The sequence below is a fragment of the Protomyctophum parallelum genome (assembly GCF_964188405.1).
Source record: "Protomyctophum parallelum genome assembly, chromosome: 7".
NCBI lineage: Eukaryota > Metazoa > Chordata > Actinopteri > Myctophiformes > Myctophidae > Protomyctophum > Protomyctophum parallelum.
The window spans coordinates 30,811,756-30,883,844 of record NC_139705.1 but is presented as its reverse complement, the minus strand read 5'-3'; the positions used below and the strand labels follow the sequence as shown (position 1 = coordinate 30,883,844).

The 72,089-nt window shown below is 42.2% G+C and overlaps 4 protein-coding genes across 13 annotated transcripts in view; all 4 read right to left on the bottom strand.

Moving 5' to 3' along the window:
* Window positions 1-5,094, bottom strand: part of cdk11b (cyclin dependent kinase 11B) — a 28,279-nt gene extending 23,185 nt beyond the window's left edge. For 8 of the 10 annotated variants that reach the window (XM_083768610.1, XM_083768614.1, XM_083768618.1 and 5 more), the window contains exons 1-5: window positions 5,051-5,094; window positions 3,625-3,672; window positions 2,850-2,980; window positions 2,301-2,446; window positions 107-234 (exon numbers count right to left, since the gene is read on the bottom strand). In XM_083768610.1, coding sequence (XP_083624736.1) covers window positions 107-234; window positions 2,301-2,446; window positions 2,850-2,960 — 385 coding nt within the window. In that variant the 5' untranslated portion in view covers window positions 2,961-2,980; window positions 3,625-3,672; window positions 5,051-5,094. Of the gene's footprint in view, window positions 1-106; window positions 235-2,300; window positions 2,447-2,849; window positions 2,981-3,624; window positions 4,426-5,050 lie in introns of those variants that run through there. The other 2 variants (XM_083768612.1, XM_083768613.1) reach the window with 2 other exon arrangements.
* A 15,534-nt stretch (window positions 5,095-20,628) lies between these two features.
* Window positions 20,629-30,721, bottom strand: lrrc47 (leucine rich repeat containing 47). The gene is made up of 7 exons (XM_083769427.1): window positions 30,105-30,721; window positions 28,792-29,283; window positions 28,368-28,484; window positions 26,246-26,361; window positions 24,870-24,972; window positions 23,592-23,681; window positions 20,629-21,340 (listed from the first exon to the last, which is right to left on the bottom strand). The coding sequence occupies exons 1-7, from the start codon at window positions 30,666-30,668 to the stop codon at window positions 21,113-21,115; spliced, it is 1,710 nt and encodes a 569-aa protein (XP_083625553.1). The 5' UTR covers window positions 30,669-30,721; the 3' UTR covers window positions 20,629-21,112.
* A 551-nt stretch (window positions 30,722-31,272) lies between these two features.
* On the bottom strand, window positions 31,273-42,003 carry pcmtd2a (protein-L-isoaspartate (D-aspartate) O-methyltransferase domain containing 2a). The gene is made up of 6 exons (XM_083769112.1): window positions 41,825-42,003; window positions 39,820-40,134; window positions 39,299-39,401; window positions 36,171-36,342; window positions 34,508-34,628; window positions 31,273-33,874 (listed from the first exon to the last, which is right to left on the bottom strand). Exons 2-6 carry the CDS (start codon window positions 40,124-40,126, stop codon window positions 33,441-33,443), a joined length of 1,137 nt encoding a protein of 378 aa, XP_083625238.1. The 5' UTR covers window positions 40,127-40,134; window positions 41,825-42,003; the 3' UTR covers window positions 31,273-33,440.
* A 2,856-nt stretch (window positions 42,004-44,859) lies between these two features.
* myt1a (myelin transcription factor 1a) lies at window positions 44,860-65,553 on the bottom strand (the record flags this gene model as incomplete). The annotated part of the gene is made up of 24 exons (XM_083769762.1): window positions 65,526-65,553; window positions 61,903-61,991; window positions 61,350-61,404; window positions 61,077-61,128; window positions 60,891-60,959; window positions 60,210-60,439; window positions 59,363-59,802; window positions 58,498-59,155; window positions 58,042-58,161; window positions 57,469-57,559; window positions 56,710-56,829; window positions 55,728-55,948; window positions 55,077-55,288; window positions 54,276-54,494; window positions 52,400-52,554; window positions 51,809-51,871; window positions 51,375-51,443; window positions 50,045-50,107; window positions 48,584-48,667; window positions 48,196-48,417; window positions 46,834-46,925; window positions 46,248-46,351; window positions 45,132-45,275; window positions 44,860-45,003 (listed from the first exon to the last, which is right to left on the bottom strand). Exons 1-24 carry the CDS (start codon window positions 65,548-65,550, stop codon window positions 44,860-44,862), a joined length of 3,741 nt encoding a protein of 1,246 aa, XP_083625888.1. The 5' UTR covers window positions 65,551-65,553.
* Between the last annotated feature and the right edge of the window lie 6,536 nt (window positions 65,554-72,089).

Sequence of the window (72,089 nt, the reverse complement as noted above, 5' to 3'; positions counted from 1 at the left end):
GGGGACCCACTGGAGTCATGCAGCATGCTCCTCAACTATCTGGCTATCAGGTGACGGTCGTCCGACAAACGCACACGAAACATAAATCGTGCAACAAGTGACGCACCTCCTTCTGCAGAGTGGCTGCGATGCCGTCTTTTCTCTTTTCTCTTCTCCTCCTTTCTGTGGTGAGATTTGTCTTTCCTCGCCACTTGCTGGGGAGGCTTGATTGCTAGTGAGTCATCCTCTTCTCCTCTGGATTCAATGTAACAGAAAACAAATAATGAACAATCAATCAAGTTTATTATGATGGTAAGGTAATGTGAAACGTTGGTGTAGCGTCAAAGGGGCTACTGGTTGCCCGACGCCGAGGGTCTAGTCATGACGTGTGATAAAAAGACTGATGTCCAAGCGTTGACTTAACCCATTCTGACCGGGCACCCATTTTGGTGTCGGCATCATGTTATGCTTTAGCTATTGAAAAATAGCAGATCTACAAGCTCATAGCTTGTAGGTCTGCTATTTTTGAAAAATCGACAAGAACGACTGACATTTTTAGAATCTGATCTCAGGTCAGAATGGGTTGATCAGACCAGTGTGTGTCCAGTGGAAACCTCATATGAATCTGATCTCAGGTCAGAATGGGTTAAAGTTCGAAATTGATATTTACTCACTGTATTAAATAAAGCAAAAAAGGATGTAAAAACCATATAAATCAACAGCCTATGTCTCACAGTCAAAAAACTGTTTGCCTTCACATCAGGACAACAACAGAGCATTCAATCAGGTCTCATTAAGTAACCTGGCCAACCTTGGCCTTGAACAAGCCCTTGGAATGACGTCATTTCATGACGTTTTCTGATTTTTAGCAGCGTTTTTCCGTCGGTTTTCCGAGAAACGTGCCCAGTGTGCAACCACCTTTACTCTTCCTACTGCAAACACTGGCCCTCACTCATTTGGATTATTGTCGAATGGTATGGGCTAGTGCTGCAAAAAAGGATTTAGTGAAATTACAATTGGTTCAAAATAGAGCTGCACGTATTGCTCTGTGAAGAACAAACACCAGCAGAATGCATGCCACTTTGGGATGGCCACTGATGGAGGACAGACTTCATATTTCCCTGCTGTCTTTTGTCAGAGGTATTATTTAATCTAAAGTCCTGGCTGTCCTGTATTGCAGGCTGAAGTTCAGCTCTGATGAACACACCTACAATACCAGACATTCAGCACAAGGTCTTTTTACGTTTCCCATCTAAAAAAAGAATGCAATGCAACACACAGTAATATATAGAGCAATGAAAGAGCTGCATAGTCTTCCTTCACAAATCAGACGGGCAACAAGTAAATCAGATTTTAAAAATAAGTTAAAGAAATATCTCATGTCACTTGCTTTTGGATGATGGTCAACACATTGAACACTGTTTAAAATCTTTCATACTGTAACGGTAGGCTACTCAAACTGAAATTGTAGTCATGGTTGCTAACTTGCAATGTTATATTTATGAATCACTTGTTTGATATTTAGTTGTATTTTATTATTTTAACTGTTTTGTAAAATGTATTTCATATGATGTAATGTATTTTATGTGTGGACCCCAGGAAGAGTAGCTTCTACTAAGGTAGTAGCTAATGGGGATCCAAATAAACAAAAACTTTCCGGGCCGCTTCCCTACTTCCGTGTTACCGATGATACTAATTAAGGCTCTGTTCCATTTAGTGTGCAGTGGTTCTCAAAACTTTAATTTCAAGGGTTCCATTTGTATACTCTCAGAGTTGCACTCCCGTACGGGGCCCTTTGGAACGCACTCAAGGAAGGACACTTTGAGACCCACTGGTGTACCAGAGTGTTTCCAGCAGCACCCTGACTCTGTTTGACCCGAATGGATTCATTAGTATCAACTATTCCACAATCTCCGAATGCTATATAGAGTCTGGAACTATAGCCCCCATGAGCCGAGTAAGAAAGCTGCCATTTCCGTTCACGAAAATATATTTTTATTTTTGTATTTTATTTTCTGCTAAGCAACAAGCTATATATTATGCTTAGATGATTTCTATTAATTTTAGAATAATTTTGCACGACTGTAAAGGCGAAACGGAAGTGGGGAGGAGGATCCACTTCCGCTTTATATTTTGCTCATGATAGCTCTTCCGTTGGTCCAGACTGTATGATGAAGCATTTGGAAATTGCGAGAGTCAACAGTCTGGTAACGCGAGACTAGTATCATCGGTAACAGCTGGAAGGAAGGAAGTAGGGAAGGGGCCCCAAGTTCTTTCCAACATGGCATGTTTGTGCATGTAGCCCATTGGAGAGACTGTACCTGTCCTCTGTGGAGTCTTCCCGTGTGTATGGGCCCGGGGAATTACGGATCGTTATTTCCATCTTCTGGTCCTGTAGTTCTCCTTCCTCCAGTGTGTCACGCTTGGCTTCCCGACCATCCGCCTGTGGAACAGGACACGAAGCCAACTGCATACAGGAGCACAAACAATACAGAATGAGATCATTTTCAGTTCGAGCAACATAATAATTACCACATTTCAGAATCTATAAGCCTAGCTTTACCATATCACAGTGCAAGGTAAGGTATTAACTGTATTTTGAAACTAACTTAAAATAAAACCTTTTCGTTTAATAATGTAAGTCAATGGGACTCGGATGGATCGAGCCGAAACCTTTCCGGAATTTGGAGTCATACATCATAGATTCATAGTCATCAGATGAGTCATAATGTTGACATAAATGATTGATGTCACAGGCTGGCCACATGAAATCTGAGATCCATATTGGATCTGGCTTTGGGGCCCACGGAACATAATAGCCGCTACTGTGTACAGTCAGAATAACACAATGCAACTGGGTGATGGTGTACATTTTTCTGGCGCCTGGGCTCTATCTTCTCTTCGAGTTCCCTTCTGCGTTTTTTCTCTTGTAAAATTTCGTCGAGTGTTTTCACTTTCCAGGTGTCCTTTTCGTCCCCCATCGGCGCCCACACTCCACCACCTGCGGCACATACACAAAAGCAAGCGTCACATCACTGAAGATCCATGTGAATCATTAGGAATAATATGAAATAAAATAAGAGCCGGTGATATTAACCACATCATCATATGGTGAAAAGCGTAAAATAGTTGATCTACAAGCACTAGCTCTTAGATATTTTGCATAGAAATGTTTGATAACATGCTATTAATTACAATTGTATTTACCCAAAAATAACAATATATCATACATCTTACACATAACATGCCCAAAATAGCATCCAAAATAGGGATGCAAGGTTGAACGTGGTTAATTCCAATAATTGATATCATTATGCAGAGGAGACAAGCAGAAACAAAGGGGCTACTGTGGAACAGGGGAAGAAGTGTCAAGGAGTAACTAAACGACAAACAAAGCCTAAGTCATAATTGGTTGTGTCTGTTTCTCAAATGTAGCAGGGTAGTAGTGAACAGAGTAATCTAGTAAGAGAGTGGCGACACTAGCGTTGACTCCCATTGTAACAATAGAATGCGGAAGTGCTCATTCTATCTCAATGGGATAGCCCATAGATCAAAGCGTGTCGCCACTCTCTTACTATTCCACTCGTCGGGTAGTGAAGTGATACTAAAGGGAAGAAAAGGACTGAGCTTGTTTCCTATGGTTACCTGGGTGCCTTGCATGTTATCCAATCAAGCAGTAACTTCTCACAATCACTGGTAAAAGAACAAAATACAAAAAAACAGACTAATCCAAACTGATGCTCATATTTTGGTGGGTGGATATGGGGATGTTTAAAGACTTATTTATATTCAAGGGTTTATTCATTGCCCCCAAAATAAAGGACGTTTGTTTTCGCACTGCAGTAGGGCATAATAAAAACACATGCTCCTTAGGGCTGCTGCACAATTAATAGAAATGTCACAATTTAGATTTCACAATTAGGGCTGACCTTCGATCGTTATTTTATTTTTTAGGCAAAGCTTTGAGCCGATTAAAGGGCTGATTAAAAAAAATAGTCTGTGATTCATGAATCATGGAGCTCAAGCACATGGCTTTGAAGGGAAGGAGATCTACAAGCTCTCTCAACATGTCATGCTGCAATGTGTTGTGGGCTTGTAGATCAGCTATTTTGATTTTTAATAAAAACGTTCAATTTTTCGATATTTATTTTTTCTCCATGTTGTCAGAATGCTTAAAATCTTTTGGGTCAGCCCTAATGCCAATTAAAAAACGTCTGATTTGGTAAGCTGTTCGTCTTGACATCATTGCACAAGAAAGTGTTAACAACCAAAACATTGTACAACCCATCTCCATGCCCATCAAGCTCAAAGACAAACAATAATATCAGGCAGATAGATACATAAGCATAAAATACCATAGAAAATGAACAACCATTACTTTAATAGTCATAATCGTGCAATTAAGCTCTCCTAAACTCCTAATACACGAGATACCCATACGCAAACCACCCTGTAAAATAATAGCAACAAACACCACACGCCATTCTTAAGTTTCAACCTGTCAAATTCAACTAACAAACCAGTGACATATTTTCTGTAGGCCTAAAGAACACATATATAGTATGAATATAATGAAAGAATATATACATATGTTCTTACTTGTACAATATATTATGATTTATTTTATTTACTTTACACACTGTCTTTCGTTAACTAAACTGGGACACACATGGCGAGTGAGACAGTGATAACACGTTAATAACTGCTTATAACAGTCCAGCATAGCCCATTAAGGCCAGTAGATGTTTCGTAATGTCACTTCCAGCATTTCGAACATGACTTGGAAAAGGGAGTTGAGCTGGTATTACTATATTTACTGTGTTTATATGTACAACAACCGTTGTATCTCTAGCACGAGTGAGCTAAGAAGCTAAGCTAAACAGAACGTCGCGCTAACGAGCAAACTGAACATGGTATGTGCTTCACATCAATCAGTGTCGCCCTAAACACAGATATATTCGACATCTTGTCATTCCGTGCGAGCCTTTGAAGCCCCTAGCTAGCCGACGCTATTCAAACAGACATTCTAAAGTTGATAATAGTCTAAAGTTGATAATAGATTCACACAAACCTGAAAATATGCTCCGCGGTATTAAACAACACCGGAAGTCTGAACACGCCGATTTTTTCTACTTCCGGTGCCACAAGAATTACCTCCGGGTGACTACAGAGTTTGGTGACTTTGGTCCCCTGCTGCTTCTGGTCAGATATAATTTAATCTCTCAAGATAGGATTCTGCTGTACTGTACAGCAGTCAGCAGTGGTTCCCAAACCTTTTCATGTCAAGGACCCCCCAAATTGACACTCATTAACCCGGCCCCACGGACCCCCCATTTGAAAAGAAATGCCAGGGACCCGCACTGGCCCTACAAAAGAAGGTTTTCGCCGTTCTAGCAGTGATTTTCAACCATTTTCATTTCAAGGACCCCCGGTTTGACCTGAATTAGGCTACGGCTACGGGGTCCCCCATTTCTATCTCTGGGACCCCAATGTATATTGTAAAAGTTAATTTAACTCTGAAAGTGTACAAATGGAATCAAATGGACCCGTTAGGTTCCATTTGGTTTCGATTTGTACACCCTGAGTTACAGACCCATATAAGGCAATTAACATCTTGGCATGGCATGTATAGGAATTGCAATTTTGGATCAAGATGGAAAGAGACCTGACTGAGGGACTATGAACTGGGGTTTATTATGGGACAAGGATGGCAGTTGCTTCATAGTCACAAAAACCCAGTTCAGATTGCTTAACTGGTTGTTGTAGTGGAGCAGTGTGGATATAAAGTGTCAAGTGACATCTGTATTTCAATTTTCAATCTATTAGTCCACTTGCCAGAATATGAACTCGGGCATTTTGAGTACACCAACATGTTATGTTAGAAATGTTGAGTAGCCTATGGGTCCCCAGCATTTAGAAACTGCCGGATGCTGTTGAGCAATCTTCATAATTGGCATAATGTGACCATACCATTACGAACCTATAAGGCAAAAAATATATATAATAATCAAAATTTCATCATTTATTGCATTTGACGTGTCAAACTAGCCTGGGGTTTTCATGATGCTGAATCCCTTCCAAGCATTAGTCTTTCACAAATGCGATGAGGTCAGCGGCAAGTGGCTATAGTTTTTAGCCCAACAAGTGGGCTTTTTTGTGCAAAACTCAGCATCATGAAAACCCCCTAGTAGTTTGACATGGCAAGGCTTACTACTACTAGCCTACCACCCCTCATTACAAAGACAAATAGAAATGGCAGGGTTTAAAATATCCATCCGTATTCCACTTCATTTTTCAAGTTGGTCAGGAGTACAGCATCTTGCAATGGGTCTGGTCCACAAGATTCGATACACCACCAAGATACCCATGTACCTGTCTAAATACTTCCTTAATGTAAACGAAGTCCACACCCACAACACCAGAGGGAGTGCAACAAACCATGTACAACCCAGATTCGGCACAAACAAGGGACTAAATTATTTTCGCTCCTATGCCACAAAAATGTGGAACGCCCTACCAACAGTCATTAAGACATGTGAATCCCTTGACTCCTTCAAAACCGCTCTCAAAGGGCACCTACGTACGGATGGCTGCAATTCGAAACTGGCCTCTGTAAAATCTGAATCCCCCCCACCGCCCCCCCCGGCCCCCCAATTTCCCCTCACTGTATATATCCCTTTTTACTTCCTATATGATGAATTCCTGTTCTGTTCTTTAGCTACATAGAAGTGTCTATTTGTATGTCTCTAAATGTTTTGATGAATTGAACAATGTGGACCCTGTTGTAAACAAGTGTAATGCTTAATTGGGTCGTCCACTCACAGTTAACAGTCTTTGTATTGAGTTTGTGCTTGAAATGTACTGTAATTCTGCAAACTGTTAATAAATATTTCAATCAATCAATAAAAAAAAAGGATATCAGGTAAGTGTGTCATCACACACACACAAATGAGATTAAGAAGTGAACTACAGTATCTATTCATGCAAGTGCTATGCAATAAATCTTCGGCAGCAGGTAGGAGACCAGAGATCAGCTCAGGTCACCTATATCTGCTATCTGTACTGTTCCTATTCACCACATTAACACAGAAAACATCATTACAACTTTCTTCTTCTCAATTTCTGTGTCTGTCTGTCTGTCTGTCTGTCTGTCTGTCTGTCTGTCTGTCTGTCTGTCTGTCTGTCTGTCTGTCTGTCTGTCTGTCTGTCTGTCTGTCTGACTCTCTGTCTCTCTCTCTCTCTCTCTCTCTCTCTCTCTCTCTCTCTCTCTCTCTCTCTCTCTCTCTCTCTCTCTCTCTCTCTCTCTCTCCACCCCACCGAAGTCAGAAAGCATATACGTAGATAGAAGGTCCTGAAATGTAATTGTGTGGACTTTGCTGGTTAGCTAATGTTAACTAACCACGCAATTACATTTCAGACCTTCTGAACTAACATCTTAGCATGCTCTGTGGTGCGTATAGGAAATGCAATTTTGGATCAAGATGGAAAGAGACCTGACTGCAAGGGACTATGAAATGGGGTTCATTATGGGACAAGGATGGTTCATAGTCACACTCCATGAGATTCCATTCTCATCAGAATTCCACGCAGAAGAAACATTAATAAAAATGACAACTTTCTCTGGTGCTGCTATCCCTTTTGGAATAAGTGTCTTTACATGTAGCCTATGTCTAATAAAATATTCAATCAATCAAAACGGTAAAACATTAATTGATCTCCTTGATGGTTCTGATTTAACCATTATGATGGGAATACTTTTATATCAATAACTAAATACGGTAATGTAAGTCTGGAGTCTGGACCAAAATATTAAAACTATAAAACAACCAGAAAAATGTATACTAGTTATTATAACCCCAGAGAAATGATCTTAATATCCAAAATATTGGACTGTTAAACCTTTGAGAGAACTTTGAATGGAACCAAACGATCCAATTAATTATTACCTTTTAACCTCAAATAACCTCTGATATGTCAGTTTTCAGTTTCCAGGGCCTTTAGGTAACTAATAACTTAATAATATTCATGTTACTTTCCATCCAGCCTACATTGTACTATTAGATACAGTTGCCTTAAATAAAACATTTTTTTTTGTGGACACATACACAAAGTAAAAATCTGTGTTCATTTGTAACTCAAGAGTGTTGTAACCCAGGTTTATAATTGTATGTCTGTATTTGTATCTCTGTATTTGTATGGTCACGGTACCATCTGCATCAGTAGGCTACACATGTATTTGTATGGTCACTGTACCATCTGCATCAGTTCACAGCTCATCACACCGATCACTCACTCACTCACACCAGTTTGGAATCAGCAATCATCACCACACCCTAGTATGAAGCACAGCACTTTTGTCTCAGTCAGTGAGGTGCACACTGGCTGTGGCAGGTCTGTATATGATATCCCTTCTTCTACAAACATTTTTACTCTTTATTACAAAACTCTATACTAACACTGATACTTATGATTGGTTTTATACCTCCAAATACACACTGGTGAACTGAACTGATGAGCTGGATGAGCTGTAGAACTTGAACTGAATTGGTGAGTTTATTGTTTGAAATGTTTGAAGTGTTTGAACTGTTTTGTTGGATTTTGGTTATTTTCATTTGAAGTTTGAAACTTAAAGGATTATTTGATTTGACATTTGTAAATGTTGCCGATTGTTTGTTTTACTTTTGTTTTCTTGAATAATAATATCATATTAAGCATCATTTTCAGTCTCTTGGGTTCTTTATGATTTCAATGCAAATTCCTTCCACCATACGCCTACTTCTGACAGCAGTACTGGTCCAACCATATTCTTATATCACTAAGTATATGCTACAGTGTACAAAAGAGAAGCAAACGGACCCCTATATGAGTCCATTTGGTTTCATTTGTACACACTCTGTTAAACCGAACACTGAGGATTTTACTGTGTACTGCACAGGATCAGGATGTGCTATCTGCACAGGAACAGCTGGAACCGGAGACTAAACCACAATTAGGTTATGATGAATTGCACCTTATCAATGTAAGGAACTTGGGTTGGACCAATAAGATTTACAGCCTTGATCTGACCCTCGGTGAACCCACAGACTAGTGCTAATTTAACTTGGGCCAAAGGGTCCATTACCATTTGTGTACACATGAACTATGCCCCTGCCTTTATATAGAGGAAGAAGCATGTTCGCCTCGGCAGTTTTCCTTGTAAGTCTTTGAAGCACAACATTCCTGTTGTGTGTTCCCAGGCTGTGACACAGGTAAGTGACGCACCTTCTTGTTTCTTCAGAGAATTATGGAAGCTTTGAGTATTTGGCATATTCTACAAATCTCTGCACTGAACCTCATTGGAGACGTTTTGTGTGAAAAAACTAAAACTAAACTAACTAAGTCATTTCTCTAGAACCATACAATTTTTCAATGTGCAATGCATATAAAACATTCAACATGTTAAAGCTATGTCTTATTTTAGCTATTTTAGCTTTATATAATAGCATCATACGTTTTTCAGAAGAAAACTCATTGGTTTATAACAGTGCTTCTCAAAAATAGCAGATATACAAACTCACAGCGCCTCATTTGGTGCCACGCTGCAAGCTTGTACATCTGCTATTTTTGAACAGCTTCTCTGGGGTCCCTGCTACAAAACATTTTCAGATGTGGGGGTCCGTGACCATAATAAATATTCATCAATTTGGGGGTCTTTGACACAACAGTTTGAGACATAACTGATTTAGAAGGAATTCGTATAGGGTCTTAATAATGGGTTAATTTAACTAACACATAATAACAGATTATCATGGTGACACTGCAAATTCTTTATCATTCCAGTTTTGGCTGGAAAGTGTCAAGTGTGGCGAGGTGATAAGAGGCTTAAAGAGCACATGGAGGACGACAACAACACTGCTGGGCCTGGGAGTGGGACTGCACATTACAAACGCTGGAACGAGGACAACATTAACCTCAATGTAGCTGCCTCAGAGACTGGTCTGTTGGGGTAAGACGCATAAACGACCTCAATGTAGCTGCCTCAGAGACTGGTCTGTTGGGGTAAGACGCATAAACAACCTCAATGTAGCTGCCTCAGAGACTGGTCTGTTGGGGTAAGACGCATAAACATTAACCTCAATGTAGCTGCCTCAGAGACTGGTCTGTTGGGGTAAGAGACGTATAAATCAGTGGTGGAAAAAGTACTCAATTGTTTTACTTAGGTAAACTTATCAATACTGCCACTGGAGAACTACTCTGTTACAAGTCCGGAATTCAAAAAAGCACTTTAGTAAAAGTACACAGTATTGGCATCACAATTATATTTAAAGTACTCATTAGTGTCCCATTTCAAGTTTTCTTGTAGATCGGCTATTTTCAAATGGCTGAAATGTATATTATACACTACAGTATGTATGTGTAATAATAATTAAAATCTACAAAGTAACTATAGTAACTAAAGTTTTCAAATAAATGTAGTGGAGAAATATTACAATATTTGGCTCTGAGATGTAGTGGAGTCGAAGTAAAAGTATTGGAAATAATCAAGTAAAGTACAAACGCCTCAAAATTGTACTTAAGTACAGTATTTAAGTAAATGTATTACTTTCCACCACTGCGCATAATGAAGTGGGTGTGGGTAAGACCTAAAATAAGCTTTACTAATAGTCATAATAATTTAGCAGACTGATCACAGGCTTTGTCAATCACTACAACGTGTGGGTGGTAACACTTTACACGTAAATATTTGATAGAATATATCTGATATCAAGTAACTGCTCAACAATGACAAGTTACAGATACATATAGTCAAAAGTCTAGCCCGTGTGTGTGGATTGTAGAGCACTATTCCCAAACAGTGGGTCGTGACTCGTGACCCATGTGTGGCTCGACGACTCACAAGCAAATATCCCTTTATTTTTGATTTCCTACGTTTTGCTTTTAATTAATATTTCCAAACATAGAAAATCTGAACTAGTACACATAGCTGCGCATAGGAGTGGCTAGCACCACTCAAAAATCCCCCAAAACTCAAAAGAATAAAATAATTAAAGAAATTGGAAAACAAACGTGCTTAAGAAGTAGTGAAAATTGACGATCTACAAGCCAACAACCAAGCCATCAACTTTTTCTTTTGGGTCTTGAGGTAAAATCTTTGGGAACCAGTGCCGTAGACTAGAGAATAACAATTCACAGAGTGTGATGTCTGACCAGTGGTGGAAAAAGTACTCCTTTTCTAGTAAAAGTATCAATACTGCAATATAGAAATACTCCGTTAGAAGTACATGTCCGGAATTAAAAAAGTATTGCCATCAAAATGTACTTAAAGTACTCATTGTGCAGAATGTCCCATTTCAAGTTTTCAAATGTATAACAATCTTTTGAAAATAGCAGATCTATTGTGCTTAAACTGAGTTAGTTACTTTCCACGACTGGACCTGCCCTGACTCAACTCTGCCTTGTCTCTTCTTTTAAAAGGATCTACAACAGACTGTGTACCGGCAACCTTGGAATAGTAGTGAAGGTGGCGGGTGCTCTGGCTGCCCTGGTGTCTGTTTACATCATAGGATACATCACAGGATACTACGTTCACAAGTGCTGACCAAGGGGCTCTGCCAAGAAGGACCGAGACCACATAAGGACATTTGGGATGACCCCAAAACAAAATCAAATTCACTTGGCTTGAGTGAGTAAAAACTCACATGACCGGTAATAATGTTATCAGAATTGTGGCTGTGTGACCTCGATTGTGACCTTTGACAACCCATAAATTAATTATCTCTTCTGGGCAGCCTACCAAATACCAATCATTCCCACTCAGTTTCATGAAAAGTCTCCCGTAAATGTCTTCGTTGGCAGGCAGCGATGTAGCCTGGCTGCCATGCGTCAGACTCACAGTGGGCAGGGTCAAAAGGTTGTTTTGTCATCAAACTGACAGACCGAGAAAGGCCACCCCAAGTGTGAACCCGTCCCAACTGCTCAGAGCCACACTGTCCCACATCAACAACTACTGTGTGGTAGTCAAGGCACATTATTTCACATTGCAGTGCAACTACTGTACTGTGAATACGGTATGGTATTCTAAAACTGTTTATAAAATATGTAGGGTATATCTACATAGGGTTTGTTTGTCTGTTTGATTTGCTATTTCTATCCAAGAGACATTATGTAAAGAATATATTCAGTTACGACTGAACAAGGCTACTGTATTGTATGCATCTCAGTAATGACTGCATTGGATTTAAAGGAGCATTCAGTGATTTGCTTGATTTGGAGAAAAGAAACGGTGTGCACATGCACATGTACAGTGGGTGGGGGGGGGGACGCGACAGGCCAACAGCACACACACCAAGGCCTGCCCCGCTCGATCATGATTGGCGGAAGGCCCCTCTCTATCCTGATTGGATGAAGGCCGGGCGCCTAACCAAAAACGAAACCTAAGGTTTTTCTACCACCAGGGGTTAACTGGGGACAGGGAGGAACTCCTTATATGGTCAGCACACTCTATAGAAGGAAGGATTATCACAACAAAACAAAAAAAGTGATATTTGAAATGACTATACATACAGTGAAATCACTGAATATACCTTTAAAGTCAAATTGGTCATGCTTATGGAAATATATAGATTGAATTGCTGAAAGTATACATTATTTTGTTAACTGCATTCTAATGAGACTGCTTTCTCTCCTGTGATATATATGATATATATCTGATACAGTGTTTGCCTTAAACTAAATTAATTTAACCCATGTTTTCAGCTAAATGTTTTTTACTTACGTGCCTACTACTAGCGAAGATGAAGATCAATTACCATGCTACATGTAATAAAGAACACATTAAGCTTTGGATATGAATCTATTGTACTATGTTTAGCTTTCATGCTCTTCATTCAATTAAGACAATGTTCATGATTGAAATTAATCATTTAACAAATCAGTCTCTGTTGCAGATGATCTTTATGGTAGAAATATCTTGCTCATCTACGGGACATGACCTATTCAGTTCATCATCTGATGTACAGAAGAGACTCAAGTTCACTTTGGACACCCATTCAGCAATCCTCTGGTCCGTGTAGTATTCCTCGTCCTCATCGAGGCAAAGCGAGGCCGTGCCGTGCCGGGCTAAGTCCTGCATTATCGGCTCCGGTTTGAGGTTGGTGGCGGTTTGCCTCCTTTAACAAGCCTGGAGCATGACTCTGCATCCTGGATGACCTCTTTGGTTACAGCTGCAAGAGTTCCACTGGCTATATTAGATTTATTAGCCTGCTGAAAGCCCTTCCCCTGCTGGGCAACCATCAAACGAAACTGCCCATTTTCGCTCATCACACTGGGAATTGGCAGTTGAGCCTTTTGCCATTTGAGAAGGCTGATCGCACGGTGTGTGAAAGTACACGCATGGCATCAGCCTTGCCAGTGACTAATGTTGATCCCCTGATGGGTGGTAAATAGGGGTTCTGCGTGTGGGACGGCAGTGACACAAACTCGTCTTGGCGTGAAATAAAAAAATGCCTTGTTGAATGAGTCAGGTGTCGTGAATGGGTGGTCAACCTCGCAGCTGGTTGAAAGTTGCCATTCCCGTGGGGGGGAATGGCAGTGAAAGGACGACTCACCTCGACCTGTTAAACCCGTCTCCAATCTTCCAAACCATCGCACCTGATCTGCTCCCCTTCATCACCTCCATCATCAACACCTCAGTAACCTCAGGCTGCGTCCCATCTGCCCTCAAGTCAGCCAGAGTAACACCACTCCTCAAAAAACCAACCCTTGACCCTTCAGATGTCAAGAACTACAGACCGGTATCACTCCTTTCATTTATTTCTAAAACCATTGAACGTGTCGTCTCCAAACAGCTCTCTCTCCATCTCTCACAGAACAACCTGCTGGATCCCAACCAGTCCGGATTCAAGAAGGCCCACTCCACAGAAACTGCCCTGCTGGCAGTCACAGAAGCACTACATGCTGCCCAAGCTGCTTCCCACTCTGCAGTACTGATTCTCCTAGACCTATCAGCAGCATTTGACACAGTGAACCACCAGCTGCTCCTAGACACCCTAGCGGAGCTAGGCATCGGTGGAACGGCACTAAAGTGGTTCTCCTCCTACCTCACCGACCGGACCTACCAGGTTTCCTGGAAAGGTCTGTTATCATCCCCCCGAACCCTCCAAACTGGGGTCCCACAGGGATCTGTACTTGGTCCCCTCCTTTTCTCACTGTACACTAAATCCCTTGGCACTATCATCTCTGCCCACAATATATCCTATCACTGCTACGCCGATGACACACAACTGTTCCTATCCTTCCCCCCCTCTACCACTCAGGTGGAAGAGCGCATCACTGCATGCCTGGCTGACATCTCACAGTGGATGTCCTCCAACCATCTCAAGCTGAACCCAGACAAGACTGAGCTTCTCTTCTTCCCAGCTAAGTCCTGCCCTATGCGGGAGCTAACTATTTCCGTAGACAACGCCCTGGTAACGTCTGTCCCAACAGCCAGGAATCTTGGTGTTGTCCTGGACAGTCAGCTCTCGTTCAAACCTCACATCACAGCTGTCACTCGATCCTGTAGGTTCACACTCTATAACATACGACGAATTAGACCGTTCCTCACCCAGGAATCAGCCCAGCTCCTAATCCAGACAACAGTCTTATCAAAACTCGACTACTGTAACTCCCTCCTTACTGGCCTACCAGCATGTGCACTTAAGCCTCTCCAGCTGATCCAAAATGCAGCAGCTCGCTTGGTCTTCAACCAGCCAAAATTCTCACATGTCTCCCCCCTGCTCCGCTCCCTCCACTGGCTCCCGGTCGCTGCCCGCACAGAATACAAAACTCTGATGCTGGCATTCAAAGCAACCAAAGGTATGGCTCCCCCATATCTTACAAGTATGATTGAACCCTACAAACCCTCCCGCGCACTCAGATCAGCCAACGCAGGGAAGCTGGAAGTACCCTCACTAAAAACGCCGGGACAACGCTCCACACGTCCCAAACTCTTCTCCCTTCTGGCTCCAAAACTGTGGAATGCACTTCCCATTGCAGTCAGAACTGCAGCATCACTCCCAATCTTCCGCCGTAGCCTGAAAACCCACCTTTTCAGACTCCATCATGGCCCTTAGCACTTACCCTAAACCCTTAGATAGCATTTCTGTTGGATTATATAGCATTTGCTACAGACTTATAGCATGTTATGTAGACAGCACTGTAATTGTATTGTATGTAGTCATAGCACGCCATAGTACACATATATAGCATAGTAGTAAAGATGTATAGTTTATATGTATAGTGTATGTATAGTTTCACTATATAAATATTCCACTGTTACTTTCTTAGCTTACGCATGTTTCATGATAAATGCTTTTTATGTGATGTATTCCCATGCTTTGTTCTTGCTTAAATGTAAGTCGCTCTGGATTAAGAGCGTCTGCTAAATGCCTAAATTGTAAATTGTAAATTGTAAATTGTAAATTGTAGGAACACTGATCTCCAAGCATTGAGTCGTCCTTTCACTGCCAGTCCACCCACAGCCGCTGGAACCCCTGTCCTATTTGCATCCTATGTCAGGTGATCCATTTTGACGCACATGGACACGCTCCACTGCCACCACTCCGGCGTTTTCTCTTTATACCTGCCTGTCTCTTCAAGACGCCTCCCATTCACACAATGTCAACCCTGAGCAGTCACTCGATATGTAACAGTACCCGTACGCTGTCTAGTTAACCTGTGACGGCCTGCACGATACCGCACCGATATATCTCCACCACCGTGTGGACGAGCTTCGCCCAGGCCGGAGTCAATCCCATCGTCTGCTTCTTCCTCAACAAAGACCTGGAAAAAAGGGCTCCTGGCACACCTACCAGCCTGCTGCAGGACTAAACCTCATCTGCCACGGTGTCATGTAAACCCAGACGCTAGTCTGTGCACTGAAAATACTACGGGAGAATAATTAGTGGAGGGCAAGACATTTGGATTAAGGATTATTGTTGCATTTGATTCAATGCAAGACTCATGAGTGCATGTTCAGTTCAGTTTTATTTTCGGAATGGAGGACATGTACAGTTGGGGCGGCGGTGGCTCAGGGGTAGAGTGCCTGGATGGTAACCGTAAGGTTGCCAGTTCGAACCCGGGCTCCCCCAGAGTTACTGTCGAAGTGTCCTTGAGCAAGACACTGAACCCCTAATTGCTCCCGATGTGCTAGTTGGTGCCTTGCATGGTTTCCGCTGCCATCGGTGTATGAATGTGTGTGTGAATGGGTGAATGTAATGCACAATCTCTGTAAAGCGCTTTGGATAAAGGCGCTATATAAATGCACCATTTACCATTTTATAAATGCACCATTTATAGCACACATAGGGCTGTATTTTGCGTGTCTTAAGTACCAGGTCTTATTACTTAACTTAAGACCTGGAGGCGTGGTCAATGCTCTTTGGCCACTCAGAATAGCCAAATGGCATTGATCACGCCTCCAGGTCTTACGTTAAGTAATAAGACCTGGTACTTAAGACATGCAAAATACAGCCCATAGTTTCCAGCCATAGGCTTGTCGGGCCCTACCCCTGGATTTCATTTGTATATTTAGGTGCGCGTGTAGCAGACTGATGGGACATCTATCTTCCTACTATATACATTCATCTACACATATTCATATATATAAACATACATGTAAATATGAAAATAATACAATAATTCCTGCTGTGCAGCGTCAATACCTTTCATTGCCATTGTGTTATGGTTTACTTGTAATGATTGACTAGGCCAAGGTGGCAAAGAGCATCTCGAGGTACATTGTTGGCGGATTACTATATAAGAAAATACTGAAAAAGGAAAAGTAATAATGCATTTAAGAGATGTTGCCATTCCCTAGCTCCTGATAGAGACTAAATCCATCAGATTTACACACACGGTCAAATAGTAAAATAATATAATTTATTTCTCTTCATGCAGATACAATTCTAAAGTGATTTTGATCATTCAAATCAGATGTGATGTCAATACTGTAGCTGCATGTTTACATACCAGTGTCTTCAACAAGGGAGAGTTGCTGTTAGTTTAGTCTGCAACACAGTGAATATTCATATTGGTGTTCCAAAACATTTTGTTTATATGTGAATGGAACATCATTTTCAGATCTTTCACAAGGAAGTTCAAAAGTATCCAGAGATTTTCATTGAGAACAATGCCCTTTATGTTTAACTTCTGACAGAATTACTGCAGAAACTTATAACTGCTTATTTTGTTCAATAATTTGAACAGATAGTGTGAAACCTATTTAAATTGTTTGTATAGTCAGATATCTCAATTAACATCAATATTATTAAAATCTTGATATGAGACTATTATCTTCTGGCATAATGCCTGATATGCCTGATATTAAGTGTTTTCTTTTGATGATTTCAAAGTGTGCATAAGGGGTCCCTGCTTGACCTGTCTCTCAGCTACAGTAAGAGGTCCCTGCTTGGTCTGTCTCTCAGCTAAGGGGTCCCTGCTTGGTATGTCTCTCAGCTAAGTGGTCCCTGCTTGGTCTGTCTCTCAGCTAAGGGGTCCCTGCTTGGCCTGTCCCTCAGCTAAAGCCCTAACCACACCAAAGGGTCGAGACGGTTTTAGCATTGTCCCAGCGGTGTGATGTCCTGTTGCACGTTGACCCACGTCGTCCCAAGTGATTCAACTGCTTCAATTCAATGGCCCAAACCACACCAAAGGGTCACCATGCAACTCCTTGCAAACGTTTGGAGCGGACCCAAGGAGTTGCATGGCGACCCTTTGGTGTGGTTTGGGCTTAAGGGGTCCTTGCTTGGTCTGTCTCTCGGCTAAACGGTCCTTGGCCTGAAAAACCATGAAGGCGTAAGGAATGTAAGGGAATGTCCAAAGCCACCAGATAAATGAAAAGACAACAGTATCATGCTGATGTTTTGCATTTTGTGATGTAGTGAGTCTTTCAATAAATGTCTGGTATTAACCACGCACACACACACACACGCTGAAACATGTTGACAGCAACAATATGCAATAGAATACAAGTCTCATACACAATGTTCTTACCAAATTATGGTACACATTCTTGACCTGTGCCCGTCGGCCACCGGCCTACTTGGGAACTATGCAAGACCCCACCCTAGTATACATATATCCATTTTAACTGTCTGTCTGTGTGTGAGAATCATAGCGATCATTTGTTTGGCTGAGCAAAGTACATATTGAGGATAAAAATCACACCCGTGTGAAGTGAGGGGCGCTCTTATCACCGTACATCTTCATGATGTCAAGAATAGCCGATTTGCTCGTCTACATATGACGTCAATTCTCCATTAATTGTCAATGGCATTTAATGTTTGTTAGGACAAAATAGCCTATTTGCTCGTCTACATACGACAAAAATTCTCCATTCATGGTCAATGGAATGTAATGTTTGTGTTAGGACAAAAATCTACACTATAGCGTCCCTCAGAAAAGTAAAGACGGAAAAGTGAGGACGCAAATTGTGATTGGCCAGAATGAGATGATGTATGATGATGTATGTGTAGGATGATAAGAGCACTCACTCACTTCACACGAATGTGATGTTTGGAGGTCTTTTTCTCCAGACCTACACTGCCAGTTTGGTTGATTGCAGTTTTTGAGGGGGCGCTATCCCCTCCTATGCTCAGCTTTGTGTGTTTGTGTGTACCAAATAACGATTTGATTGGCTGAGCAGGGAATGTGATGTATGATGATAAGAGCGTCCCTCACTCCACACGAATGTGATTTGTTTTGTTGTTGTTCATAAAATACATAATCATAATGATGTCGTCTTCATGTGTTGCTTGGTCACCAGGTGAACCAACTGGTGAACCCATAAATGAATGATCTCTTCTGGGCAGCCTACCAATCATTCCCACTCAGTTTCATGAAAATCCTTGCCAGGCAGGGTCAAAAGGTTGTTTTGTCATCAAACCGACAGACCGAGAAAAGCCACTCCAAGTGTGAATGCGAGACATTATGTATAGAATATGTTCAGTCATGACTGTACAAGGCTATTGTATGCATCCGTGTCTCAGTAATGACTGTATTGGATTTTAAGTAATCTTCTCAAGTTGGTCAATGCTTATGGAAATATATAGATTGAATTGTTGAAAGTAGCATTCTGATAATACTGCTTTTTCTCCTGTGAATAAATATGACCCAGTGTTTGCTTTAATCTAAATTAATTTAGTCCTTGTTTTCAACTACCGGTAAATGTTTTTTTACTTACATGCTATTGCTACTAGCAAAGTTGAATTACCATGCTACTTGAAATAAAGCAGAATAAAGCTTTGGATGATTCAATTACATTACTGTTTGCTGTTCATTCAATTAAGACAATGTTCAGAATTGAAATGAATAATATGACATATCAGTCTTCGTTGTAGATTATCTTTATGGTAGAAATATCTTGCTCATCTATGGAACGTGACCTATTCAGTTCATCGTCTGATGTAGAGAAAAGACTCAAGTTCACTTTGGACACCCATTCAGCAATCCTCTGGTCCGTGTAGTATTCCTCGTCCTCATCGAGGCAAAGCGAGGCAGTGCCGACCTTTGGCAAGCCCTCGTCTTCAGAGGACTGCGATTCCGTTTCGAGAGCAGAATCACCAGAGAAGCAATCGGTTTGCCGATTTGGGTTGCAGGGACTGGCAAGCATGACGCCACTGTCATTGGCACTGGGGTTACAAGTCCCCTGCTGCCTTATCAGCTCCAGTGGTGGCGGTTGCGCTCCTTTAACAAGCCTGGAGCATGACTCTGCATCCTGGATGACCTCTTTGGATACAGCTGCAAGAGTTCCACTGGCTATATTAGATTTATTAGACTGCTGAAAGCCCTTCCCCTGCTGGGCAACCATCAAATGAAGAACTCCATTTTCTCTCATCACACTGGGAATTGGCAGTTGAGCCTTCTTGCCATTTGAGAAGGCTGACCGCACAGTGTGTGAAAGTACACAGGTGGGATCAGCCTTGCCAGTGACTATCGTTGATCCCCTGATGGGTGGTAAATAGACGGCGCGTGGGACGGCAGTGACACAGACTCGTCTCGGTTTAGCGTGAAATAAAAAATGCCTTGTTGAATGAGTCAGGTGTCGTGAATGGGTGGTCAACCTCGCAGCAGGTTGAAAGTTGCCAGGCATCCAACAAGTCTCTGCGTGCGCTACACTCGACCTGTTAAACCTAGGAACACTGATCTCCAAGCATTGAGTCGTCCTTTCACTGCCAGTCCACCCACAGCCGCTGGAACGCCTGTCCCTGTTTGAATTGAACCTGGCCTGCTTCTTCTCAAGCTCTCTACGGCTACTTTTCATGGCGCCATCAGGTTGTCGTCTGTGCCAAGTACTTCTGATCCATTTTGACGCACATGGACACGCTCCACTGCCACCACTCTGGCGTTTTCTATTTATACCTGCCTGTCTCTTCAAGACGCCTCCCATTCACACAATGTCAACCCTGAGCAGTCACTCGATATGTAACAGTACCCGTACGCTTTCTAGTTAACCTGTGAACACCCAAACTCCTTCACCATTGATTCAGAGAGCCATAATGTCCTGTCCGCACTCAATACAATGCTAAATATATAATCTAAAAAAACAAAACAAACGTAATTTTGATGTTTGTCATCAAACAAACATGTCTTCAAATCTTTGAGCAATGCTAAACAGTCGACACAGGTATCTGATCCCTTTTAAGTAGACTTTATTTTAAAGACTTGTTGTTATTCCCTGCTGTATAGGGTACATGAACATAGTTTGTTTATACCATACATTGGTAAGGTAATACCATTTCTAATGTGATCCATATGAATGCCTTAACCATGTTAGTTACAGTATGTGGCCAGTATGCATCATAGTAACAAAAACAAGAGAGCAAATTACCTTTGGAAATAATAAAAAATATTAAGTAAAACTAAAGCATTTACATTTTGTGTCATGCCATCTGCAATCTGGGAACCCCCAACAAATAAAAATACCCATGAGAAAGGATGCCATCTGTAACAATGATGCATTTGTTACATTAACCCGTTACATTAAAGAAGGCATTATTATGATAATATTCATAAATATCGGTACGGTAGCTGTGTGGGGCTAATTCAGTGTGATGTTTTAAGATACGAGCGAGAGTAAACAACAGAGGTTAATTGGCGGTATACAGTACTACAGCTACCAGACAACGGTCAGGTTACTGAGCTCGGCCGAGAGGTCAGTCTTGGAGGGGTAGACGACCTTGAGGTTGCCGTCCTGGTCGACGGTTCGAACCTGCTGGACGATCAGCTCCCCTGAGGTGGCAGCGCCGTCGTCGGACGTCTCCGGCCCGGCGGCAGCGCCTTCCCCGTCGGATCCAGCTTCCTCCTTGGTCTCCACCGTCTGTCGGTTCAGCTCTGCCATTTTCTGTGAGGGGAAAAACACAGCGATGTTCATTAAATGGCTGTGGTTTGTTTTTCAAAATGAACCTCAGCATGAATACAAATTCATCACAGTCTATTCTCACTCTGTTCTCTTTCTCTGTCACGCCATTGTGTACTGTATAATCTGTCAATTTTCATGAGATATATAGATGGCATGGTACATGGCACAATGGCAAAAGAAAAGAAAAAGTAAAGGAAAATACCCTGCACAGTCAAATCTTTAGTGCAATTTTAACTGAGTGTACAAAATGGAGCTAAATGGACCATTAACATTGATGATTTTTACTGTATATAATTATTTTGAGAATCGATAAAATCACAATATTCTACAATCATATATTTGCTATACATCGTATGCCTAAATATAAATGTTTTACTACTTTCTTAAAATTATTTTAATTATGTTCTTACATCATTCATGTTACTGCACGTATTTGCAAAGTGGAATAGAGTTAACTATTGCTCAATTGCTCTCACCCTGAATTTAAAAAATATATACAATATTCTTCTGTTACAGCTGTTTTTACGCATCTCTTTGACTTCCCAAACTTATTTCAGTGATGAATGTTAATGTTTTTTACGTTCGTTAAATATTTATAGCGTTGTATCTGAGAATGTGCAAATATAGGACAAGAGGAGGAAACACATTCTTCTCCGGTGAAAACCTAAACCAGAGGGTTGGCTTTCAAGTCACGACTCACGATCCTTGGTTACTCCATCTAAATTCACCTCTAATCAATTTCATTACATTTCTAATTAGCTCGGGAAAGATTCAAATGCTAGATTGTTGGAATTGTGACATCCAAGAGTAATATCCTTTGAAAAATACATCCAAAAATCATTCAACGACCTCAAACTATAGTAATCCAGACTTTTAATTAACATTTCATACATCAGTTGATTTCAATCTACAAAAGAACACATACCAAATTCCCTGTAATCTAGTCCAAGCAACATCCCTGGACTGTTCTGTTGTGTGTTTATGTTTATGAAATACATCAACAGTGTATACAATGTGTACATGCAAGCTCTGGAGTTGCAGCGATGGTATCGTGAGCTGTGCGTCCGGTCGGTGTATGATGACAGTGGTGGAAAAAAGTACTCACATGTTTTACTTGAGTAAAAGTCTCAATACTGCAATGTAGAACTACTCAGTTACAAGTAAAAGTCCGGAATTCAAAATGTACTTGTAAAAGTACAAAAGTATCTGCATGTAATAGTCCATTGAAAATGGACTATTTTCAAATGGCCGAAATGTATACAGGGCTGAAGTGGTTAACACAATCTGTGCCTGGAACATCAGGTTACGTTTTAAGCAGTAAAACCCCCCTATGCCAAAATGTCATTTAAATATATATATTTTTTTAACAGGTGGGATGTCTGTTTTGTAAAAATCTACAAAGTAACTAAAGTTGTCAAATAAATGTAGTGAAGTAAAAGTACAATATTTGCCTCTGAAATGTAGTGGAGCAGAAGTAAAAGTTGAGAAACTTTGGGACCTGCTCAGGTAAAGTACAAATACCTCAAAATTGTACTTAAGTAAATGTACTTAGTTACTTTCCACCACTGGTGACATTGTACACCAGTGGGTCCGTCCGCTCACCCCAGCTATGATGAGCTCAGTTCTTCCACTGACTGCTCACACTGTTATACTATTACCGACTGTATATGAACCGGTGCCATCACTTGCCATGTGTCGTTGTCTGCCATGTTGGGAAATGTAAGAAGGCACGTGTGTGTGTGTGTGTGTGTGTGTGTGTGTGTGTGGGGTGGGTGGAGGGGAGGAGGGGGGGGGGCTTTGTCTTTACTGGCTTTACTTTGCTTTTCACAGGACATTTAGGAACCCCTCAATGTAACCGGTCAGCTAAACAATGCTAACACCAACACTAATGATGTCTGGAAATGATCTGTTTCACCTGTACAGTTGAACAGTTTGTGATAAAAATAAATGTAGGTGTGAAATAGGACATGCAGGACACTCAATGTTGATTCGTTCATATTTACTACTATTCTTCCATGGCGCAATCATGCTAGTGACGATTCTCGCTGACCGCTTCAGTGTTTTCATGTCACCTTTTGGGACCTCCCCCCCCCCCCCCCCCCGTGCGTGACTCTGTGCATACGCCGGCAATCCTTAAATAATAACATAGCAGTGTCACACAGTATAACGATATGATAAATAGAGACTATCCACCATTACACCAATAAATGAGAGAAGAAAGAGCAACGCTTACTACAATGAGAGCATCCATGACATCCTTACAGGTCTGCAGGCTGCTGGAGCTCGTCACCTCCAAGAACAGCTCTTTGGTTGACTTCTTCATCTGCACAAACACAAATCAAGATAATATTAATACTTATTCCATTCAAAGAAGTGAAGCTGCATACAGTGGAAATAAAATGCCAATACCACAAACTAGATAATATTACACAAACTTGTGTGGCATCAAAATGGATTTATTACAACATACTAAACTAGGATTTCTGTTAATTTTATCAGTGTCGGCAAAAGTGAATACCGGTAGCCACATCTAGATTCACTCAGATTGCCATCTGGATTAAGGACAAATGTATGACTTCTTGAAAGGAAGTATAGTTCTAGCCTCTACTAGGAACAATAAAACAATCTCTGTGTATCCGGATTCCGGACGGTCTGGAGTAGCGGTCAATGTACAAAGTTCGACAAAGATAACTCACATTTAGCTTTACTAAACACATCTGCTTTACTTTACGATGTGAGTCTACAAAACAGAGGTAGTCTACTTGAGGTATTGGGCCAGTGATAGTCAAACCTTTTCTTTATCTCTGGGACAGTAATTTACACTGTGAAATACCCAAAGAGTTAATTTAACTACGAGACCCCCCCCTCAAGGATCCCTGGTGGTCCCCAGACCTAGCCTGATTCCCAGCCCATAGACCCTGCCACCCACTCCACTGAGCGCACTAGGCTCAGAGTCTGACAATCAGGCTACCCCTAGTCTCGCGTTACCAGACTGTTGACTCTCGCAATTTCCAAATGCTTCATCATACAGTCTGGAGTCCAGACTGTATGGTCCAGACTCTGGATCAACGGAAGAGCTATCATGCATAAGCGGAGCTCTTTACAGTCGCGCAACTTTATTCTAATAATATAAATCATCTAAGCATATATAGCTTGTTGCTTTAAGCAGAAAATAAAATACAAAAATAAAATGTAAAGTTATTTATTATCGGTGGTCACCTAACCACCGAAAATCCAGACTATGTATGAGCCTTTACTCAGCTCATGGGGGCTATAGTTCCAGACTCTATATATCATTCGTAGATTGTGGAATAGTTGTCTGGCTACGCGAGACTAGGCTAACCCAGACCCCAATTTGAGAAACTCTGTATTAGATGACATTATGTAAGACCTGGTAGCCATGCTACGTAACATCACAGATTCAATTCAGGCTGGCTGACTAACTGTAACTTAAGCAGTGACCTGTGAAAAAGGTCCTTTGTCAAGATTAGAATTACACACACACACACACCTTGGTTTTTTCACTGTTGGTGATTGGTGGGAATGAGATCACATGACCCTCTGCATCCACCAGACACGGGTAAAGTGCTTTTCCATCCAGAAGTTGTAGGTATCTGTAGTATAGAAAATAAGAAATAAGATATGGTTTTATTAATAGGTTTTGATGGATGACGTGACAGAATGTGCTATTCGAACCACTAATAAGCTGCTGTAGCCTACTTGGCAGCTTTCTGTGGCACTAGCATGGCCTGCCTGTCTTTGGCACAATCAAACTATCACCAAAAGCTTCTCATTTGTAAAGAGTATTCAAAACTGAAATGTTAGTTCGTGAGCAGTCTCAAAGCACAATCCCCAAAACCTCTAACTTGTGTTGGACACAAGTTACAGCATGTTTCTGTTCTCAGTTTAAGGGTTATGCTGCCCTCGTGTGTTGAAACAAGAAAGATCATGCCCAATAGCTGACTGCTGAGGCAGATGGCAGAAACAGTGCCATCTTTGTACACCAGTGAACCCACAAAAAGGAAACAAACATACTGTAATGGCCATTTTGTTTTCAGAAAGTTACATTTATGAATCTCATCACAGTACCAAAATAAAAAGACAAACTTGGAAAATCAAGAATATCTCCATTCCCATGTATAATGATCAACATCTTAGAGGTGGGAAATATATCAATATTATATTAAATTTGTGATATGAGACTATGATTATTTTCTGTGATATTGCATATTACCTGATGTGGCCTGAAGAGTTGTCTTTTGCTGATTTCAAAGGCTGCAGTACAGCAATGTGATGTGATTTTCTGAACTTGCCTGCCTGTCCCTGGTGTTCTATTATTTGCCTTTTATTTACCGACTTAGTAATTTTACTGGCATTAGTGATGATTATTTATCACAAATCTATCTGCGTGAGTGAATCCATGTTATGGGTCTGACCAAAACCAGGCTAATAGTCTTCCCTACAATAATTATATTGAGGTATATGCCCAAAATATATTGCTTGATATTAGATGTTGTCCATAACCCCCATTCCTATTCCCTACAATAGCCTCAGCCTGAGATGACAGGACCAAAGCGGCCCATGGTCGTTGGTCAGAGTTGTGCATTATACCAGTGTTTCTCAAACTGGGGCTAGTTAATTATAATTTAACCACTTTAACAGATATTTTATACTTTGGCTATTCAAGATGTCACTCAGATGTACAAACTCCCAACACGTCATGAAAATGTTTGGACAATTTAGAATTATTTTTACACAAATATTCTGTTCTGGGGGTCCCTGGCACCGCAATGCTCAGATGTGGGTCCATAGCTTAATGCTTATGAATTTGGGGCGTACTTGACGTGAAAACGTTGAGAACCACTTGCATTGCTATATTATACTGACTTGTGCAACCCGGAGACGTTCTGTCTCTTCTTCTGTTTCCGTTGCTCATCAGCCTCCAGCTGCAGATGTCTCATCAGTTCCACCGCCGTCATCTCCTTGCGACCCAGAGAAAGTATCTAAAGCAAAACACACAGTCAGTCAGAACCGTCGTTCAGCACTCACTGACACAACTAAAATAAACCCGTCATAGACATGCGGTCGGTCCGGTGGTCCTTGTTCCAGTGGTTATGAAGAATGCCATTTCTTCATTGCCACACACTGCTATGAAGATCTTGTCCCAAGCGCCATGGCAAGGTTATTTTCTCTGGCTTTGATATTGCCAACAAATCAACTCTGTCTTTCAGTGTCCTGGAACCATACCATATAATGTAAAACTCACTGTACAAACAAATCTGGGTGTGATAAGTGATTGATTGATTTTAAGTTTGCTGAGGCTAGTGCTTTTATGCTGGCCTGACTTAACTACTAATGTCCTTCATGTTGGTGCAGTTGGTCCAGAAAGCTGCAGCTCTTCTTTTAACCCATCTAGACCTGAGGAAGATTCTACAAATGCGTTCTTAAATCCTGACCGTTTTCTGAAAATCCCATGTTTGTTTGTCGTTCTTAAACATTTTCATGTCAAAGACCCCCAAAAATATATGAAATTGGCCTGCCGACCTCCAACTGAATATATGTTGTTCCATGGACCCCCAGAAGCAAAGATTTGAGTTAAAAATATTCACTTCGAAATAATCAAAGATGTGCAGATTCTGCGCCACAAGCAAGAGAACATCTCCCCCTGTTTTTATGATAGATTTGTTTGTCTACAAATAATAAAATGGCCTTGCACCAACTTTTCTCTATGACCTTTTATAACCACTACACTACACGGCCTGTTTTTAAATCCCATCTTAAAACACAGATTTATGTCTTGGCTTTTAATGCAGTTGTCTTTGTTTTTCTTAGGGTCTTATTGTCTCCACCAGGCCGAAGGCATGGGGGGAGAGTATGTTTTGCACTCCGTCCGTCCGTCCGTGTGTGTGTCCGTGAGCAGCTAATCTCCGGCACCGTTAACCCGGGCGATGCCAAATTTTGCACACACACTCCCTGGATGCCAACGATGCCCCAAAATTTCCAGAACGGCCTGTTATAGCGCCACCAGGAGGCCGCTTTGTGCAAAACAAGTTTTTGCACAGTACACCTACAGATTTTGTCCAAACATTGCGCAAATTGGTACACAGTCTCTCTAGAGCCATTCAACGAAACGGGTCTTTCAGATTTCTCAGACTCCATCCTGATTGGTTAAGATTGGCTTCCAAAGTTCACAGGAGTGCTCAGTTTCAAACAAAATGCTGCAAATCATGAACACATCGCGTGATTTCCGTGAAATTGTGCACGCACATTCCCACTAGGCAGAGGAAGAAATGCCACATGAACAATCTCAGCCTTTAATTTTTTTTACTTTTGTTGCCCTTTTATCCAACCACCAGATGAAGGCAAGCTGCAATGTCCTACATTCCTATCCTGGTGGATACCTGTGCCCAGAAGGGCACTTTTTCTAGTTGCTTTTGTTTTTGAGGGGCGCTAGCCCCTCCAACGTCTGGCTTCCAGACATAACATTATGTGGAGGCAAAGTCTATGGACTTTTAATGTTTGTCTTATTATGCGCCCCCCCCCCAAAGAAAAAACAGGGCCCCACTCATGACGTCATGTGGCAGACAAGTCTATGGACTTTTAATGTTCACTGTGGCGTCATGTGGCAGCCACAGTGGCCACCCCTCACTTCACACAAGTGTGATTTTTGAGGGGCGCTAGCCTCCAGCTTTGAGGGTTTGTTTAAACAAACATTGAAGACAAAAGTGTTTAAACACAAACATTGAAGGCAAAAGTGAGGATGCAAATTGTGATTGGCCAGAATGAGATGATGTATGATGACGTATGATGATAAGAGCGCCACTCACTTCACACGGTTATGATTTGTTTGTTCTTTGGTCAATTGCTGTTTCTAAATGGGCACTATACAATACATGTGGATTTGTGTTGGACTTTAATATGGGAGGCATTGAGTGCTGAAAAACATTTGAATTCTCCAGTTGAAAACCAAGTTCACTCAATAAAGTGATATCAGGAGGGGTTTTGATACCTTTAGCTGTGAGGGTGGTCTGGCTTCATACACCAGGGGACTCTTCAGTAGCTGCAGGTCGTGAGTTGCGATGGTTGCGGTGGTTCGTCTACCACACAAGTCCTCATGAAGCTTAGTCTGGAAGACAACACAAGAAGTGCATCGGGAGATCATTTTTTACAAGTGTTCATTTAACTCAACCAAATGGACCCGCTATTTTCAACAGCATCGCATGACGAAGCCATGAATGAGGTTTTAAGGCTCATTCATAGTCTGGATCTTCGGTGGTGAGCTGACCACCGGAGCTGAAATAACGCTGAGCAATGGTGAGTAAAAACAGAGAGAAGGGCTGGAGCGGTGGTTTGCTCTTCACCGCAGCTCGTGACATCATGTGGTCACCTCACCACAGAAAATCCAGAATTAATAACGCTTTAGCCTTCCTTACCTGAGCCAACAGGAACCTCTTGAGGGCATTGCCACGGCTCAAGATCATGCCCCTGACCACACAGCACACCAGATAAGGCCGCACGTCCTTCACCTCTTCAGTCACCTTGATGGTAAACTCGTCTGGGTTGGAGGACAGGTGAAGAACCCTCACCACCATCTTGTTCAGCTCCTCCAACTCGTCCTCATCATCGTCCGCATTATTCTTCTTCTTCCTCTGCTGCCGTTTCTTCTTGTCTGCGTTCCGCCCCCCTCCCCCTCCTTGTTCCGCATCGTCTGCGTTGTTTTCGCCGTGCTTCGGTTTCCCCTTCGGCCCCCTGGCGCCGCCGGCTCGGAGGTACGCCAAGATGGAGTTGGCCGGGCAGCCGTTGACCATCTTCTCCAGGCGTTTGTCCTTGAGCTTGTTGCCTTTGAAGTCGATCTCCTTCAGCTTGGAGCAGTCACTCAGGCTCGAGGGAATCTCCGTCAGCTTGTTGTTGGAGAGGTCCAGGGCCTGTTGAGAAAATACACGTAAAAGTACAATGTCAAGAGCACCGAAGTCTGACGTCAATATCGGTAGAGGGTGCCAAGCCCATGCCACGGTTCATGTACGCCTCATATAATAACTGTGATTGAAATATAAGCAAATCATCCTGGCGGTTTCACTCATATGGATATTATGAAGAATCAACTTACTGTGAGAAAACACTAAACACTAATGTTACTGCTGCTGAATTAGTTACATTTTCACCCAGCCACAGACTGTATCAAATATGAGTGAATGTGACTGTCGTAAACGATACAGAGACACCTCCCGGACAATATCGCAGAGACAGTTTGTTTATTGCTGGACCACAGTTCTTATGAGACGATTTTAAGATGATGTTATCTCCATAGAGAAAAACACCCATGAACCAGAGGATGAGCGAGTGACGTCAGGACTTCGGCGTGCTATGGGAGAAAAAAGTTACTTTACAAAGCAGAGATTTTTCAGGATGAAAATGATTATGTTCTCAGAGACCGCAAACTAAAACATATTTATAATTGTAATTATTTGGTCCAATATGGTCTGTCATTTGGTCCTTGTATGTTGTTCTCTAGTCAGTGAGTCTCTAGTTCTATTTAGTTGTACATGTAACAATAAATGAAGATATTATAATTCTGTATTTGTCCAAAAGCAATACAAATAATTAATCGGAGGGGGGAAAAGGCGAATAACTGTATTATCGTATATTTAGCTGCATGGGGACCCCCTGGAACCCCTGGGGTCCCTGGACTGCACCCAATGTTGAGAGCCACTCAGCATGGTATATATTCCACACGCGATTCAGTTACCTTCAGAGCAGAGAGCTTGTACACATCCCCACTCAGCTCTTCAATGGAATTGTCCGAGGCAATGAGGGTGCTGAGGAGATCCAGGCGGTAGAAGTCGGTGGGGAAGCAGGTGATCTCATTCTTGGAGAAGTTGATGGTGGACAGTTTGGTGCACTGGCTCAGTCCCTCGGGCAGGCAGCGGAGGCGGTTGCAGCTCACGTTGAGGGTGTTGAGCGCCTTCAGCTGGGTGATCTCCTCCGGCAGAGATGCCAGGTCGTTCACGGACAAGTCCAAGACTTTGAGCGACTTTAGACCTCCGATCACTTTGGGAACGGACGCCAGCTTGTTCCGACAGAGGATCAGGCTCTGGAGGCTGGTGAGATGCTTGACGTCCTCATGTATCTCTGTCAGACTTGGACACTGGATGATCTCCAGGTAGTTGAGGAGCGTGAGGGAGTAAATGGCAGGGCTTAGACCCCCGTTGGCGATTCTCTCGTCAACATCCGGACCTTGTAAGACTATCTCACGCCTTTTCTCTCTCGCCGCTTTCTCTATTTCGGGCCATGTCAACTCCAAGTCATCCATGCTGCTGCAACAACGATGCTGCTAGTCTGCAGAACAGAACCACAAGAGGCCAATTTTTACATAGCTTCCGCTCTCGTCATAATGGCCCCACCCACGCCATGACGCGTGTCGGTTCACGGCAGCCAATAACAATCCTAGTATAGATCCGGACGATCAAAATGCTATTTTAATTAAGGAATGGAATAAAATTGTTTATCTACTATACAAAACGAGAAGGGATTAATTCACATGTATATTAAAGTGTAGCTATTGTGAAATAATTCTCTGTACAATGCATTAATTGCGTGTGTGATTGTTAGTTTTCAACATATTTGGCAACAAAGAAGCGTTGCAGCACCGCCTGGTGGAGAATAATCGTAACATACTGGCTTCTGACATTTAGATCAGTGTTTCCCTCCAGGGGTCCTTGAGGGAGTTCCAGGGGGTCCCCAGCTAAATGATAGTTAGGAACAAAATGGATTCTTGTCTAGTAAATGCTAATAATGTGATTGCTGTACCTGCACTTCCGGAAAATTCGTCTAGCTGTCGCCCACTGTTAAAACGTACTGTTACGGGTGGAGTTGAATAAACATTCAAGATTTGATTTATTGTCTAGTCTGGCAGGTTCACTGAACTGGGTTTATTCACCAATATATACAAACAAAACAAAAATATTTACAGTGTAACAACAACACTATAGGAGGTAATAAGAATATATTGAAAAATCCCCACCGAACATTTTCAAATGTTAATATTAAATATAAAATGTAATAAAGTTTTACAGTAACTACTGTAGTCAGTATTTATAGTACAGTAAGAGAGATGTGAACTGCATGAAATTATTGGGTACAAATATTTAATTCTAAAGGACAATACATAATGCTCCCGCTTGTATCATTTATCTGTCAATGTTCTATTGGTGTGTGGATTTCATTCTTTTTCACCACCATGTTGAACCTTTGATCTAGTACCCAGCCTAGGTCTGGGAATCTGTGTGTGCAATTGTGCATGTATTTTGTCTTTTGCTCAACTGAAATTATTCACATTCATTGAAATGTTCACTGTCAGAATGTCAAGTAGAAGTACCACTTACGGTTTAGCTGGTCTACCTCTTTATCATTATTAGTGAAAAAAATGCTTAATCTGCCGGTTCACAGTGGGTGAGCTGGGCTAGCTGGTCCATGGCCTGGTGAGCATCAGTCCAGCTCTTGATTGTCAGTGACAATTACAACACAGTAACAACAACGTAACATCAAGAGTGCTCTAATTGTGTTGTAATATAATCATAAATCTTGACAAATGTCCAATTCATGTCACTTGCTGATGAGAATCGATCTTCAAGCTAAGATCAATTCTTGTAGGCAAGCAACACAGTCGTGTGATTGAGCTTTAGCTACAGAGAGGGTCTTCACCATCTTCAACGTCGACAATCACTGTGAAAGCAGATCTCACTGGGTGGACCAGTATTTATCTAGTCCACACTTTAACGAGGTCACAACAAGTCCACACTTTAACGAGGTCACAAGTCCACACTTGGGAATCTCCGGTGCTCTGTGTTTGCTTTAATTTTTCTCTGCCCCATCGATAGTTTCTCACTCAAAACGCGTCTTGATATTAGCGGGTAAAACTTCTCGCTGTGTCCATACAAGACAAAATGTGATTCTATGGACAGATCAGGTGTGTGCTACTACTGATTACAAGTCTGAATATTGTGTCCAGGGTTCGCAAACACCATCCTCGGTCCAAATCCAGCTCAGAACCCGTGTCACATAATATTCCCTCTTTATTTTCTTTGCTCCCCACTTCACTATTCAATAAAGCTAAACAAATTAAAGCAGGACATTTTGATGACAGAAATCAAAGTTGTCCATGATTTGATTAGCAGCTAAACCAGTGCAATAATGGAACATGTAACTCAGAAACGCATAACTCATCTAAAGCCTGATTTATAATTGATTGTACGGCAGTGTTGCAAGACAAAATGAGCTGATCTACAAGCTTGATGCGAGCAGTAGATGACCAAACCCTATTTCACTATTTTTCCCCCATCATTGAACAACTTAGAATAGACAAAAAGAAATGATGCCTCTTATTTACACTCCCGAGTTGATACATTTTCTACAAAGGTCAGTAACCTAAAAAATAAAATTCACATGCTTTGACTGGTATACTATATATATATACGTCTCCTTTTTCAAGTGTACACACCATACAAAACAAAGTAATGGATGTTTTTCTTTTCTCCTTCCACTTGATACAAGAGTGCAGGGCATAGTGTTAATTAAGCCAAATGTTTCATTGCACGTCATTGCATGACAGTGTCACATACAAACTGTACGGCTGCCATTTTCACCACGCCGCACCATTGTGCAATGGAGCACACATTTGGCTTCAGTAGGTGAAACTTCCATTTTCACAGTCAAAGAATGCACGGAGAGAATCCTATTCTCAACTACTGTACATTCCATAAAGGAAGAAAAATCCAGAGTAATTTAAAATCCATAGTACGACGAGTCTTGGCAACAATAACCGATTTTCAAGCTAACTATACATCAGTTGTTGCTGGCAAGAAGTGACACCGTCGTGCGTTGTAATATAAACCGCTTTCAACCTGGTGTTCCTGTTTTGGGCATATCATTATTATAGGCGTAAAACAGCCGATCTACACACAACATGTTGTTAGCCTGTAGATCAGCCATGACACCACCATACGACAAAATAGGGGCAAGTGGTTCACTCTGGAGTTAGTTGTGTAGGGGTTCATGGAGGACCCCAGAGTTTTGCCGTTCCCGCCTATTTCTCCCTGTAATGGAGGAGGTACATCTTGAGAGGTTCCGGGAGAGGCAGACCTAGGATCTTTTCTCTCAACTGGTTGACTGGAGGCTCCTGAAGCAGAGCTCCAGCCTCTCTTCTCTCCTCCTCCTCTTCCTCCTCCTCCTTTGGTTGTTTCATGCCCATGCAGTCTTTCTCTCCCTCCCGGTCCTCCTCCTCCTCCTCCTCCTCCTCCTCGCTGTTGGAGGAGGTGTTGCTGTCCATGGATTCAGGGATGAGTCGACTCATGAAGCCTCTCTGGCGGGCCCTCCTCTGTCTGAGCGGTGCCTGGCTGCCCATGACCAATCGCCGCCTCGGCAGGAGTCCGAACCCTGTCCCCGTCAAAGTCTTCTTCAAGGCGTGGCGAATGGTGATCCGGGCCAGATCCTGAAGAGTCCGCACCTCAAACATGGACGCTGGGGTACCAGACACCCGGATTGGAACAAATCCAACAATTAAACATTACTCTTTGTAAGAAAACAACAATTTATGCATGGGCATTGCTATTAAGGTTTCCCGATGCAAGTATACAAGTCAAAACAATTTTTTATATTGTCAGAGAGGGTACAATTGCATTGCTACATAATTAATAATTGAGACAAATCTTAAGGAATGCTTAAGATGTACAGTTCCGTTATAACAATCCATTTGATGCATTTTGCACACATTTTTGCAGATAGTTGACTTACCAGTAACAGAAACAACGCTGGGTTTTATAGACTAAAAAAGCATCTCTCGCCTTTAACCCATTCTAGAGGGGAACCCCATTTGGTGTTTATAGCAGTATGTTATACTTTAGCTATTGAAAAATAGCAGATCTACAAGCTCGTAGCGCTGCACCGAGTGCCGTGCTACGAGCTTGTAGGTCTGCTATTTTTGAAAAATCGTGAAAATGTGCCTCACATCTTTGAATATATATTACAGAGTCAACGTTTTTAACTAAAATCTTTACTTCTGGGGGGTAAAGAGGGTCGGCGGCCTATTACATACAATTTTTGGGGTCCATTATTACAATTTTGATGTCAGGCCATGGTAAACATGCTACTTACGTAGCGGTACTGCTTGTGCTTTGGTCCCTCTGTGTTTGGGCAGCACCAGGGGGGCAAAGGACACAGCAATGATCTTCTTTGTCTCCCAGCTGTTGGAACCTGTCCGTGTGATCTTTGTCAACTGAGAACAGAGCAAAGAAAGAAAAACGAAATCACAAATCGCTAAATTGAGTGTATACTGTAAATACAGTATGTGTTAATGTAATTGTGAGAGTGTACAAATGGTAAAAATGGGAACAAACCAAATGGACCCATTATTAGGGTCCACTTACATTTGCACACCCTCAGTTACAAATGGATAAGTTACGGTACTAGAGGAATTTGCTGCGTAATTTTCTAATCATGAGTGCAACTGAAATATTTTAATCAACACACTAAAATAATAATGAAAATGCTGTCTGAAATTCATTAAAAAAAAAGGATTAGGCCTACAACCATTATTTTCCCTTTCCCAATCATTGTATGGAAGCAAACATTGAAATATCTTGAACGTTACAAACTCACACTTTTTACTCTAAAAAAAAAAGAAAGAAAAGAAAGAAAGAAAGAAAGAAAGAAAGAAAGAAAGAAAGAAAGAAAGAAAACATAACAGTTTCAGGGCTGTATTTTGCGTGTCTTAAAGGACAATTTTAGTTTTTTTCAACCAAGGTTCATGTTTTAGGTTGTTATTAGAGAAAGTAAAAGATGAGTGTTACATTTTTTTCAATTGCGGCTTTTTTTAGTTTTAGGGATTTTAGCTCTTTTTGACAGGGGGGCGACGCAATCTCTCTTGCTTTACACACTGCCCTGGTACATCTTGAAAAGAAAAGCTCTTATGTCAGACTACTGTTCATAGACTATAGTTCCACATTCAACACTATTGTACCATCTAAATTAGAGTTGAAACTCAGTGGCCTTGGTGTGGGCAGCTCCATCTGTAATTGGCTATTATAAATATAAATAGCCAAATAATAAAAAAATAAATCACCATAATATTTTGTAAAAAAAATTATATTTAGCCCCCGCCCTCCTGTCAAAAACTGCTAAAATCCCCAAAACAAAAGAAAGCAGCAAATTAAAGAAAATTAACACTCACCTTTTAGTTTCTCTAATAACAACCTAAAACATGAACCTTGTTGAAAAAAACTAAAGTTGTACCAGGTCTTATTACTTAACTTAAGACCTGGAGGCGTGGTCAATGCTCTTTGGCCACTCAGAATAGCCAAATGGCATTGATCACGCCTCCAGGTCTTAAGTTAAGTAATAAGACCTGGTACTTAAGACATGCAAAATACAGCCCTCATTGTCATATGACCAATTGACCAAAGTTAATTAATTTAAATGGAACTTTTTACATTTCTACAGTCTCAGAGTTAAATGAAAGCCTGCAATCCATACGTTTCTTGTCCTACCGTTGATTTGAACCCACGTCTATACCAAAATGCTACCGCTCTGAATCAGAGTTTATTCAGTCGACTAAAACTAGGCAGTCAGGCTGGATTACCAGCCTAGTTACCCAGACGGCTACGCCAGCCGCCCCGGCCTAATGTATGTTGTAATCCTAAAACAAATCTCCAAAGTAACTAGTATCAACTAAATTGTATATAAAAATGTCAATACTCAGGTATAAAGTAACAGTACCGTACTCGAGTGAATGTAATCAGTACTAGTACTAGTTACTGACCTTCTCCTCCAGTGGAAGAACCAGGATTCCTCCCACTTTGAGCAGGCTCTTCATGTAGTCCTCGTGCTGCCGCTGCACACCAGCGCCACAGTACACCCGGTCATAGCGACGCTCCTCTGGGGCCATCTCCAGGCAGTTGCCTGCCACGAAGCAAGGCTCGAGGAACTCAAACCTATGCATGCATGCATGCAAACACACACACACACACACACACACACACACACACACACACACACCCACACACACACACACCCACACACACACACACACACACACACACACACACACACACACACACACACACACACACCCACACACACACACACTTAACATCTTTATTTGTATTCACATTTTACAAGAAATGTCTTGAACACAAACAATAGTGGATGCGCAAACTTGAGAAAACTCTACAACAAGTGCTTCAGATACAGATCACGGGTACAGAAAGCATCGCCTTCTCCATATATGGCGACTGCCAATTATTGCAGACACTGAACAGAATTTTGCCGATGCCTTAGCTCTCGGCTTGGGCATGCCTGCAATCTGCAGGCCCCTCACGACTGATTTGTGGACATTACCGAGGCTTCCAAATATGAACACAAGTAGTTTACATCTGTAGCCAAGCTGTATAATAGCATCCTTAAGACGCTGGTACTTAAGCACCTTGGTAAGGAATGCCTCTTCCAGACTGTGGTCAAATGTACATGCCTCTTCCAAAATGGTCACTTCTCTACTGTCCTCATCAACAACAACAATATCTGGTGTATTAGCTGTGACATCTGAAAAAGCATCATTTTCATTATTGTGCATGAACATGGCAGTTGAGACACGTGAGTGCTTATACATTTTGGCAGATGATGAAACATATGAACTTATGTCCTTAGCTAATAGGTCAACAATTCTGTCGTGCCTAGCAATGTACATTCCCTTATATACATAGCAGCCATTAAGAATATGTGACAGTGTTTCTGTAACTGGAGTGTGGTCATGGTGCAGACAATGAGGAGGAAACGTGTTGGGGTACCACAGAGAGAGATTGAGTCTGGTTGGAAGGACCTGTAATCTGGCTTTGACTGTAAAGGTGACTATGTCCTCATCGACTGCATAATTCTTGAATATTGTATGAGATACGGTGTGGTCTGCATCGGGAAGGCAAGCTAGCTTCCCCTGCAGTTTTAAACCAGTCCAGTGTTGTTGTTGTTTTTGCTGTTGTAACATTATAAGGTACCTCCGTGCATTGACTGGTGATACATGGTGTTCCGTATCAATTACAGTACTCCTTACTGAGATCAAACAGTTGGTAATAATGTCCTCAGAAGCTTCTACAGATTCAGAGTCAGGTCGAACCCAGCACAGAGATACTCCAGTTCTCACACAGAGGTCATTGAGGTCAGGCCAATCTGACGACACCCCAAACCCAGTAGCATGTGAGTCCATTTTAAGGTTGGGCTTTCTTCTAAACCCCAGGAAACTTGGCTCGCCCTCTGCTGCCAGTGGCACTTTACGCCGTTTCATATCTAGAAACAGAGAAGATCTAGCAAGTTCCCTGACAGTCGTGTCATCACTGTTTAGCATGTTTATCAAGTGAGCCAGCCTTGTGGCGTTATATATCCACTCCACGTTCGGCACGCCAAACCCACCATCCTGTTTGGACTGGAAAATAATGTATCTGTTGGTGTGGGTGTTGAGCCCGAAACACTTCCTCACAAAGTGAACTACACTGTCATTTAGATCACTAAGTGTTTTACATGCCAGATGAACGTTGGAGAAGAGGTGTACTCTAGTCAGGGCAACCTGCCTAATAGCCTCCAACTTCATCAGCAGTGGTAGTGGCGAAGCGTCAATCAGGTTCAGCCTAGCTGTAAACTCAGATGTAATGTACTCAACCTGTTCTTTCCATTCCCCTGCAATATTATATCTATGCCCTAGGTAGTTGTATGACTCATGTAGGTCATACACACGTATGGGCTGTGAGTTGATGGTGAACTCAGGGGTTTTGTCAGCCTTAGACTTATACCAGCGGTTGCCACCACTACGCCTCTGGTAGAGAACAGCACACTTAGTGTGTTTTGCCTCTAGACCGGACCAGTCTAGAAATCTATCTGTTCTATAGCGAGCATGTTTTTAATAACACTTTCTTCCCGAGAGGCTAACTGTACGTCGTCCGCATAACCCTGGACAGGGTTTGGGGACAGCACATTGGGTGGGGCACAGTCACACAACCACTTAATCCACCCATTGATGGCAAGAACAAAGTTAATGGCACTCCATGGGCTGCCTGTTTTAATGCCTACACACACACACACACACACACACACACACACACACACACACACACACACACACACACACACACACACACACACACACACACACACACACACACACACACACACACACACACACATTTGTGCACATGCAGATGGTTGTCGCAATTATTACATAATCCATGTTGAAAAATGTTCATTCATAAAAAAAGCAGGAAAAGGCAGATCTACAAGCTTATCTTGTAGATCAGCTTTTTCCGCTACTTTTATTATAAGTATATATATAGATAGATTTATAAATATATATTTTATTTTCAATTTCAGTTATTTGTCATATCTGCCATGTGCACGTTTTTATTGCGAAGCCTCAAAAGCAAACAGACATGTAAATTCTATTCATAATGTTCCAATTTCCAATAAAAAAACCCCACAATTAAATAGTCTCAATTATTTGTGTGACGGTCAATCGTCAACTTAAATGTGTAATCGTGACAGCCCTACACATACACACACTGTCATTAAGACCCAAGCTCACAACGATGCGTTGTGAGCTTGTAGATCTGATGTTTTCATCAAATGTCAGCCCCAGAATAGGGATGCTAGCATTTAAGTGATTAACCGTCCGTGTATTAGACTGAGACTAAAATCTATTTTACAAGGGAGTGTTCATTTCACGCAGGAATTAAATTAACACTCAGGATTTTATTGTGAAGCGTAGCAGAATACATATTCGGTTATGCCTGATAATCCCTTGTCTTGTGTCTTGCGTAAAGCCTGATTTATATTTTGGCGTATTAATGTCGGTGTCTCCTGATAAGAAATATCCAATCTATGTCATGTGAAAATATGACAAATTGATACCTGTCAAAGCTGTCACTGGTCTTAATGAAGAAGTCCAGTTTCTGATATGCATATTCAATCACGTCAGTATGCAGCTCAACCCCATGGTTCACTCCAAATGGACCTGCGGGGAACAGAAGAAAAAATATCAAGCCAAACGGAATATCAATTCTATTCTATAGGAGGGTCCTTGGCATTGGTCTCTCCTCTCTAGGCCAGTGGTTTCAAAACTTTAGCTTACCACCCAAAAGAGAAAATATATGTTTGGCCGAGACCCAGACTAGTGAAAATAGCAGATCTACAAGCTTGCAACGCGTTTCACTACTTCTTCAAACTTTTATTTATTCATGGAAATTATTCCTTTTTCCTTTTTATTTAAGAAATACCTTTGTTTGTACTTTTTTTGTTTAAACTTTTTGAAATCTTTTGAATTAAATCCTCGAGGCAAAGTCCCTACCCACTGTTTCCTGAAACAGTCAGTGCTCGAGTCTAGCGAGCAGGCTGTGTCTTTGGAAGCGCAGAAGATCACCCTAGCCTCTCACCCAGTATGAGGCCCACCATGGTGCTGAGGTAGCCGGTCCCGCTGCCCAGGTTGAGGAAGGAGAGGCCAGGGTGGAGGTCCAGGGCCTCCATCACCTCCGAGTAGATGCAGGGAGCTGACAGGTGGATGTTCCCGTGACGCCAGGCCAGGTCCTTGTAGGCGCTGTCCCGGAACTCGTCCAGGTAGTAGTCGGCCCTGTCGATGGCCCTGAACGCCTGCTCCACCAGCTCGGAGCGGATGTACTGGGCCTCCTTCAGGTTGTCGATCAACTCGTCATTGTCTTCGCCCGCGCTGACGGCTCCGCCCATCGTGCCACCTGACCTCAACCAACGCAACGGGAAAGAAGGAGAGATGACGAGTAGGGATGGAGCTCGTTCATTTTCTTTTTATAACGAGCACCTTATCGATCAGGTTTATCGAGCCGGGTTCTTATCGAGCCCACTATCGAGCATTTTCTATTATTTTGTGGAAAGACCAACGGCAGACGACAAATTCTGAACAGAAAAAGTATCCTTTACTATGGCCTTCAAATACAGTACTTTTCTAACAGACGGAAGGCAATTGACCGTTTTGCTTTAACTGGTTAACTTATAACTGGTAACTATGTGTACCGTCACTATAAAAGTGTAATTCTGTTTACCTGGGCAGCCCTGGTTGGCACTATCAATACTTAGACTGACATGTTTGTGCCAGCGTGGGTGATTAGATTTATTTCTTGATCGCATCTTGTCTTGATTATTTAAACATGACGTCATGGGCTACTATGCTCGATAACAGGCTTGATAAGCCCAAAGCTTATTGAAACTGGCCCCCTTTTCCCCTCACTGTATATGGTTTTTTTGTTCCCCTTTTACCTCCTCTATGATGATTACCTGTTTTTGGCTATATAGAGTATATTTGTAGTGGTATGGTGTCGTCCACAGTTAACAGTTTTGTATTGAGTTGTGCTTGAAATGTACTGTAATTCTCCAATCTGTTAATCAATCAATCAATCAATCAATACCGGGTAAGCTTGTTATCAGGTTTTTTCGGGTAACAATTAGGGATGGAGCTCGCAATAGATACGGACGAGATCCCTGCTCTGAGATTCCATAGTCTACAGATTCATCATGCATTCATTGAGACCAGATTAGAATCTTTTGATTGATATGTGTATCTGTATGGGCTGGTACATTGACAAAGCACTTTGCCACTACACCCCTGTGCCTTTGTTGACTATCCAGCCAAGTAGGTGGTAGGTGTTGGTAGCCATGGTATTTCAAGGAGAAATGGCTTAGGTCACTGGTTCTCAAAGTGTTGGTCCGGGGACCCCCAGGGCGGTCTTTAAGGGGTTTCCAGGTTAGGTAAATGATTCAGTGTTTCGAACCAAGACATTTGGGTCCATTTCTCTCTAAAAAAAAGAAATCTATGGCCTAATCAATGCATATCACAATAATAATAATTATTATTAGTAGTATTTTCTTAACTTCACAACAGATACAGATTATAGCTGCACTTTTAGACCACACATCTCTAGACAGTGAATATATTCCTTGGTTTCGGCCTGTTTACCACTGAGATGTGTTGTCCCTTCCTATCCAACCAGTGACTGCACACTCAAAAGCAGCTGCGCCACACAGTGTACTGTCTGTAACAAAGCACTGTAGTCACATTACATTCATGACACACTCATGTTTCCTGCGTCGATTTATCCAAAGCAAACACAACCCCACACACACAACACAACAACCACTGCAGACATCCATTCCATGCACGTGGTTTTGTTCATCCTTTGTTATGATTATGACATAATAAGAATACTAGAATACACAAATACAATAAAAACATTTACAAATGCGTCACGGATGAAAACGACTCGTTGTTATAACACAAAGATCACGCTACAAACAGAGGTGGATTCCCTGCCCGGGGTCACTGCAGTACAGTTTCAGCCGCGCAGGAGAATAGAAACATTGCAAATAGGTACAAACAAAGAAACTTCGTCACAATACACGCTCATATATTACCTTAAAAACGGGTTGCCGCGCCGTTTAATCGCTTGATTTCTCCGGATGATGTTTGTATTATTTCGCGCGATGAATCATATGCTGAAACGACCGCTTTTTAGGTGAATCTCATTTTAATTGCAATAGTAATGTGTCCAGGATGGAACAACACAGTCAGTAACACTTCATGGATCTCTCACCTCAGCTCTGGATGTAAACACGAGCAGCTGACCAACTGACGTGACGTCACTCACTCAAACAAAAAAAGTGCACTTCGGCGGTTCCTCCTCCTCTAAGAAAGGAACAATAACCTTTTTCATGTCAAGGACCCCCAAATTGACGCTAATTAGCCCCGCGGACCCACCATTTGAAGTGATATGCCGTAAAAATATTCTCTTATGGGGACCCCAATAAGAGATTGTTACATCTCTATAGGCTAGCAGTGATTCTAAACCCGTTTAATTTCAATGACCCCCATTGACCTGCATTAGGCTACGGACCCCCATTGAATGACATTTCTATCTCTCTTATATTGTAAAATCAATGTCAATTTAACTCTGAGAGATGGACCCTAATGGGTCAATTTGGTTCCATTTGTACACTCTCAGAGTTACAGACCCATAAGGGTCAATTTGGTTCCAAACTATCATTTAGCTGGGGACCCCCTGGAACTCCCTCAAGGACCCCTGGGGGTCCCCAGACCCCACTTTGGGAACCACTGACTGTTCTACTTCACATTTTGCCTGACAAGTGACAACCGTTCAATGCAGTGGTTTTAAATATTTTTCATATCAATCAAGGCCCATTCTTTATTTGGCAGTTGAGCCAAGGACCACCATTGTGATTTAGCCTTAGAGGCTTAGACCCAAGAATTTTGTCCACAATTCCATGCTGTAGATGTGGTACCAGGAGACATAACAGGTAAACCATGATAAAAATAATAACAATTGTTCCACATTCTGTGTAGACTTCTTGTTAATTAAGTAATGCAGATGTTTAACAATAATGTAACTCTTGAGAGCGTAACATGAATATCTAGGGTCCATTTGGTTTCCATCCAACTCTCCATCATTTAGTTGGTGTTGGGGACCACCTGGAACCCCCTCACGGACCACTGGTGGTCCCCGGACCATGGTCGAAAACTACTGCTTTAAATCATTGGCTGTCCTTTATATGAACAATCTATCATGCCTGTGTGGCCCCTCTGAGGCACTGTATTTTTTAGGCCAGTCCACATCAATCCAACTCCTTGGATTGCTACATGCATATACTTGCAACCATTATTATCCATTATATTGCAATGGCAGTTGCAAGTGCATTGGTGTGGACTGGCCTTAAAACTGTGTTGATGCAAGGAGTTGCGAGTGCGACTAGTTGCATTGGTGCCGTCCGGCCTTTAATGAGGGCATATAGGCCTATTTCAAACTATAGTGTCAAAAATCGTCATAGTTGTAGTCGACGAAATCAAACACTGCAGAGAAGTGGATTACGGTACAAGGTCACTATGGGTTTTCCTTTATTTCAAGAGCAACTTAAAGACTAAACCATACACAGCCATCAGTAACACATAGACAATACAAAATAAATATACACCATCACTTTGTTCTTCATCACCAAATAAATATTAAATATATACAGCATAAAATTATTCCCAGTTCATCGCAGACATCTCAAAATAGATTGTGAAAATAAAAAATAAATAAATCATATAAACAAAAGAGGGAAAATAGGAAAAAATAAATAAAAGAACAAATCTTTAGAAAATTATCAAAAATTGTCAGTTACAAAATATTTGCACGTAAAAAGATCCTCATATTTCAAATAAATAATAAGATATATAAAACAATTTATAGTTGATATCTTAAAATATTTCCTCTTTATTCAACAGCACAGAGGAAACAAATCCCTTCTCCTGTTTCGCTGTTTAAAAACCTCTTAAGTAGCATCTTGTTTGTAAATAATAATAAGAAAGGTCAATAAATAGATCATGATAAATAAATAGGCCGAAAAGAAAAGAAAAGAAAAAAACATTACAACAGACAATGAATAAATAACATATTAAATAACGAACATTTTAGTTGTTTTCCCCAAATGGCTCAAATAGTTACACATCAATATTAAGAATGTTCCTACAAACTAGTTCTGGAAGTGCAACACCACTATGCTCATATATACTAAAGACATTACTGGATGGAGATGGAATACTTTCACTAGCTACGTTTCCGGTCAGCTCGGGCTATACGAGTCATCGAGTCATTTATACTGCATTCTAAGATTGTTTTGTACCCATTATATCAAGGCCTAATTTATACTTCGATAGTCAGTTATGTTACGGACGGTGGTGGGAGACACCTTCGTGCAGCGAAGTACAAAATAGGCTTTTGGGTGGCGCGTTGGTCTGCGTACCTGTTAGACAGACAGCCGCGCTCACCTCAACACAGTTATCGCTCCGGCGTGCTTTGCCTTGTGCATTGCCAAGTTAAAATATTATTCACCCAGTATACTCACACCTGTTCACAGTCATATCATCATCATCATCATCATCAAAGCAACATGCAAAGAGGGAACAAAGGTGAGGGAAAAGAACAAGACAATGATTTTGTTCCCGAAATAATAATAATAATCATGTATTCAAAGCGCTGGGGGGGGGGGGGGGAGTGTAAGTGTGTGTGTGTGTGTGTGTGTGTGGGGGGGGGGGGGTTGAAGAAAAAGGATGAATATAGGGTGGAGTTATTGAGTAGGCCTTTCTCTCCATGGCCTGTCTTGTCTCTTCTTTTTCCTCTTCTCCTGAATGCTGTTCTCTCCGTTCCCTTCCTATACTGCTGTAGAACAGGGATTCTCACCTTTATCAATTCAAGGACCCCCAGTTTGACGCAATGTTTTTTTTATATATATCTGGGACAGCAATTGAATCTACACTGTAATATCATCAGTGACAATTTAACTCTTGAGTGTGTACAAATGGAATTTGTACGTTCTCCTAATTACAGACCCATATAAAGCGTCCATTTGGTTCCTAACGATCAATCATTTAGCTGAGAACCACTGCTGTACACTCACACTTCGATGCCTTTGACGGCCTGGTTGATTGACTCCAGCAGAGCGCGGTTCTCAGGGTTCTGATAGCAGTCTTTATTGGTGAACATGTGGGTCAGTGTGTCCACGTAACTGTCAAAGTTCTGCTCCGACATGGGCTCCTGCTGAGAAGAAGACGAGGAGCACTTTTAAAAATAAATCAAAACCATTACCATTACTGTCTACTACTACTACTGCTATTACTACTATTACGCGTGTGCGTGCGTGCGTGTGTGTGTGTGTTGTAACTCACCATGGAGGGGAGACGGATGTTGGCCAGACTGCGGATCAGAGCGTGGCTCAAACCAGACAGTTCTACAAACAAGGCCTCATTCCTCTCCTCAATATGCTTGTTCTCCTCCTCCATGCTCTTCAGATTATTTTCCATGGATGAGATCTGGAGCGTAGACACACACACACACACACACACACACACACACACACACACACACATATACACACACCAGTCAGTAAGCAGCCAGCCATCATGTTAATATGTGACAAAGAGGTAGGAGCGCACACCAATGTGCTGACCACGGGAGACATACTTGGACAGAGAAGAGAGGTTGCACAGCTCGTAGTCACGATGCAAATATACTTTATTTTAGAGTACCAACGTTTCGACCAAAAATGCCTTCTTCATACCCTGAAGCGACTACGAGCTGTGCAAATATCTCTGTCCAAACATGTGGCAATAAAACAGTGAGGAAAAAAGAAAATAATTCACTTTTGCTAATGATGAGACATGAGACTGAGACTGAGGTTTGTTATCATTGAAGAGAAGAGATTCTTTTTATATAAGATGCAGGCTTACATCTTGTGTTTAAATTATTTCTTTTTCCTGGAGAATCTGTAAAATTCAACTAAGTGCTAATTTAATTCTGAAAGTGTTTATGTCCATTTGGACCAGTACATATGTTTTTTTCTAAATTAAATGAACACTGTGTTTGTAAACTCAACTCTGTAACAGCATGTTAACAACAATGATGGCGTGACTTCAGTTGTCACAAGTGGTAACGTTTCGAGCCAAAGCTCTTTCTTAAACCTTAACACAATGTGTAGACAATACTCTTTTACATGAAGTGTGACACACTACACCTGTGGCCCATCCACCATCAGTCCCCAATCAACGTCACTGTCAGGTGACAGAGACAATAGTAGTTCATACATGTCTCAGTGTCCATCATTCAATACATCAATACAAACACATTCCTGTTTTCCCCAGACTGTACAGACATTGTACATACACAAAAGGACTCAGGCCATAAAGGCCATCATAATGCTACCTAAAAGTGGCGCCTCCTGTCTACTATAAAGGTAAGTAAAACCAGGGACAAAAAGTAGAGATTACTTAGAATGAGAGACTCACCTGGGTGTGCAGGTTCATCATGTCCGCCTCCATCTCTGAGTTAGACTCACTGAGGTCGTTAATCTCCTTGTTGAGCTGCTGGATGTCCTCGTCATTGTCCAGAACTGAACAAGAACCGTTAACACGTTAGAGAACAGACATTACTGAAGTCACCAACCAACACTCCATCATGACTAAAAAGGTCTCACACTGATACAAGAGTGCAATTATTCATTTAACCTCCGTTTACAAATGATTAAGAATGTCGTGACTCGTAACCAGTATGTTCTGATTTCCATCAACACTATAGGGATGTGCCAAAATATCGATATTGCAATATATTGCGGTACCCCCTCTCACGATAAATAAATCGATACACTGCCGGCAAATATCGAGATTTTATTAGGCTACAACACCTTGTATGTGCTCTATCAGTGGCGCGCACATACTGTTGACACTAGGTGGTGCTAGAGCCGTATTGTCCCACCCCTTATCAACACTAGCCTGTATAATGGTTATTTGTTTTTCGTATCTATCCGGTGACCTCCTATCCTATGATATTGATTCGAGTGCGGATACACACAGGACGTCTGTTTCAATCTCTTACCATCACTAGCCCGGAACTTCGCTGTGAGGTACTCGTCTCCGGGGAGCTTGACTCTCTTCTTGTTGGCTGTCGTTCTTGGACAACCCGAAAGACTGGTGGACAAAGATGGAGAGAACATGATGCATCAGACCCACATTCAAACAATATTTGCCCTAAATGACTAACTCCTCTCCGTTCTGCTTGGATGTGTGTGTGTGTGTGTGTGTGTGTGTGTGTGATTGGTCGGAAAAAATATCGTATCCGGGGGATATACATCTGACGGATGTTCCGGACCGACACTTCCGACCGATAGAGTCTCTGCCTTAGGTTGTGACCACCAAAAAACCTATTAGCGGTTGATGAGGCAGTATTGCATATAAGGTTTTATATTTTTAATTTCCTGAAAAATGAAGTTAGGTGGTTTCTCCCCGACAGCAGAGATATGCTAAACTGAATGTGCAAAATGAATAACTATCATCATCTCACGAGTTACTGCATGGTAAAATCCTCAGTGTTATCCATTTTTAACACTGAGGATTCTATTGTGTACACCTTGACACTGACCGGTATGCCACATCCTCACGTTTGAATTTGGCTATAGTTCCATTATAGACGAATTCAGAAACGGGTCTCATGGTCGCAGCTTAGGTATTTCCTGTAGGCGGAGCCGACATAACTGCGGGGTAAACCTACCTCTTAAAAAACCTCTTCTACTAAGGTGAATGGTAGAGTGACTGATGTACAGTCTGCCTCAAACGTTACTCTTTTACCTGCTTTTTACTAACACTAACATTACAAAGATGCCCAGAACATCGGGATGAACCGTTTAGGTATAAACTGTAGTTAGTTTATACCTATAAACTGTAGGTAGTTTATACCTATAAACTGTAGGTATAAAGCTGTACTTTATACCTCATACTAAGAATTTAAAGTATGAGGTATAAAGTACAGCAGAATTGTGTTCATAAAACAGAAAGATTGGGTATTGGGTAAGACTGACGTTATGTATCTTTCAGGACCTTTCACTGCTTCGGCTCAACCATTACTCTTTTTTTAATGTTGCCACTACTGTTGGAGCAGCCATAAACTACATAGGTTCATCCTGATGTTCTGGTCATCTTTGTAATGTTAGTGTTAGTAAAAAGCAGGTAAAAGAGTAACGTTTGAGGCAGACTGTACATCAGTCACTCTACCATTCACCTTAGTAGAAGAGGTTTTTTAAGAGGCAGGTTTACACCGCAGTTATGTCGGCTCTGCCCTATGCGCCAGCCGGCGTAATGGGGATAAGTAAGTAAGTATGTCGGCTCCGCCTACAGGAAATACGTAAGCTGCGACCATGAGACCCGTTTCTGAATTCGTCTATAGCTGGGCTGAGAGTGGTACCTGCGGTGTGTGAGGAAGCTTCCGTTGGCGTGACCGGAGCCGTCGCAGCCCAGCGTGGGGCAGGTCGGCCCCTCCGTCTTGAAGGCTTTCCAGGAGAAAGGCGTGCCGTTCAGAAGGCCCTCCTTCTGCCTGCGGGCAGCCAGGGGACAGCCGTAGGCACTGCGGTGGGTGGCGTACTTCCCGCTGATGTGGCCCAGGCTGTCGCAGCCTGGCACCGGACACCTGGCGAAGGCACGCAAAGAAAGAGTGAGAATATTAAAACAAGCGAATTGCAAATCATCTTCGTAATAGAAACATAGACAAGCAGCAGGGTATAGCAGAAATGGGAATGTGTGTGTGTGTGTACTTGTGTCCTTTGAACCATAAATGTACATACAAGAGTGCTGACCTCAGCAGTTCAGAGTCTTCTTTGTCATCCTTGCAGGGAGTGAATTTGATCCCTCCCTTCTTGGCCCGTGGACATCCAGAAAGACTGCCATGGAGAAAATCAAAGCAATGTTGGTGACGACTACACGGAGCACTTAGCGAGTACTTAACTTTGACTGCCACCTGGTGGTCTGAGGAGGTAGTTATTAACCCCTGCCTACTCATTTACATCCTTTCTCCTGGCCTCCCAGTCCCAGACTGAGAGAAGAAGAAACGGCTAATGTTAGCAGTAGCTTACGATGTTTACCTTCTGCCAGAAACGGTAATATGTCGATCGCGAGCCTATGAGAAATCACAAATCACATCCGAACATCGGATGTTTTTTCAAAACCACGGACAGCTTTCTGGGGCCGTGCGCAAAAATCCTGGTGCTGGGGGTGACGACGGCGCTGCCTAGCAACCGGGACAGGACTACTGGTTGGTTTTCAGCACAGCCGTTTCATATTGATATAAAGCGAACAAATACAGGATATCCCTTAATCGGCAGACACCGGATCTAATTTGAAATACGGGATATCGCATATTCGGCAGTTAAAGAATGAACAAATGGTTAATGTTCCAAAAATAACATCAGAAAATATACAGCAACAGAAAACCACTGTCAATATTAAATATATGAGTAAATTGTTAGCACTTGACATGACTTGGAATTCACAGTAAAATCCTTTTTATCCATTTGTGCATATGTGCAAGAGTGTGGAAGTGTAACACTGGTCCATTTGATTACATTTTGTACTCAATTGACACTGATATTTTTACTGTGATCTTTAGGGTAGGCTATGTAGAGAACATATTCATGAAAACGAATAATAAAAACAACATTGCATCCACAGTATTTGAAACATTTTAAAATGTTTCCCCACGACCATTAGTAGTCATAGAGTATTTCGATGAATGTGACAGGTGACAGATTCATGACAGCACATTTTTATTTTAGTTTTAGTCTCTTGAATAGTTTTAATTTAGTTTAAGGTAACATTTTCGTCACCTGGAATGTTTGTGTTAGTCTAGTTTTAGTTGACTAAATATAAGATTTTAGTCAACAAAACAGTTGATTTAGTCGACTAAAATCTATTTTGGTGGGTCTTGATGCCACCGTAATGACAGATTTCATTTTTACACTTGCTGAAAATAGCCGATCTACAAGCGGATGTCGCCTTGCAACACGTTGTGACTGTGAGCTTGTAGATCTGCTATTTTCAGCATGCAGCCAGGTGTAAAATGACTTATACTGGATCTCTTCTCCACTAGTCCCTTCCTAACATTTTAGTCTAGTTTTTATTTGTTGACCAAATTGTCTCAGTTTTAGTCATCATAGCTTAGTTTTCATTTAGTTTCCATTAAGTTTTCTGCAGGGAAAAAAGGTGTAGACGAACATCTTTTGTCATGGTATTAGTGGACAAAATCAACTGTGCGTGCGTACCTTCTGTGGGAGGCGTAGTTCCCAGTGATGTGACCTGAACCGTCACAGCCTGGAGTCGGACACCTAGGACAACAATCCGAAAAACACACCTTATAAGTACATGATATATGATGCAGTAGGTAGTTCTAAAAAAAATACTTTAGAAATGTAAGTATTAATTTGTTTCTAACTTAAAGATGGAGTGCCACAATCTTTTTCCACCCTAAAACATGATCATCAGGTATTATTATAATATAAGGAGGAAGAACTTTTTCCAAAAGTGTACAGTATTTGTTAAAATCATGCTTTTAGGTGGACACGCCCACCAGTTCATTAAGTATGCCTGGTTTGACTGGTGGGGGGTGATGGCTGGTGAATGATCCACCTGAACTGAAGCCACACCCACAGCCGTAGTTGTATGATAAAGGGGGAGGGGTTAGGGGAGGGGCTAATAGTGTGATGTCACTATTTTACTGTTTATTTCAATGGCCCGTTTGACTGTCAAGGGTTCAGCCTCCAGGAAGAAACCCTAAATACAAAGTGAATACACCATTGCACATAAAAACTACTCCAGGGTGTCTAATGAAGTACTGTCACCTCATAGACACATGAAAAACTGGAAAAAAAAGATTTGTGGCACTCCATCTTTAAAGTAGTAAATTAACTTTTTGTTTGTTTGCTTGGAACAGAATAGAACGGTTCTATAACCCAATTCATACACTAATTAATACAAACGGTCCATTGTACTGAAGACGTTTCCCAAACTGTGGGTCGGGACCCATTTGTGGGTAACGGACACAATTTTATGGGTCCCTTATTTATTTTTGAATTGTTATTATTTCAAAACAATTTAAAAAAACGTTCCCCAAAAAGCATGTTTTCCATGAATTAAAACCAAATTTCATGGAGAAATAAAAGAAAAATCTAACAAATTAGAAAACAAATGCTTCACGCCGCTCTGCGAGCTTGTAGATCGGCTATTTTCACTAGTTTAGATCCCGGGCAATTGTAGATCTTTTGCGTCTAGGCCTGAAACGTTTGGGAACCACTGTTTTAGAGAACGTCTACAGTCCATAGACTACCACAACCCATGTCTATGTCTCTATTTAGACCCCTTTTAAACAGTGATTGCATTGCTATTTTGTTCACTGTGCATTGCAGTAGGGGGGGGGGGGGGGGGGGAGAAAAAAGATAAATCAAAGCCATTTAGTAATCCCAACATAGGTAGGGCAAATAAAGGGAAATAAAAGGGACACACACACACACACAGAAAAGCTGTAGTTAATCTCCCCAGCAGGGGGCAGTGACAGTATACTGTAGGTAGGGGGAAATAGGAGGTGAAAACACATACTTAAGTTCAGCAGTGTGGGCAGCCATGAGAGTCCGAAGTGATTTGTCAGCGAGAGGACAGCCAGACAGGCTACACGATATCGAAAAGAAGAGCAGGTTGAAAAGAGGAGAATTGAGGAGAGAGAGAGAGAAAAGAAGGTGGCGGAGACAGAGAAAGGAAAGATTAAGATTTTGAATAAAGAAAGGCCAGCAAGTTTGATCTAAATCATGAATATTAGATGAGATTAGAATATTACTATTAATCCGAGATTAATAGTAAATACAGTGAGAGACAAGGGAGTGCATGGATTCAATTATGTTTGTGTTCAGATTTGCATAACAGTTGCCATGCAAACAAAGAAAAGCACACGAGAACGACGAATGGCAGTTAGGCTACAGTTCAGAGGTATAGATTGACATTGTTTCAGTTCCAGTCAAGCTTTTAATATAAAATACCTGCGATGGGATGCGTAGTTCCCTGTGATGTGTCCGCTGCCATCACAGCCGGGTGTGGGACATCTGGAAAAAATACATTTTCGTGAGATTAACATACAACCCCAGTCATTCAGCAGGCCCACGATCCAAAATTATGAGCACCCCTTAACGCCAACGCATTGACACTAAGGGGTTTTATTGACTTTAACATGCCGTAACAACGTAATTTTTGTCTGTACAACTTTGATTCACTGATGAACACAAAATGAGGTCAAAACTAAACTAATTTGTACATGAAATCCAAATGATTTCTCAGCTGTATTGCAAATCATTTGCAAGGCAAACTACGACATCAGGACATGATCCCAGCCATGCAAGAAGTTGTGACTTGGCCCAGGCCGTAGCGTAACGGTCTGGGCACCGGACTGGTAATCCAGTCGCAGTGTGCCGCGGGTTCGACTCCCGGACCTGACACGGCCTTTACTGCATGTCATCCCCCCATCTCTCTCCCGTTTCCTGTCAGCCTACTGTCTGTCCCTTCAAAAATCAATAAAAGGCGTAAGCCGCAAAAAAAAAAAAAAAAAAAAAAAAAAAAAAGAAGTTGTGACTTACATGAGAACCTCTTTCTTGAGGTCTCTGGGCTGTAACTTGACCTTGAAGCTGCTGGTCGTCACCTCACCGGGGTACTTCCTGTCCTCCAGGTTGTCCTGAGCTGGATACTCGTCTTCCGCGTCGGAGGACGTATAGGAGGGGACTGTATACTCCATCTGGAGCACCAAAGAAGCACACTTATGATTACAGTATGGAGGGGACTGTATACTCCATCTGGGGCACCAAAGAAGCACACTTAGGATTACAGTATGGAGGGGACTGTATACTCCATCTGGGGCACCAAAGAAGCACACTTATTGTTATGGAGGGGACTGTATACTATACTCCATCTAAGCAAACCAAAGAAGCACACTTATTGTTATGGAGGGGACTGTATACTATACTCCATCTAAGCAAACCAAAGAAGCACACTTATTGTTATGGAGGGGACTGTATACTCCATCTAAGCAAACCAAAGAAGCACACTTATTGTTATGGAGGGGACTGTATACTCCATCTGGGGCACCAAAGAAGCACACTTATTGTTATGGAGGGGACTGTATACTCCATCTGGGGCACCAAAGAAGCACACTTATTGTTATGGAGGGGACTGTATACTCCATCTAAGCAAACCAAAGAAGCACACTTATTGTTATGGAGGGGACTGTATACTCCATCTAAGCAAACCAAAGAAGCACACTTATTGTTATGGAGGGGACTGTATACTCCATCTGGGGCACCAAAGAAGCACACTTATTGTTATGGAGGGGACTGTATCCATCTAAGCAAACCAAAGAAGCACACTTATTATCACCCATCCCTCCATCCGTCCTGCCTTTTTTTGTTCGCAGTGCTGGAACAAGTACTCAATTGTTTTACATAAGTAAAAGTATCAATACTCTGTTACAAGTAAAAGTCCGGGATTCAAAATGTACTTGAGTGAAAGTATAAAAGTGTTGGAATCAACTTCAAGTACCAAAAGTTCCTTCAGATGTTTCATCATCAGCATTTCATCATCTTACTATTTTATTTTATATTATACTGTCACTGAGCAGTATGGGTGGGAGGGTTGAGGGTTTTCTTTCTCTTTTTGTCTTGAAAAAGAAAAATGAATTTCATATCATCATTTTGTGTAACAATTTATAATTTGTTCTCAATAAAAACCTATATGACAAACAAAAGTACCAAAAGTATTTCAAGTACCAAAAGTAGAAAGTACTCACTATCCATAGTGTACCGTTTCAAGTTTAAAATGTATACAAATCTTTTGGAAATAGCCGATCTACAAGCTCACAATGCATCGCGGTGCAGTGCATTGTGAGCTTGTAGATCGGCTATTTTTGATTAATGAGTAGTATTTAAATGTTATTGTTTTTTTTTATGACCAATGTATTTGTTTTGTATTCCAATTCAAATATAACAAAAATAGGTGATCTATACAAGCTCAAAACGCATTGCAGAGCGACACGTTTTGAGCTTGTTAAGACAGTAGCAATGCGGCCCTCTGGAGTGAGTGTGGAAATACAATGACCCTCTCCATGGTCAAAGTCGCCCACACAACTGACATAGTGCACAGAAATACAATGACCCTCTCCATGGTCAAAGTCTCCCACACAACTGACATAGTGCACAGAAATACAATGACCCTCTCCATGGTCAAAGTCGCCCACACAACTGACATAGTGCACAGAAATACAATGACCCTCTCCATGGTCAAAGTCTCCCACACAACTGACATAGTGCACAGAAATACAATGACCCTCTCCATGGTTAAAGTCTCCCACACAACTGACATAGTGCACAGAAATACAATGACCCTCTCCATGGTCAAAGTCTCCCACACAACTGACATAGTGCACAGAAAAGCGCCATAAATATGCAAATCATTATGTTTTACCTCATCCTGGTCCTCCTCCTTGGCGCCGCCAGGCTTGGTGAAGTCCAGAGGCTCCTCCCACTCCACCGGGGCGTGGCCCTGAAAGGACGTGCCTCCGACGTGCTGGGAGGAGGTGGAGGAGGATGACGAAGGCTCCGGAGTCTGCATGCCCTCCGGCTTGGTCCTCTTCATGCTCAGGTCCAAGGTTCCGTTCTCGTCCACCTCGATGTCCGATGATTCCTGCTGCTGCAATCAACACAGTAGTTTCATGTGTGAGTGTAATAGGTCTTACCATAAAGTCACACCGTGAAGGGATAATAGTGCAGGCATTTTGTGGCAAAAAAAGGGATAAACCTAAAACAAATTGCAAAAGAAACTCTTTGAACTGTTTTTTGTTTTGTGATGACCGTTTTTTGCCCAAGGAGTGTTTTTTGCGTAAAACAAATGCTATGGATCATGACCCCTAGTTTGACACATTAAAGCACATGTCACATGATCAGCACATGTCACATGACACATGTTGCCTTATATAGGTTGTTAATAGTACCATCATCTAAACTTATTTTAGCATTTTTCAATATGTTCCACCATTGGGATTTCTTAGGACTTTTGATATGTTCCTACTAACATATTTATGAAACAAAAACAGTTGAAAGAGTTTCTGTTGCATTTTGTTCGGGGAAATTTCTCAAAATGCCTACACTATAACTTTACAGGCATCAAAAAACTCTGCATTGGCATTATATAGTATAAGCTACAGTAGCTGGCTGTACTCCATGCTATGCTATACTGGCTAGGTAAAGCCAGGGCTAGAGTTCTTACCTTGGCGCTGGGTTCTCTCTCCTTGGTGCTGAGGTTCTCGGGTCTTTCCCAGCAGCGTGTGGACAGGTTGAGGATGGCGGTTGCGGCCATGTGAGCCGCCTCGGCATCGTGGCTGTAGTCGTAGCCGCTAGAGGACGAGGTGGACGAGCTGCTCTTTGCGTAACCCCCAGACAGACTGTGGCTGGGGGACGAGGCCTTTGGGAATGGTTTGGCTAGAGGTGTCAACGACAGTGAGAGAGAGCAGAGGGGGGGAGACTTTCATCAGATTATGCTTCGCGAAAGAATGCTTTAACTTGAAATATTATTATTATCATTATCATGAAATGGGCACATGGCATGTCATATTTTTGAATGATGATGGCATAATTTACATTCATCCAATGTGCCACTAAAGGAAGTGTAGCAATGTAATTACGTGTGCTAACAATTTAGCAGACGCTCTTAATCCAGAGTGATTTACAATAAGCAAGAACAACAAATAGTAATACATCAAATGGATAAAATATAGTCATCAAGAATCATAAGTACTGTAAACTAAGAACCTAATATCTGTCTAACAGTAAAATATCTGTACAATTAAACTATGCTAACTGACTGTTACTTCAAATGACAAATGTGCATCTGAGAGATCACTGTAAGTCAGATTCTTACATTTGAAGGCTTTGGGCGAGGTTTCACCCATGGTGCTGGGTGTCTTCGGAACAAGCATGCGCTTACCAAACACCTGGACGTCAAAGCTTGCATAGTCAAAGGAGACCTTGGAGTACTTCTCCAGTTCCTTGGCCAGGTTGGCACGTGGTGTGGCTGGCACCATGTTGGGCCCGTAGCTGCCATACTGGGGAATCTCCAACTGCTTCACGAAACACATTGGCCTGGAGAGAGAGAGAAAGATGTTCTGTATAGTCTGACGTACTTTACGAATCCTACCTGGGTCACGTTTTTTTTCTTCTCCATTCAGAATTCCCATAGACTTGTTTAATATCGTGTCAAATAAGAAATGTCTTCCAAAAATATACAAATGAGCATGGCGGTTTGACTCGTACGCATATGAAGCATCAACTGACTGCGAAAAACCCTAATATTACTGCTGCCGAATTAGTTACATTTTCGCCAGAAACAGACTGTATCATATGAGTGACTGACTATCATAAACTATACAGAGCCAAGCACCTGACAATATCACCGGGACAATTCTTATATGAGACGATTTTAAGATGACCCATTCTAATCTCCATAGAGAAATTGCGTCCGTCAATCAGGGGATGAATGAGTGACATCAGGACTTCGGCAGTCTATTCTTCCAACTGGAACTGAATTGAATTGAATGTAAGAGGGAGGGAATTCACGTTTTCACATTAAAAATAGAAAAGGATTTTAAAAAGAGTGTTTTCTCTTCAGTACTTGCCTCAAAGACATTAAATAAGGCTAGTTATCCTTGAAAAAGGATGTGTGGTGTGTAGAGGACTAAATTCCAATACCTCTAAGCATTCCTAGACATTGAAATAACATTTTACACAGAGTCCCCCGTGGCTCTATACTAGCCAGCAGCGTCTTCTTTTTTGCTAAATGTTCACTTTTATCATTATAGAATTGTAGATATTATTAATAATAATTATAATAATAACTGTCTTACCTGAGCACTCGGTCAGAGTTGCCAGTAGAGGGCTCGCTGGCTGATGATTGAGGGAGAACCTGCTTGTTGTCATATGTCTTGTTCAGTTTGGCTGCTGCTGCAATGGGACAGCCTGACAGACTGACAGGACACCAGAGACATGAATATATGCATCATGCATGGCATCTTCCATTAACGAATCAAACGATACTCTTGAAACCCAACATGCCTCATCCCCTGCATGTGTTTCATAGTTCTTTGATTGGTGGCATGTGTGTGTGTGTGTGTGTGTGTGTGTGTGTGTGTGTGTGTGTGTGTGTGTGTGTGTGTGTGTGTGTGTGTGTGTGTGTGTGTGTGTGTGTGTGTGTGTGTGTGTGTGTGTGTGTGTGTGTGTGTGTGTGTGTGCCTGCCTGGCTACCTGAAGAATAGCCCTGTCTGAAGGCTAATATCTCCTTTGGCCAAGAAGTGGGTTGGGGGGTGGATTTCCTTTCCACACCGGCCATTTTACTATTAAGCTACTGAAATAATGCCACACCGGCCGGTGGCATTTCTTCCCAACCCGCAGGCTAAATATGACGTGAGAGCAAAATGGAAGCTGTGTGAAGATAGTCAATAATGTCCTTGAATGTGCGTTTCATTCATTTGGTTTTGTTTCTATATGCATACTGTTGCACATTCAATCAAGACCAACGACCTCAGCTTTCTTTTCTCTCTTGTCACTCTCCACTGATATTATACAGTATATTATACAGACATCCCTTGGGGAATGATATGACTCACCTGCGGTGTGTGTTTCGGTTACTGTTGACATGGCCTTGCCCCGTGCACCCGGGAGTAGGACACTTCAACACGTTCTCATGCATGGCCAAGACTAGAGAGAGAAACACAGCAAGAGACACAGCGAGAAAGAGAGAGAGAGAGGGGGGGGTGAGATCTTTTGACATCTCTGTTTAGACCAGAGGACGATTCTACAAAAAAAATCTAATGCTTTCGGAAAAAACAGGTTTCTTTGTCAGTGGTTCTCAAACATTTTCATGTCAAGGAACGCCAAAGATATATGTAATTGGCCACCGACCCTCATCTGAAAATATATCGTTCCAGGGACCCTCCAGAAGCAAAGATTTGAGTTAAAAATGTTCGCTCTAAAATAATATATATTCAAAGATTTGCGCCACATTTTCAAGATTTTTCAAAAATAGCAGACCTACAAGCTCAGTGCCGAGCTTGTAGATCTTCTATTTTTTTTCAATAGCTAAAGTATAACATAATGCCTAAAACCCCAAAAGGGGTTCCCATCCAGAATGGGTTAAGTTGGTCCATGTACTTTGTGAGTCAGGTGCATGTGCTACTCACTCTCAGGTGGGATTCGATCTTTGTGAGGACATCCAGAGAGACTCCGGTGGTGGGGGTACAGTCCAGTCACGTGGCCTGTCCCATCGCAGCCTGGTGTCGGGCACTTGATTTCTTTCTTCTCTGGATAAAGAAGGGCATGGCTTTAGACAGCTAACAGTAGTATACTATACACAGGCTACCACTGAATTTTGTGACAGGAATGTGCCGTCAATGTTAATTTAAACGGCATGACGAGAACATCATCAGTATCAGCTCTGCTAGTACAAGTACTGTGTGGCGGGCCACCACACAATCATGACTAGGACTAGCCACCACAGTATGATCTTTAGTAGGCGGTGGCGAATAGGCAAATAACTTCTGGCTAGGGGAAACACGGTATTTTATAATAACAATAATAGTATTATTATTGTCTCCGCCAGGCCAAAGGCGTTTTTTAATGAATGAATGCAGCCCAACCTTTGCTGTAGTTTCCACTGCGGCGCGAAACTGTGATGCCGTCGGCGGTCTTGCCGGGAGTCCTCTCGCTGGGACTGTGGTAGGGCTGGTAGTCGGGCGAGCGGCGCACGTCCTGCGGCTCCCTCACCTCCTCCGCCTTCATGGCGATGGCCTGCTCCAGCAGCCCCAGGTTCCCCCGCGTCATGTCCCAGTCAGCCGAGTCGTCGGTCACCCCGGAGCCTTCCGACATGCAGTCCTGCTCTTCCCTGTCCTCCTCTTCATCTTCATCGTCCTCCTCCTCCTCGGAGTGGACCTCTATGACCACTGTGGCGGGAGAGGCTTTGTTTGAGTCCCGATCCTCCTCCTCCTCCTCCTCCTCCTCCTCCTCATCCTCCTCCTCCTCTTCTTCAACCACCTCGCCCACTTCCTTTTCCTGCCTCTGTACTTCTCCCGCCACCACCTCCTCCTCCTCCTCTTCCTCCACCTCCTCCTCCTCCTCTTCCTCCTCTTCCTCGGTCATCGGAGTGCTGAGTCTTTCTTCCCTGAGTGACGCCTCGGCTTCGGATCCCTGAGTGGGAGGACTGGAGGTGAGAAGAGTATCAATCTCTTGGTGGGCCTCCTTCTCTTCTTCTTCTTCCTCTTCCCCCTCCTCTTCCTCATCCTCTTCTTCCTCCTCCTCTTCCTCCTGCTCCGTCCTCCTCTCTCCCTCCAGTGCCTCTTTGGCCGGAAGGCTGTTGTAATCCCCACTCGAGTACTGGTGATCAGAGTTCTCCTGGCTGCTCACGCACTGCACCTCTGCTTCTGCCTTGTCCTCGACCTCACCCTTTTCCTCTTCCTCCTCTATTTCCTCCTCCTCCCCCTCCCCCTCCTCCTCCTCCTCCTCTACCTCCTCCTGTGCCACCTCTTTCACGTCCTCTACTTCGGTTTCCTCCGCCACCACAACATTGTCCAGCAGTCCGTCCAGCAACGGTCTGTCCGACGGTGCGTCTGACAGTCCGTCCAGCGGTCCGTCCGTTGGTCCCTCCTCGGTGGCCGACTCCTCTTCCTCCGGCTCCATGTCTTTCGTGGTGTCCACCCTGTCCTGGACATCAGGGAACTGCGGTTCTGTGACAGTCTCCGCCGTTTCCTCTGTCCTCTGGGTCTCCTCTGCCTCCGGTTCTGTGTCTTCTGCAGGGATCTCAGCCCCGGTGGGGTCGGGGGGCTGCAGGGAGGCGTTGCATTCGGTCTTCGCCACCTCTTCCTGGCTGCTGTGTTCAGTAGCATCCGCGGTGGACTCGTGAGCTGACGATGGTTCAGTGTCTTTTGTCTCCACTGATGAACAGTCTGCTAAGGATACAGAGTGCAATTAGCTGGTTAGTGACAAACAACGGTGCCACTTCGTCACTCTCACCCATCATACACGACAACAAATGGCATATGAATCGCATTTTTGGTTTTGTAGTTGGAAAACACCTTGTATAACAGGCATATTTATTTATGTTGTTGTCTGTTGAGAGGACATAATAAATGATGTTGGAGTGTGTTTTGTGTTTTTTCTGCGTTTTAATATTTTGAACATGATTTCGACGACATTATCGTACTCAATGTCTGGACTACAATGGACAATACAGCCCATGTTTCGAGTAAAAAAAAACCATTTGCCCAAATTATGGATGCCAGTTAAAGTGTTTAATAATCATTGGCGGCTTTGACTTAACCCAAGATGCTATATTATATAGGTGTCCTTCACTCACCTTTCACCGACTCGTCCATGCTTTTCTCGTTGTTCTTTTTCTTCTCCTTCAAGTCCTCCTCCACTTCCTCCTTTTGCTCAGCCTCACTGCCCCCGTCGCTGTCTGCGTTGAAGCCCTCATCCATGGCTAGTTTCAGCGGCTGGCTCCTGCTCCTCTTTGGGGCGGGCTGGTTCTCCTCCGCCTCTGCCTCCTCCAGCTTCCTCTTCTTGACGATGGGACACCCCAGTACACTGAGGAAGGCAGAAACCAAACACAACGTTGACTTTCAAGACTTTCTTAACCACCCTACTATGCCTATGCTGGGCATGCCATAATTTATATATAAACATACTGCGAAAATAGGCAAACTGAACATTCGGTGAAAGAAGAGATTTGAGGACTCATGGGGGACTCCAGTCAACAAAGTATATAGGGTGTACGTGCTTACGATATAAATAAACATTTTCCAATAATGTAATCTTCTGGGATGATGACAACTTTAACATACTTTTAAAAACATTTTCTGACTATAAGATTGCTCTTTTAATGGTGTGTGGTGCTGCGGGAGGCTAGCCGTTCTATATGAGATGGTCAGTCTGTGATGTGCTGTTATGTGTCTGCATGTGTTTGTCCAGAGATAATGGACCGGTCAGACTTTCATCTATCCAGACAGATTAGGGGAGGAGGTGCTGAGAGTCCTACCTTCTGTGGCGTGAGTATCTTCCAATGACGTGACCTTTACCATTGCATCCAGGAGTGGGGCAGCTGTTACTGGACACAAAAAGGGGGAAGGCAGATGTCAGTGTTTTTGAGACAATGTTCTTACTGTAATCCATACATGCTTGAGAAACATTTGCAAGCATTATCCATATTATGTTTGTCACTCACCTTAACTCTTGTTTTATGTCTTGCTCGGGTTGCCCCACCAATTCTAAAGCAGCTGAGGGCAAAAAGGGGGCCAGAATGTCATTAAAAGGAGAACTAATGATTGCCGTCAATATCAGTTTGCATTGTATCACATAATGTCGCTACATTATGTGATACATATTATATAGGACCACAATGGAAACAAGCCCCCAGGGCTTTTTGTGTTATCCTTTTAGCATAGCTTGTTAGATTTGTTGTTAGTTTGCCATACTGTATGCAACGTATTCCAATCACCTCGGATGCCTTTGGAGCGAGTCCACGTTCGTGTTTCAGCTGCGTCTTGGCTCATCTACACAACAGAAAACACAAGGCTTAATTACACAAACAACTTCCATAGAGTTAATGCACTGTAAAATCTAACTCTGCAATGTAAATTTAACTCTGAGAGTATATATAATGGACCCCTAAGAGCCAATTATAGGTTACATTAGGTTACATGTGTATATATGCTCTCTGTGTTACAAATGAACACTGTATCACAACCATGTGGAGTGAGGTCCAGAGTTTGGTTTTGAAATGTTCTGACATAAAGATAAACAACTTGAATGGGAGGAATCAATGACATTTATTATACCGGGTCCTGACTTTGTGGTCACTCAGTGCAACTAGAGGAAGGCAGCGAGAGAGAGAGAGAGAGAGAGAGAGAGAGAGAGAGAGAGAGAGAGAGAGAGAGAGAGAGAGAGAGAGAGAGAGAGAGAGAGAGAGAGAGAGAGAGAGAGACACACACACACACACACACACACACACACACACACAGAGAGACAGAGAGAGAAACACAGACTCTTACTTTGATTCGATGGCTCCTCTTCAACCAGCTGCTGACTGTGTCCCCCTTGGTCCACCGCTGGTTCAGCAGCTGACCTCTGAACTCATTTTCTGTTTAATGACAAAAACAGGCACACACATAATTAGCCTTCTAGGCATCAATCAGGGCTACTCATCATTCGCACACACGCACGCACGCACGCACGCACACACACACACACACACACACACACACACACACACACACACACACACACACACACACACACACACACACACACACACAGTCACACATGCACAGCAGTTTGTGTATTAGAAGTGTTCACTTCATAGTTTGAATTAATATATTAATGTCTACATCCATATAGGCTTCCGGTAAAATTACGTTTGCAGATATTTCGGTGTCACATTTCTGTGTCACCCTATAAATGCTGTGTGCTTCCAAAAACACAGCTGGACAGTTTATGGTGTTTAAATGTGATATCATGACTATAGCTACAAATAAAGAAAATGGCATAGATCCACTTAGAACATGTTAAACTACAGGAAGAGTAGCTTCTACTAAGGTAGTAGCTAATCCAAATAAACAATTAAACAAAGGTGCAGACATATTTGCAACTATTATTAGCCTTTCATTTTTACTTAAATAACAGGCCTAAACATAATTTCCCATTTGCTTTGTTCCTGACACATGCAAAATGGTGATGTCAAAACATGTATATTGCTATAATAAGGTGCTATATTATGTACGTCACAGCACTGTGGTTTCTGAAGCCCGCATGGACTCCAAATAACATCCTGTCCTGTGTTCATGTATCAGTGGAATGGAACCAACTGGAACCTTGCAGTACATTTGGTTCCATTGGACACTCTCAGATAGTTTTTAGAAAGTGGTGGACTTTATAAAGTAGCTATACCGTGTAAGAATATTGGTGGCCCAGCTGGTCCAATGAAACAACCCACTTTTTCTATCAACATTCCTTTGGAGGCTTATAGCCTAATAACCTATATAACTTATAGCCTAATAACCGCGTCTACAACTTGAACAGGATTATTTGTGTAAAAGTAGACCGAAAAGAAGACGACGCATGATGTCAGTCTGGGCCAACAATATAAAAGTAAACAGTGCAAAACGCAGCGCAAAATGCAGGCTGGGCTGTGAGGCCTATAAACGCTCTTACAAATAAACAGGACAAGGCCCGTCTCTTTTTCCTAAGCAAGCATATACTATGAACGACTATCCGTCCAATGAGCAGCTAGGACGACGCTAGAATGGACTTCTGATCTCCTTTTACATAAGAGCGCTACTGTATAGTTTAGCCATCAAGCGACCATCATTTAACAATGTAGAGGTATAGTTCACATTCATCTATAATCTCTCTATCATATTATGATTAAATGCTCAGACTGCTTTTGTGAGACTTAGGCTATAAAAAAGAACACCGGCCGTCCATTGTAGAAACCAACACACAATGATCGCCGAAAGAAAAGGGGAAAAAAGAAGAAAAAAAAAAAACACTGCTAAATCGTTTGAAAAACAGACCTCACGAAAATAACAGATTGTTTAAAATGCCCTTTTAAGTAATTAAATATATCAAGACGATTAACTGCATGCCTATTATAACAAATAATTTGACTGGGTTATTTTTAAGTAAGATGGGCCCGATCATATCCGAACTTCTGGCTGAACGTTACACAGGCTTGCACGTAGCCTACCTCCTCCATTGACCGTTAAAAAATAATCCCCGGTAAAGCGATATTCCGGCTCCTTACAGGCGATGCACGGTTCCACGCGTTATAGTCGGATGGTATAAATGTATACCGGCACCTCAAAAAACTGAACGCGTCCCCATTTGCCTTTGTCAAAGAGAAATATTACCTTACCTTTCGTTCCACCGACTATTGTTCACCCCTCCCCCACTGATGTGACATCACCAGAACAAACCAACCTCACCATATTGAGGGGCAGGGCTCTCTTGTCATTTTTGACAGTAGTTATAATTCCTACTATTTTCCAACCATCGTGCACTATAAAGATCGGTCCCAAACGTGACAGCAAGCGGACATTGTTTGGTTTCAGCACCAGGGACAGTGTCCGGGGCCGGTGCGACAGGACTTTCAGGACCACGGACAGTGCCCCGGCTCTAGTGCGCTCCTGCCGGTCAACACTGGTCCATAATCACACAACACACTTCACTAAAGAAATGTAGCCTATGTATTATTATGAATACAAATTAATATAATGCAACATTCACCTCATACAGTTGCTGCAGTGCGGGCTGGACAATGGCAAATGGAAAAGGGGTTTGATTGAAAAATAAAATAATAATGGACATAAATCACTTGAAGTCCATCTAGCGTCCATATTCTGGAGGGAACATTAGCCTAAAATAGCCTATCTATAATGTTTAAGTGGTTAAAAATTATTATTAGCCAATTATGCATAATGTTATAAAGAATGTTAATTTTCTTCAAAAAATAATGAGGACTCATTCAAAGGCTTACAAGTTACAGTGCCAATTCAACACGGAGTCAATAAAACAATTGACTGCCAACAAATGCATATACAATATGCCTATTTGTCAATAACCAAGGAGATTCGGCTACTAATTAATTCCATCGATCATAGATTAGGCATAGGCTGCAACAGCAAGAGTATAGCCTATACGCAAATTGTGTGACATAAACTTAAAAAGGACAGCGGGTCGCTTTGCATATTTAAAGAGCCCTTATACACTTGGCCGGCGACCAGCTGGAGCTCCTGTTTTTCATCCCAGTGCAGATGGATGTGGTCTGATGCGCCCGGCTGTATAAATATTACATAGGCTGCGAGAAGGAAGGAAGGCTCAGGACTGCATGCACACAAACAGATGGACCCGTCTGACAGACACCCCACACCCTCCCTCCCTCCCTCCCTCCCTTCCTCTTGGCACAAAACTTTGTAATATTCCCTGAACCCCGGCCTGACGTCCACTGCAGCGCTAAGAGCCGCACTAATCCCTACGGACACAAAACTTTCCTTTGTCTATTAAAAAACAAACTGTCTGAGCCTGGCTATACAACAAGCAAAGTTTTAAACGAATCAGGATCGCGACTTCAGTTGGCCTTCTAATCAGAATTTAGATTTCACTTTTTGCATTCAACTTTTTGAAAGTCGTAATTTTTTTAGGCAAACCAATAACATTAACGTACAGACTTATAGCTTTAAAATATGTTTTGCCTTGAAGTTCAGTATAAAGTTGATATTTTGATTGATTTATTGATTTATTAACAGTTTGCAGAATTACAGTACATTTAAAGTACAACTCAATACAAAAACTGTTAACTGAGTGGACGACACCATAAAGCATTACACTTGTTTACAATAGGGCCCACCATTTTCAATGCATCAATGATTTACGTTTCAACGTCACGTACGTGGATGTATACAACATCGCTTCAAAATAGGCTCACAATTAAGTGTGTATCAAACAAAATCTTGTTGAAATGAAATGAAATCTAAACGCTAAACCACCAACAGGGTACCGGCACTGCCAGATGCTCTTTCTGATAACAGCTGTTCCCCGAATTCAGTTATATACTAGTAGGCTAGTGACCGGCGACAAAGAAGAGGAATGAAAAAAGCAAAATGAAAATAACACTTACCCAAGAAAGTTTTACAGAGCTTCATGTTTGCGGCGGGTAGGTTTTCTCTCTCAGCACACTGTATAGAGACTACACGCCGCTTCTAAATTCTAATCTAAAACTGTAGCAACTTCAGAGAAACTTTTGAAGGAAACTTCTCACTGGGCAGAGGGAGGGGGGGGGGTGTGTGTGTGCGGGGAACAGCTGCTGTGGCGGTCAACCAATCAGATGCCGTCGCTTTTGTTCCTGGCTTCGAAGGCAGCCAATGGGGGCGGCGTACGCTGTCAGCTTTCCAAAACAATGGCCATTGAAAATGAGCACAAAGAAGTCGCGGTGGCGGTGTGTCCCCCCCCTCCAGCAGCACGTCACACAAGTCCAACTTTTCGCCCGGTGTCTTTATAGTTTCTAGATTAATCTAGGTTTTTCAAATTGGACATAATACAGAATTATCTGACTCGTGTGACTCGTGTCTCTCTCTCTCTCTCTCTCTCTCTCTCTCTCTCTCTCTCTCTCACACACACACACACACACACACACACACACACACACACACACACACACACACACACATGCACTCAGCTCATGCCTCATTCACACCCCATATTTATCAGTAACAACTAGGCTATATATGAGTTTAATATGTAAATAAGTCATATTTTGTAGTATTATTTTTGTTTGGGGTGGTAGGCTATGGAGTATGGTTCATTGTAAAGAAGAAGACAGCTGGTGCTATATACGTGCGGCTTATCGCTTCTTCTCTGCACATTCAATGATCCATAAACAAAACATATTTGTGCTTGTGTGAGGTGTTGCAATGTGTTGAGTCTGTCTGTCTAACAGAAGAGACAACTGAAATGCTTTGTGGTTTTTTGCCTGAGTCCATCTTCCCTGGTTTCAGAGTGCTACTTACAAAGTTTGTGAAGAGGGCAGCATATGTTCTGATTTCTAATACTCGCTCTCACTCTACCAGCCGGGACTGGGGTGCCCCTGTATACCCGGATGACAGATGGCAGTGCAGATAATGATGACTGCAGCACCCCCCTCCCCCCCGGCCCAAGGGGGCCTCTGATTGTAGTCCAGGGCATCTGCACTTCTGCAGGCTCTGAGGACGACGGGTGGAAGTGGAGGGAGGGACAGAGGTGAGAGAGGACATTTCGCCTAAACTTTTGTGACAAACTTTTTTTCTTTTTTCTTCCTCTTTCTTAAAAAAAAGAAGAATATATATAGGCTATATAACCTATATTGAAAGCATCAATAAGGTCAATAACTGTTGTAAATAATAATAATAATTATTATTATTCCCCCTATTATTATTATTATTATTATTTAATAAATAAATAAGCTAATTTTGCTTTAGAGCAACATTCTCCCTTAATTGTTATACAACCTGCATTTATATGTATACTGCAAATATAGGCTTCCCTATTTTTGGGATGTCATTAAAAAAAGAAAAACAGACCTACATGATCGGACAATGAACTATATGAATCAGCCTTAAGTGGTTATGCATGTCACTGCATGTTCTTGCAAATATGCATCCTGCTTCAGGAACCATATTTGACTTCATAAGAAAAGTGGTGTCCTTTGATGAAGGCTAGGCTGCTTCAAAACATTTTAGTAGCCTATATGCAGGCACCGTTTTAAAGTCTGCAGTCTTGTGTAGACCTGATGCCCAACTTGGCAAACTACATCTCAAAGCCCAAAACATCCACCCACCCGCGCGCGCGCACGCACACACACACACACACACACACACACACACACACACACACACACACACACACACACACACACACACACACACACACACACACACACACACACACACACACACACACACGCACACACACGCACTCTCCTATAACCCTGGCACACACGTTGCTGTCAAAGCCTGAATAACAAAAGCTGCTCACACTTTGGGGCGGAGTTATCACAATGATTTCCAGGCCATTGAACAAGAAGCCGCTTAAAGGAGTGTGCAGTGTGCTTGAGTGTGCTTGAGAGTGTGTGTGTGTGTGTGTGTGTGTGTGTGTGTGTGTGTGCGTGTGTGTGTGTGTGCGTGTGTGTGTGTGTGTGTGTGTGTGTGTGTGTGTGTGTGTGTGTGTGTGTGTGTGTGCGCGCGCGTGCGTGCGTGCGTGCGTGTGCGCGCGCGGGGGTGTGCGTGCGTGCGCGCATGCGTGCGCATGTGTTCATTCTTTTGCAGTATGTGTGTGATGAGAAAAAATGTTCTCAGTACAGCTGTCTTTTATCATTCACATTTAGTGCTGGACAAAGTAGGCCTATAGGCTAACCCCGGTATTCAATACATACAATGTTTTGATGAATTGAAAATGATGGGCCCTATATTGTAAACAAGTGTAATGCTTTATGGTGTCGTCCACTCACTGTTAACAGTTTTTGCATTGAGTCGTACTTGAAATGTACTGTAATTAGGCAAACTGTAATTCAATCAATCAATCAATCAATGAATCAATCAATCACATAGCCTCTAGTCTCCAAGTCAAATATTACTTAACTTCTTAAGTTGCTTGGCCAAATAAGATACTTGAAGTAGGCCTACTGCGTGCATGGGGTCTTTGCTTTAAAAAATACTTTAGTAGGCTATTCAAAAGTAAATGCTTTAAAAAATAACTACAAATGTAATTACTTTTATCAATATTATTGCTGTAGGGCCTACAGCAATAATATTGATAAACGTAAGTTCAATAGCCTACAGTGTAGGCTACAGTGTAGGCTATTGAACCCCAAAATGTAAGACAATGTTTCTACTGTTTGTTCCTAGAAATGTATAGTCGTAGTACTATATTTGTCTCCAAATACAAAAATACAAATATAAGTATAACACCAGATACTCAGAAAACTACAGGACTTTAGTTACTTTCCATTGATTGATTGAATACTTTATTAGCATTTTGCAAAAAAGAAAAGGAAAAGAAATGCACAGGAAAGTGCAGTTCGATAAGGTCTACTAAGTGGAATTCATACCCACAAGAAAGACTATGGCTTAATTGTTTCCATTGGGGTTCTTTGTACAACCAAGTAGTTCTAGTTCTACATGACAGGCTGAATTAGTTTTTCAGATATCACTTGAGAATTGGTGTGGATGAAAACTGTGTGGTGCACACACACACACACACACACACACACACACACACACACACACACACACACACACACACACACACACACACACACACACACACACACACACACACACACACACACACACACACACACACACACACGCGCGCGCAGCTGCGCGCGCGCACACACACACACACACACACACACACACACACACACACACACACACACACACACACACACACACACACACACACACACACACACACAATTTCTTGCCACCTGCCCTTGTGCACCCCCATCGTCTTTATCAACACCATGCCTACTGACACCTCCCCAATTAAGCACACCCACTCAATCACCCCTTCCCTCCCTCACTCCATCCCTCCATTATACACTCAATCAGTCAGTCAGTCAGTCAGTCGCTTGCTCACTCACTCCCTCACTCACTGTCTAAACTGTTGTTTCTGACATATATAAATCAATCAAATGTTTAATTATAATACTCACTAACTTCCAAACCTTTCTTTCATCATCACCAGAGCCTGCACTGGCTTTGTGCGTGTGTGCATGATTGTGCACGTGTCAGCCATTGCAGATGATGGCACAGCCATTCATGGCGGGTGCAGTACTTAGTTTAGACAGTACTTAGTTTACACTAGTCATTGGTTAGACCAGTCATTAGTCCTACAACTACAACCTATCTCAAACCCTCACCCTAACCCTAACCTCTCACGGGGAAGCACACCTAAACCTAACCTTAACCCATGTCTAACCAATAGTCTAAACTAAGTATGCACCCCATTCATGGCAGGTCCTCTCTAGATTGAATGATGAAGTCCCTGTGCTGTGCCCATCCTCCAAAGAATCCATAGTCATTGGAGGTGCAGCACATTCCTATCACCATGGCGCAGGGCCAGCAGAGGAGCCAGCAGGCTTGCAGGAGTTGTGGAGCTGCAGAGCAGAGCCCTCCCACCCCTCATTTTCTACCCAGCAGGCCTGAGTGAGTTGGCATCTGTATGTAAATCAGCCCAATGATACAGAGAATTAGCCCCCCCCTCCCCCCCAATTCTTTTTCATTAAGACGGAAATAGTACAAAATTACAGGCAGCTGTCTGTCTGCCAGTCGGAAAGTGCACCAACTCAGCAGAGTTGTAAAAATCTCAGAAAAGAGAAAATAAATATTTAATTTCTTTAATTTTCTTTCATTCCATTTTATCATTTAATTTGTATTATGGTTAAGTTTTAAGTCATCTGCTCTGGGGATATTTCTAAATCACTCATGGAGTAAAATTTTAATACACTCATTAATTGTGCAGATATACTTCATTTTTGTAGTTACTTCTTTATCCTGCAACTGAACCCAATAGAGCGTCGCAGTCTTTCATGATGACGAGCAGCCCGGAAGAGAATTTCCCATAAATTTTTCCCATAGACATTTCAAAAAGTATTTATTAAAAGACCTGTAAGCCACAGAGAAAGCCAACTCGGACGGTGACAAATCGGCCCAATGGGCCGAACAAATAATTATAGAAAGAAGAAAAACAACAAAAAAGGTGTTGTACCCTGCCCTTTTTACTTACTCCTTCTTACGGCCCAAAATATTGTGTTTATTGTCATGATTTGTCATGATCCGAGTTGGCTTTGTCTGAGGCTTAAAATATCTTTAAATAAATACTTTCTGAAACGTCAATGGGAAAAATGAATTGGAAATTCATTTCCGGGCCGGTCGCCAGGGGTGAGACTGCAACTCTCTATTGCAGGGGTGCCCAGACTTTTTGGACTTGAGAGCTACTTTGAAAATGACCAGCACAAAAAGATCTACCCACCAAAAAAATATCTCATTGCTGAAATTAGTTTAAAGAACATGACAAACACACTTAGAATGCATGGGAAATATAGGGGGGGAAATGGAAATAGTTTTTGTTTTTGTATGTAACTTTCTAATGCTACTGATGTTTGTGCTCAACACTCTTGAAAACAAAGTAATCTGTTGTGGGTTAACAGGCATTTTTTATGTCAATCAATCAAGTCACCTTAATTCAAGTGTCAGATGCCAAATTATATATTTTTATATTACATTATATATGTTTTAGGGGCCATGGCATGTGATCTACCTACACCCTTTGTGATCTACTGGTCGATTGCGATCTACCTTTTGGGCACCCTTGCTCTATTGGATTGGAAGTCAGTAAACTTTGATAAATGAGAGACAGACTAAAGCCTAACTAATGCTTTGTCGCGCGACGAAAAGAACAGATTTTCGAACACCAAAAATCTATTATTTTCGACAAGCGACACCGCTGTGGGACGAAGCATCATTTAGGCTTAATGGCCTCAAGGAAAGGAGATACTCTGCCCACAGGGAAGGGGTCCGGTGCACGCTGCACTAGAGAGCAGGGTACACAGCAAAATCCTCCGTCTTATCTTATCCATTTGTAACTCTAGGAGGGTACAAATGCAACCTAATGGACACTTACGGTTCCACGTGGTTCCATTTGTGCCCTCCCTGAGTTAAATTCACACTGAGCACTTTAATAAGTAAGACGTTCTGGCCCACCGCTCACTTGTTTGACCTCCTGACCCCACCTAGGTGCCCTGTAGGGAGAAGAGAGGTCAGCGACCTGGTGAAGCCCCTCTCTTTGCATTGCTGTAGAAGCAGGTGCTGGAAGGGGACTGACCTCTTGAAAAACAATAGCTAGGGGATGCTGCCTTATTTACTGGGTCTGAATACACCACGTGCCTCGTTCCCAAAGGGTCGAAGGGGGGGTTCCAAAAAACGACAGCTTAATTAAGCAGCCCCTCCTCCACAAAGGCATATCTGCATGCTTAATGTAGAGCAGTGATTCCTAAACAGTATGCTGAGGCACACACATGACGAGACCATGTCCAGATGTGCCTTGGAATTTTGTGATGACCACACATTAGTATTACAATATATACAACTATACAAAAAGATATGAAATATCTTTTAATTTACAATATCAGTTCTTTGTGCACACTTATTTCCCAATATGGCAAAATTCTCACTTTCACTCTGGTGTCCTTATTTTTGGACATGCCATTATAGGCACAAAGCTCACAACACGTTTCATAACGGCACGTTGCGAACTTAGAGATCTGCGATTTTCACTACGAATACAGTTGTCCTTTGGCTTGCCCATTGGTGTGCCTTAATTGGGCACAAATGTTGAAAAGCACGGATCCTTTTGCTTCAAGTTGGATGGAGCAAATACGTATGTTCTTCTTCTTGTGTGTACATGAGCAGGGGGGGGGGGGGTTGCACTCCATGAGCTTTCATTCATCATGACTGAATGAATTGACCATTGCATTGACTGCACAGAGGAGGCCCTTGTGTGATCTCTGCTTCTCTTGGCTCCAGACAGACCTCCTCTATGCTGCGTAGGCTACGGCGTGCTATGGAAGCCATGTGGGGACAAGATGACAGCGTCTGCCAGCTCCAATTGAGTCGATTCTAAGACTCAACAATGAACCTACTAG

Coding starts and splice junctions, on each gene's coding strand:
- lrrc47 (XM_083769427.1), bottom strand. CDS start 30,668: ATGGATGACTTGGAGTTGACATGGCCCGAAATAGAGAAAGCGGCGAGA. Junction 23,682..24,869: donor CCAACAGTGAAAAAACCAAG/GTGTGTGTGTGT, acceptor GTGTTTGTGCAG/ATGAAGAAGTCAACCAAAGA. Junction 21,341..23,591: donor TCATGGATGCTCTCATTGTA/GTAAGCGTTGCT, acceptor TTCCCCTCACAG/AAAATGGCAGAGCTGAACCG.
- pcmtd2a (XM_083769112.1), bottom strand. CDS start 40,126: ATGGGCGGAGCCGTCAGCGCGGGCGAAGACAATGACGAGTTGATCGAC. Junction 39,402..39,819: donor CATGGTGGGCCTCATACTGG/GTGAGAGGCTAG, acceptor TGTTCCCCGCAG/GTCCATTTGGAGTGAACCAT. Junction 33,875..34,507: donor AGCACAAGCAGTACCGCTAC/GTAAGTAGCATG, acceptor CTGGTACCCCAG/CGTCCATGTTTGAGGTGCGG.